The sequence below is a fragment of the Nycticebus coucang genome, chromosome 12 (assembly GCF_027406575.1).
Source record: "Nycticebus coucang isolate mNycCou1 chromosome 12, mNycCou1.pri, whole genome shotgun sequence".
NCBI lineage: Eukaryota > Metazoa > Chordata > Mammalia > Primates > Lorisidae > Nycticebus > Nycticebus coucang.
The window spans coordinates 86,329,429-86,401,517 of NC_069791.1; the positions used below are offsets into that span (position 1 = coordinate 86,329,429).

Sequence of the window (72,089 nt, forward strand, 5' to 3'; positions counted from 1 at the left end):
TTGGGACTGCCTTTGCAGTATCCCAGAGGTTCTGATAATTTGTGTCTTCATTGTCGTTTTGTTCCAAAAATTTGGCAATTTCCTTCTTAATCTCATCTCTGACCCAGCTATCATTCAGCATAAGGTTATTTAACTTCCGTGTTTTTATATGAGTATGCAGATTCCTGTTGTTACTGAGTTCAACTTTTATTCCATGGTGGTCCGAGAAGATGCAAGGAATAATGTCTATTCCTTTAAATTTACTGAAGTTAGACTTGTGACCTAAGATGTGATCAATTTTGGAGTATGTTCCGTGGGCTGATGAGAAGTATGTGTATTCAGGTTTGTTGGGATGAAATGTTCAGTAGATGTCTGTTAAATTCAAATGTTAGATGGTTAGGTTTAAATCTAAAATTTCTTTGCTCAGCTTCTTATTGGAGGATCTATCCAACACAGCCAAAGGAGTGTTAAAAATCTCCTAGTGCTAGCAGTTCTAGCCTCTTGCCCTCCTTTGTCTAGGCTGATGATCCCCTGAGGGCTGGGGATGTCTTAGGCTCAGTAAAGCAGTCCTCTGGGTCAGCCCCACCCTGGAAGTCTGCCGGCACTGCACATGCATTTTCTAGTCCCCACACTCCACCCAGGCCGGTACCACCTCAGGCAAACCCTTTAATCACGGGGCCTGCATTTCTGTCCCAGATCTGTTCCACTGGTGGTTGCCACATGAGAAGATGCCCGCCCTCCTCTGGTTGCCCAGAGAGACAGGGGGTGTGACTCCAGAATATCCAGGGGTGAGCCCTATTGTTGCCAAATATGGCTGCTGCTCTGTACCTCAGGGCACCACCGCTCCTGTGTGGTTCCCTCTCAGCCCACCATCCTCTCCTCACTCCCATGCCACAGAATCAGCACTGAGCAGCAGCAGTCCAGGCCCTGTCCACACCTCTCAAGGAAACACCCAAGAATCTGGACTGCTGGGGGACAGGCCTCCAGACCTCAGAGTAAGAGTGGAGGGGAGTGCTGGGAGCTCAGAATTGCAGGTAGAGAATATATACAGTTTCATACTTTTATGCCATGGCAGGCGAGCACCATGGCACCCTAGTAGGGGAGGTAGGTCCAGTTTTTAGAGTGTCTCTCCCGTGGAGTATAGTGGGAAGACCTTTGAACTCTACTCGTTTGTTTGTGGGGCACTCCAAGCCATTCTTATGGGGGAGGGGACTCCTGTCTGCTTGGTGATGGATTTTGTACCTTTTGTTTGTATCCTTGGGATCACAGCTCGCCTCAGCAGGGTTGATGTGCATTCTTCAACCTTCTCTCTTGACGCAGCTCTAATCCGCCAGGTTACTTGTTAAATTTCTGTCCTTTAACTCTCCTTCTGGACGGGAGCCTCTGTGGAAAGCTGGCTTCAGTCAGCCATCTTGTCTCCGCCCCTCTCATTCATCATTGTTAATGTGAATTGGCACAGTTTTTTTGAAGAGCAATTAGTCAGAATTTAACATGATTTTTATATGCAATAACTTTGACCAATAAGATACAAATTTTAGAAATAACCTAAATAAAAATTCATTCATGTGCACAAAGATATATGTACAAAAGCATTCATTCATTGGAGATTTTTTTATATATATAAAAACATTTTTAAACTTTGTTAGCAATACTCAGGACATTAGGAAATTTCCAGATTTTTTCCAGTAGCATTTGTGAACCACTTTTGGTAACAAATACAGTAGTTAGGAATATGCATCCAATTCTGAATGCATAATAATGCTTATCCTGAAAAGTTTTTTGTAGATTCCCATTTGTCGGTGATTTGTTTGCAAGAATGAAAATTTGAAAACTTCCTAAGATGCCTACTAATATGGGGAGAGGTTGAATTAGGTATGAAGCATCTGTTATTCTTATAATCAGTGCAATCATTAAACTAACAAGGTAAACTTGTATTTACTGACACAGAGAGATCTCCAAGAGACAGACACCTCTGTTAAGTAGAAAGAAGAAAGTCACTGAACAATGTAAATGGTCTTATTTATATTATTAAAGACAGGTGAATATGCACATTTTTGTAAATAAAGGCAAAAGTAAACTTTCATGATGATATTGATGGCTGTAGTAGTCAGTATGAAGTTTAGTCCTCTATAGTAAATTTCCAGAAACATACGCATGGGAACTTACTGTTTACTTTTGTGCATATGAGGGAGTAGAGATACTTTTCATGACTTTTTACTCTATTTCTGTGTTTGAATTATTAATAACTAGGTTAAATGTGTTACCTGTGTGATTAAAAGAAAACAAGACCACTTTTAAAAATAATGAATATTGGGCAGCACCTGTGGCTCAAGGAGTAGGGCGCCGGTCCCATATGCTGGAGGTGGCGGGTTCAAACCCAGCCCCGGCCAAAAACCACAAAAAAAAAAAAACCTCAGAGAAATAATAAAAACCTGTTGTTTTAAAAAAAATAAATAAATAAATAATGAATATTGGCTCGGTGCCTGAAGTTCAATCAGCTAGGACACCAGCCACATACACCAGAGCTGACGGGTTCAAATCCAGCCTGCACCTGCCAAACAACAATGACAACTACAACTTAAAAATAGCCAGGCATTGTGAAAGATGCTTGTAGTCCCAGCTACTTGGCTGAGGCAAGAGAATTGCTTAAGCCCAAGAGTTTGAGGTTGCCGTGAGCTGTGATGCCATAGCACTCTACTCAGGGTGACAGCTTGGACTTTGTCTCAAAAAAAATAAATATTAATTATAACATATACATGGTAACGTGCCATAATCTGTGCTAAAAACCTCATGTGCATTATCTCATTCAACCCCACCAGATGGGCACTTGTACTCATTACCTGAGAAGCTGAAGCTTAGAAAATTTACGTTAATGGCTCTTAATGGCAGATTAAAATCATCCTGGGAGCCTTTGTGAGAGTGAGAGTGAGAGAGAGACAGAGACAGAGAGAGAGAAATCTGATGATTGGGCAGCGCCTGTGGCTCAAAGGAGTAGGGTGCCAGGACATTTAACTGGAGGTGGCAGGTTCAAACCTGGCCCCAGCCAAAAACTGCAAAAAGATAAAGAAGAATCTGATGATTGAGTTTCATCCCAAATCTATTGGATCAAAATCTCTATGGTTGGTCTCCAAGCATCTGTATTTTGTAAAAGCTCCACCAGGTGACTGAGTCAGGGCTGAGAACCAACGGTTCACACTAGTTCTCGTTGTTAGGTCACACTGCTAGCAAATGATAGAGCAGAGGCTAGAATACAAGGCTATCCTGCCACTTCTTACACAGATGATATAGCTTGAAATATCTATAGACACAGATATAAATAGGCTGGCTCACACTGTAATCGTGGCACTTTGAGCAGCTGAGGGGGGAGAATCACGTGAGCCCAGAAGTTCAAAACTAGCCCGGGCAACCCAGTGAGACCGCCACCTCTACAAAAACATACAAAATAAATAGTTGGGTGTGGTGGCTAGCTACTTGAGAGGCTGAGGCAGGAGGATTACTTGAGTCCAGGAGTTTGAGGCTGCAGTGAACTGTGATCATGTCACTGCACCCCAGCCTGTCTCTTTTAAAGACAGAGAGAGACCCTGGCGCTAAAAGAACAAAAAAGATATAGCTATATAGATGTAGATGATATGAATATAAATATAGACAAACATATATCTAGTATTGACTTTCTTTTCAAGTATTGATGAAGAATACCTCAAGTAAAAAAGTGGATGAGGCACTGTTTCCTCTTCTTGCTTTTCTAGTATGTCCATCCTCGTGTTTCTATTTCTACAATGGTCACTGAAACTCCTGAGAGGTGATATTTCAAATATTTAACAACCAGACAGCACAGGCACTGATCAATCAAAACAGACCCTGGATGTAGCACTGGAGCAGGATTGAGGCTTTAGTATTTTAATCACTGGATCCCGAAGAGTAAGGGATTCCCAAGGAAGGGTAACACTACCACTTGCAAGGCTTAAAATAGCAGCTGTTTACCAACCAGTATGGAAATAGTTCAATATTTTAACAACTGGTATTTGGTGCCAATGTCTCTCTATGCCTAAACTGAAGTCTAAGTATCTTTTAAAGATTATTCTAAGATGTTCTGCCTGTCAGGCAACTATTTCATGTCTCTACCCAAGGATTGCTTCTTGAGTGTTGGGAGGAAAAGGAAAAGGCTAGCAAGCAGTCTGCAATCCACACCGGGCTGCCTGCACCAGCTGTCGTGTGCCTAGCAGACCCCCTCAGCCCCCTCATTTCCAGCTCTGAGGGGGTTTGCCACTTTGCTGGTTGTTGCCACATTTCCATCCTGAAGTGGCAGCTCCAGTTGTGTTTCTCAGATAATTTCCAAGATGCTAATTGCCACCTGCTGATTTCCTGTAAACAGTGTACTTTACACATGTGATTAATCAGAGAGCTGTGGACTGCTCTGAAGGCGTGCGTGTGTGTGTGTGTGCGCATGTGTATGTATGTGTGTGTGTTTCATTACTGTGGCATATTTAAATCACGGAGAATGTTTGCTCACAAAGCTGCATTAGCAAAATGGCAGGGAAAACAAAATTACAAAATACGATAAACTGCAAGTTCACAGACTATATAAACAACAGCCCATGTCGGCCCGACAATGCACTAATGACATCCTGGAATCAAGCAGTAGGAAGGGGTAGTATCTCTAACGGAGACTTTGAGTCACAGGGGCTGTGTTTCTTGGAGAAACCACATTTAAAGGTTTTTGGTAAAGCGTTTTCTTCATTAGATTCAAGATCAACCTTGCACTAAGTCCTAGCTTTCCCATTTCAAATTACTTGTACATTCAAACCCCCATTTCCTCTTCTGTAAAATGGAGATAATGTCTAAGTCACAGGAAATAACATGTAAAATATTTATTGAGTATATTAGTCAGAATTGTTTGGGTTGCAAATGACAGAAATTCAATTCAAAACAAGTGAATGTACTGGCTCAAAAAACAAAAAAAGACCAGGAGTTCTGGCTTCAGGTACAATTGCTTCTAGAGGTGCAAATAAGAACTTCAGAACCCCATGGCACCCTCTCCATTTTTCAACCCTGCTTTCCTCTGTATGTGCCTCATTCTCAAGTGCACTCTCCTTACGACAAGCTAGTACATTAACTACTTGCAAGCATACGTATATATTTTTCCCCAGCAACCCGTGTAGATAGCATCTCACTTGGAAAAAGACCCTTTAACACATTCTTTTTTTTTTTTCTTTAACACATTCTTAGACCATCTACTTTGGGTAGGGTTAAGTGCCTACTTGCTTGGACCTACCCAAACTCCAGGGACATGCACATAATAATGAGTCACATGAAGACACAGCTGGAACCCTGACTCCCCAACCAAACAAGACAGTTTGAAGGGCAGCCTGGCCCATACTGACAGTGTTTATAAGAGGGAAGATCGGGGGTTCTCACACCAGGACATGGATCTCAGGGTTGATGCTGAACCGCCCACACACTGAGTGACAAGGTTTGCTCAACTCAGAGGAAACTGGTCGGCCTCTCCCACACAATCTTGTTTCAGTCCTGGGCCAACTGTGATTAAGTGCGTAGTACACAGACTCAAGCCCACAGTTAGTGAAGGGAATCACTTGCCATTTTCTATTTCCAAGCTTCTCAGAATTTCCTCCAGGAAATTCTCACAGCATCCCAGGTTGGGATTCTGGTCTTGAACTTACAGAGCTCATTGCTCTATCTAATCACCTCTTTATCACATGCCATCCTCGGGGCCCCTCATTTCTACTATTTCTCTTCCTCAATTCCTTTCCTGGTATGAAGGGGGTCCTTTAGTAATAAAAGTAATATTTAGTAAAGTTACCCTGTGAGAGTTGATTGATATTAGCCATAGATGTTTGACGGTCTTTGCGTGCCCTGCTTTAAAAAGTGTGAGACTTCAGGGAAAATAGGTCTTGTCAGGACAAGTAAAAAGAGCAGACATGGAAGGCTGGAGCCCTTGTTAGAAAAGATAGAAGGAAGAAGAGAAAGACAAAGGAGACTTCCTGGTGTCTATAAAAGGCAAACTTTGCCTGCCTGAAAAGTGAGGCACATAAAACAGAAAAGATACGTCAGCAGCAGCCTCTGAATTGTCAATCTATTCCTGACTAGCTACAAGGAGCATTAAGTCCTTTCTTTTTTTAATTCAGATTAATATGAGGGTGTAAATGATTAGGTTACATTGTAATCCTTCCTGATAACGAACTGAGCTTATTTGCCTTTCCAGTCATTGTAACTTAGAGTAGCAGAGTTAGATGCAGCATAAAGTAATGGTTAGGAGCAGAAACTCTGGAGTCAGGCCACCTGGATTTGAATCCAAAATCTACTCAGTAGCTAGACCAACTCAGGCATGTTAGTTTGCTTATTTATCCCTTTGCTTTACAGCAAGTTTCACTGTTGGAAAATGGAGATAAATAAGAACATCTACCTCCCAATGTTGCCATGAGAAGGAAAAGTAATAATGTGTAACAATTTAGCTCAAACCAAAGCTGGCTTATAATAAACATTCAACGCACATTACATGTGGGCAGTACACTGGCACCAACCTGGACTTCCTTCCTTCAGGGAAACTCCTTCATGGACATGCATGTTGTTGACAGGGCAAGTCCCCCAGGAGGATCACTGGGTCTCTCCGTGGACTTACAAGGCCAAAGAGGGGCCAATAGGCGTGCAGCTTGCACATGAGGATATTTGACTCCTTGCAAGCTGCTACTTGCTTATGGCGCACTTGATTTCTGACTGCTTCTGCTGGACATGTTGCCCACTGGTTTACTCTGAAAATGAGGGGTTGTCTGCATCTTACTTTCCTTGTCCTAGGCTGAAAAGACTTGCCCCAATCAAGGAAAAGTGGTGAACTGTGTTGGTCACAGGTGGGCATAAAGAGGCATCAGACCTTTCCAGCAACTAAAAGTAGCATCACAGGGTAAGTACTGGAGTCAGGAACAGGTGCTTCCAGAACTTCAAAGGCAAAAGTTAATTAGAACCCAGAAGGGCTATGTAAGCATCAGAGACAAGGATGAACATTAGACCACAGACTAGCTCATGCAAATTTCCCCAAACTTTGCTAGCAGATATTGTAGCTCAAGGTAGCCTATCAAGGTAATCCTTACATTCTGGCTTTTTCAATCACTCACCCTTCATTGTCAACAGGTGAATATGGAATGTTAATCTCAAATATGAGAGAGGGAAACAATCCCCAAATACAATGTAAAATTTAATCTTATGGTCCTTTTTCTACCCTCCTCTTATTCAATCTCTCAACAACCTTTAATAAAAATGGACACTCCCTTTTTCTTATAACACTTGTTTTTCTTGATTATCAGACACTACATGCTAATGGTTTTCCTTTACTTCTCTGGTGACTGCTAACTTGGTCTTCTGTGCTAGACTCTCATATTGGTTTGCTAAAGCTGTGATAACAAAGTACCACAAACTGAGTGGTTTCAACAGACATTGATCATTTCACAGTTATGTAAGCTTTAACTCCAAGATCAAGGTGACCCCCTGGAGCCTTTAGGGAAGGATTTGTTCCAGGTCTCTCCTCTAGATCCTAGTATTCTCCTGGCTTTTGTAGGATAATCCCAATCTTCACATGGAATTATCCCTGTGTATATGTTTATGTCCAAATTCACCCTTTTTATAAGGACACGAGTCAAGGCCAGAGTCAAGGCCACTCTTCTCCAGTATAACTTCATCTTAACTTCAGTAATTAATTACATCTACAATGACACCATTTCCAAACAAGTTTACATTCTGATTACTTCAACCTATTAATTTTGGTGGGACACAACTCAACCCACAATAATTCTCCTCCTCTACTCCCTGATAAATGATAAGGTGCTCTGGGGTATGGGCCTACCATCTCTTCCCTTCTGTATCTTTACTTTCTTCCCACATTTTCATCAGACCTGACAGCTTTAAATACATACTGATAACCCCCAGATTTGTATCTCCACTTCTGCCCTCTCCCACGGGACATACCCAGCTATCTACATAACACTCACATATCTAATAGAGATCTCAAAATTATTGTGTCCATAACAAAATGAATGATTTTTCCCCACCAACACTCCACCTAGACCCCACAAACAGGTAGGTCCCTACCAGTTGTCCTCACCTCAAAAAATGTAGGGTCATCCATGTAGTTGTTCAAATAAAAAAGCTAAGGAGCCACCTCGATTTCTTCCTTTCTCTTATGGTCCCAAACCCAATGATTACAAGTCGTGACAGTTCTAGCACACCCCCTTCTCTCCGCCTCCACCGTCACACCCAAGTCCAAGCCATCATCTTTTGCCGGAACTACATACAGAGGCCTATATTCAATCACCCTTTCTTTACTCTTGCTTCCTTCCAATTCAATCTCAACACCATCCACCGTGATTATTTTAAAGTGTAAGTCAGATTATTTCACTCACCAGCTTAAAACCTTTGAGTGCCAATTCTTAGAACCAGTTACAACTGATTGAGCGTTCTTCTGTCCTTGGCGCTGATCCATCAGCCCTGGCCTATTTTTTAATTCTTAAAAAAAATATATTGGGTATTCAAAAGAAAGGGAGAGGTAATTGGCATTACTAAAAAATTCTAATACTAACCTTTTCGTGGCCTGCAAGGTTCTTTCAATGTGGTCTGGCCCCTACCTGCCTGTGATTTACTCTGGCCATGTCTCCCTTTGCTTGTCATGCTGTAACCACACTGCTATCCTTTCAGTTTCTAGAACAAGTCACACCAACCCTGTACATTGAGGCCTTTATGTGCATTTGTTATTTTCCCTTCCAAGAATGCTCTTCCACAAACTGCACACATATGGCACTTTATCACCCTTCTTACTCCAGCTCAAATAGCAAACCTTAGAAAAACCTTTCCCCAAACTTTCTAAAGTAACCTCTGCCCAGTTAAATCTGTCCTGGCATCCTACTTATTTTCTCCTTATCATTTACAATGACTTGAAATTATCCTGTTTTTGTGTGTGCTAGTATGTTATTTGTCACCTTCTTCAATCTCCACTAGAATGTTGGTTCCATAAGGGCAGGCACTAGGCCTATCTCCCACCACTGTGTCTTCATATTCAATACTTTATCTGAAACTGTATATATGTGTAAAGGTGGATGAAGGAGTAAAAATAAAACAGACCCCAGAAACTATCTTATTCAAGTTCCTTTATGTTTCCAAGTATACTCTCAGCATACTATTTCCTGAGTGCTAATCCAGGAGTCTGTACAGGAAATAACTCCTTCTCTAAGAGACAGAGATATCCTTGCCTCCCTGCAGCAGTGAGCACACTTTCCATTGCCTCATTATGAAGCCCAAATTCCCTAGCAGAAAGTCTAAATTCCCCCGACTGGTGTGCACAATTTCATAATACACCATTCCTTCACCCATGCTAAGATCCAAGCACACTGTTCATTCCATTCATGGTCATGATGTTACCTTTCCTTGAAATTTTTTTCTGTATCTTTCCTGCTAAACATCCTTCAAGAGTCCCCCTGTAAAGTGTGATAGTGTGATATCACAGCCCCTCATGCATACCTCTATCACATTTATTCCCATGTGTAAAAATTCCTTGAGTAATTTTCTCTATTTTACTGCTAATACTATTAATACTGCAAAAGGTTATTTCTTATTTATCTATCTATCCCACTAGTGCCTACCATGATGCCTTATAAAGGGGCATGCAGCAAAAAAATGTTTGACTACTATATATGCGTATCAAAAAATAGTTAAGAATTTTTCATTATTGTATTTCTCAATGGCGTCAAAAGGCTGAAACACATTACCTGTTATTATTCTATCAGCTATCTGACCAGTATTAGTGAACCAATGGGAGAGGCAATTTTTAATTTGTGAAATGAAAATTATTTCAATTAGTTACAGCTTGGTTAAGAAAACGTATTTGAAGATATTAACATTATGTCTGAAGTAGACACACCACCAATACATACATACTAATATTTTCACTTCTATTTTTTAATTTTTTTTTTTTTAGTCTTACTTTCTCACCCTCTGTAGAATACAGTGGTGTCATAGCTCACAGAAACCTCAAACTCTTGAGCTCAAGTGATTCTCTTGCCTCAGCCTCCCCAGTAGCTGGGACTATAAGTGCCTGCCATAATGCCCACCAATTTTTTTCTCAGGGACAGAGTCTTGCTCTTGCTCAGGCTGGTCAAAAACTGAAGCAATCCACCTACCTTAGCCATACGGAGTGTTAGGTTTACAGGCATGAGCCACCACACCTGGTCTATTTTTTAATTCTTAAAAATATATATTGGGCATTAAAAAGAAAGGGAGAGGTAATTGACATTACTAAAAAATTCTCCTGGAGGTGGGACACAATTATAAGAGGGACTTTCCCTAACAAATGCAATCAGTGTACCTGGTTCTCTATACCCTCAATGAATCCTCAACAATAAAAAAGAAAAATTCTCCAGTTCAGATTTTTTGTTTATTTTTGTAACTTAACATAGGCATAGATATTACTTCTTGAAATTATTTAATGTTCACTTTTATGGTAACCCTATATTAAATCCCATCAGCCAAAAGGTTAATTAGGTTGTTGGCCAAAGGGCTGATGGATCAGCACCATGGACAGAAGAACACGGTGGGAAATGTTGCTCTCAGGATGCTTGTAAAATGACAGCTGTGGTATTGAAGGTTCTGCCAAAGAAAGATTAATGTGAGTGGTCTTCTTGGGATCATAGGAAGAGAGTGCCTCTGGATTTGGTGATAGAGATGGGGTGTTTTTTTTTCTTTTGGGGGCACAGAGTCTGTCACCTGGGCTAGAGTGTAGTGGCACTATCATCACTCACCGTAACCTCAAACTTTAGGGCTCAAGTGATCCTCTCACCTCAGCCTCCTGAGTAGCTAGGACTACAGGAACACCACTGCCCCTGGATAATTTGTTTAGTCGAAATGAGGGTCTCACTATGTCCCCCGGCCTGGTCTTAAACTCGTGCATGGGCTCAAGCAATCCTCTCTCCTTGGCCTCCCAAAGTCCTGGAAGCTGGGGAATGGGGTACTTAAGAAAATAACCATTTCTCCAAGAGTAGCATGATCTGCTTTATTTATTGACCTATAGTGATTTCACTACTTTTTCAACAATCTCTCCTTTCTTCCCAAAGTGCATTTACATTAGATGTAAATACCTAATTAACAAATGCGGAGGACATCTGTCCTTTTAACCTGCCCAGTATCTGTGACCTTTTCTTCCTTTGCAAACAACACTTCAAACAAATAAGCTGTGGATTTTTTTAATGATACTAAGCAATTGTTGATGCAACTAGAAAGTGTTCATAATGATACTAAAGTAATGTTTAAAACAGGAGTTTCTGTCTTTCCATAATGCATTCTGATAGTTACAAATAAAATAATATAATGTTGAGAATTTACTTCAAAATAATCCAGGATCAGGGCAGTGGGTGGAAATGTAGAGAAGACAAGATTGGTCATAAGTTGCTAATTGTTAATGCTGGAGGATATAAACTTGAGTTAATTCTGTTTTTTTATGTTTCAAATTTTCCCAACATATATATATATATCCATGACTCTGTGTGCACTACCAAAAGGCTACCACAAATTACAATTCCTAAAACATTTGTGACACTGTACCTAACAGACACTAAAGAGCAAGCCTTGTACCCTCTGCTTGCAAAGGAGCTTTAAGGAGGCTAGATTACAACTGTCCTTTGAGATTTTTGTCTTGACTAAATCATGGGATGGGGTAGGAAGTTCAGATGTCCAGGGATGATCATTTTCTTCTGGAGCAAGACGTCTCAGAAGAGCAGTTTCTCAGAAATGAAACTTCCCTGAAAAGAGGCAGCTGGGAGCAGCCAGGAGTTGCAGGGGTTGGCCCAGTGTAAAGGATACCATACCTGTTTGTGAGACGGGGGCGGGGGAGTGCTCAAGGTCAACATGCTAAAGGCTAGGTGAGAACCAAAGCAACAGAAAAACCATTAAGTATAAAAAGGACTGGACCATTAAGTATAAAAAGGACTGGACAAATAGAGGGAAACAAAATACAATACAATGCCAAGTTTACTAAGATGAAGAGAACCTAAATATGAAGAGGGAGGGTAGAAAGGCACAAAAGGAAAACAGAACTAAATATTTCCCTGGAAGGCCTTACTGGGAGTTTTTCATGCTGCCATCATGTCAGAAGCAAATCAGGAGCCAGCAGATAGACTGGTGGGTAAAATCAGAAAATGAACTTATAAAACTGTTTCAAAAACACATAGGAGGAATTGCTCAGAGGCTATGGGCAGCAGATGAAGTTGTTTGAAGCCTGATATGTGAGGCATTGTTGTAAGCTCCTGGAACACAGTAATTACAAAATAAAATTTCCTGCTTCATTGACTTCACATTCTAGCGGGGGAAAAATATAACTGTATTTACTAATTATTTACAAGTGTAATTTCTACCTAAGAAGACTATTTGCCACTTTTTAAAGATCAGAAGATCTGGCAAGGCTTGGTCCATAGTCCTGGATGGTAACAAAAGGCTGGGACTAATGACTGCTTCCTTCAGACAGGCAACATGACCTCCCATTCACTATAGAGTTCCCATCATCCTCTATTGCCCCGTACTCTGCCCACTTCACTCGTTTGTGAAGAGCTGCCTGAGCTCTGAAGGCTTTTGATTCTGTGACGCATTCTGCTTCCTCATGTGGGGGAGCTACTTATGATACTTGCTTCTCCTAAAACCATCAAATAGCCCAAGCAGAATCTAAATGACTCCATTCTTATCAGAATCTGAATTCTTCCTTGCCACTTAATCTAATATAACCTTGGACAGTTACATCACCTTCCTGAGGTCTCTATGCCCTCTACTCTAACATGGGGATAATAGTGTCTGTTTTATCAAAGTTTAGTGAGGTCTAGGTTTTACCTAATTCATTCTTACTCCTTTGGGTTTTATCCCTAGCACTGCTTCTTCAAAACATCTTCCTGAGACCTTCTGACTAGATCAAATCCCTCCAATACACAGAATTTCTCAGCAATGTGCTTCTGTTCTTGGTAGTACCCTCTGCTGTTACAACTGTACACACGTTTATGGATCTGATTAATGCCAGCCAAAACTCGTAATGGCAGAAGATTCTGTTTTTGCTCACCACCTATCACAGTATCTGGCACAAGCTAGGTACTCAATAAATACTATTTTTAAAAGAAAAAAAGAAATGCAATGTTTAAAAGGTTAGCTAAAGACTTCAATATATCCCCTGGCAGGCCTAAGTTGCCGAAGAGATTCTCTCTGACCCTCCCTCATCTAATGCCTCTTTTGTACGTGGTGCTCTATGCCAGTGGGCTGCTAGAATTCACCCATCTAATTTTAACTAACATTTGCTCTGTAAAAGAAGCCACTAAGCTGTGCTTTTTAATACGCTATCCTACCTACCTCCTTAGAACAAGATTTTTGCTGTTCTGGTGCACGTCTAGGGCCCCAAACACTGCCTAGCACATAGTAGGTGCTTAGTAAACACTGGGAGGAAAGATGAATGGGGAAGCTAGCACCATGGATTCACACAGGTTGGGAGACCGGGCACCTCTCACAGCACCAGGAGGGAAGAAGCTGCGAGCAGAGGGGTGCTGGTCGGACAGACTTTGACCCCGGATATCCCTCCTGGTCATGTTCAGACAGACTCCCCACAGCAGGAAGCTGCAAGAACCCCAAAAACGAAAAAGCCTAAGGAAGTACGTGAGTCGTTCCCAGGTCCCTCCCCGCTTTGAAAGCACAACACTGCACGGTGTCCCCGCGCGGATGGAGGGTCCGCCGAGGCTCCCCCGCCACCAGAACACCCGCTAAGATCCTCGGAGGGCCTGGGGCGCGAACACGACCCTCGATCCCTCCGCAAGACAAAAGAGTTCTCAGTCCCTGCGTCGTTCTTCCGGACTCTGCGCCCCCTGCCCAGTAGTGCTTCTCCGCCTAAGAAATGAATCCTCACCGACTAAACTCTCCGCCTGGAACCAGGACTTTCACTCTCCTTCCCTCAAATTGTTCCAAAGTCCCCAACGGTATGTCTGTTCAAGTTCCACAATGTCCCTCCGCCAGGGGAATACACTCCGCCTCCCTCAGTTCTACAGTCTCTAAGCAGCAAGTCGTCGCGCCATGTGCTCTCGCGAGAGTCCACCATGCACCTCCGCCCCTCCTCCCAGCCCCTCGCCCGCGAGAAAGCCTCGCGCGGACCCCGCGGCGCTCGGTTGCGGGCGGCGCATGCGTAGCCGTGGCTCCCAGCTACCCCCGCGCTCTCCGCGGCCGAGTGGATGATGCTGGATGAGAGGAGCTGGCCGCCGCCCCCTTAGGCGCCTATGCTTCGTCCCGCGGCTTCTCTCCTTTACGGGCAGAACCGTTTTGCGGTCTTTTCTCGACGTGCAGAGGTTTCCTGAGTACTGCCAGGGCCACTGTGGGCCCAAAAGAACCCGGCGCTGGTCGCGGACACCGCCAGTCCTCCCTGGACACCCGCAGCGGCCTGGGAGCCCTGCGGTGACCCGAGCTGGGAATCCGGGGCCGGGCGGGGCCTGCACGTCCGGCCCCACCCACTCAAGGCCTCGCCTCCCTGGAGCCCGACCGCGGGGTATCAGACACACCCCCTCCCGGCCCGGCTGTGCACCTCTGCCCATCCTTTCCTCAGTTCGCCTGATTTCATCTCAGTCCTCGAGTCTCTTGGTTACCGTCATTGCTCGAAAAGGGATGCATCCTGGAAAACCACATTGCGAGGACACATCTTGTTTGGAGAGGAGACTGGGGTTTGGGATCTTAGGGTACACATTAACCTATTCACGGGCCTCGAATAGATTTGATTAATCAGCTTCGAATAACTTCTTCCTGCTGACGCTGCCGTTTTTTACCTCCATTATCACACTTTCAAGAACGTTAAGCCAGGGAGCTCTTGGAAGCTTACTGGGCCCCTACTTTGAGCTAGACGTGAGGCTCACCACATAGTTGGAGCATGGCTGCAGCCCTGAACCCTCAGATCCATGCGCCCCTGGAGGTTGAGGGTTGCCTAATAATGAAGGTGGAAAAGGACCCCGAGTGGGTATCAGAGCCCATTCTGGAAGGATCAGATAGCTCTGAGTCGGAGACTTTTCGCAAATGCTTCAGGCAGTTCTGTTATGAGGATGTGACCGGGCCCCATGAAGCTTTCAGTAAACTCTGGGAACTTTGCTGCCGGTGGCTGAAGCCAGAAATGCGTTCCAAGGAGCAGATACTTGAACTGCTGGTGATAGAGCAGTTTCTCACCATTTTACCCGAGAAGATTCAGGCTTGGGCACAGAAGCAGTATCCAGAAAGTGGAGAGGAGGCGGTGGCATTGGTAGTGCATTTGGAGAAAGAGACTGGAAGACTAAGACAGCAGGTGAGAAGATTTTCCAAATTTTTGTATTTAGAAAGAAGGGAATTGGAAAGGCAGGTGGGCAAGAATATATTGCAGAAAGAAGTGCTTATTATGAAGAGATAAATGGCTCTAGTGAAAATCCTTAAAGTGAATTGACTTAAAAGGGGATCAGAATTTTTTATTAAGTAGAAAAATAAAAGCTTTGAAATATTACCTTGCAAATGAAACTAAACATTATGCACCCGGCGTTTATTTTAATCTTTGGCATAATGTTTGCAAGAAAATTATATGAGAGAATAATATGGCTGTGCTTCACAGGGGTTAATTTTGCAGCTTGATCAAAGAGGGCTATTTTCGCTCCTCCCCACAAAAAAAGACGAGCTCCATCTGTTATCCCAGAGCCTTCTCTAATCGTTTAATATTCCAGTCAGTATCTTCTGCTGTGCTCTTCAATGCCATCATCCTTGTTACTCCACTTAACTACCAGATCTTCATTTTTCAGTAGCTTTACATGCTCTTCTAGTTCTTTTTCAACATCCCTTTCATTAACCTCATGAAATCCTGCAGCATTTGCAAGATTTGTAGTTTCACCTTGCCCAGGATTTGCATGTGTCAAGATCTATCAGCAGGTTGCTGTGTTGGTCAGGGATGGACAGATGTGGAGATTAATTTTATAAGCTTTCAGATCACTAGTGAATGTGTACGTTCTGATAACTTACTTTTCTGTGAACCTAGTAGGTGTAAGCACTCAAATAGCGTCTTAATTTCAGCATCAGAAAGGCTATGTATTTCACTCTTGACAGATTTTTCCCCTCTATATAGTAATAAAGAGTATTTTTGCCCAAACTCTTGGACAGTACTATTAACCCAGTGCCCTCAGTGACACTCTTAGGAACAGAGAGAAATTTCTCATGTCTTCTATCCTTCTTTGATATCTTTCTTGGGAGAATCTGGCCCTGATTTGGACCTCTTTTCCTCCCCTTTTCCATTGTAGTATTGACTTTATTTCTCAGGTCAGCAGTCCTTTACACACAAAGAAGCAAGCCCCCTTTGGAGCAACATGGGAGGTGTCAGAATTTCAGCCAGCCCAGGTGGAAACCCAAGCCAGGATGATATCTCAGGAGGAAGCTGGAAGCCACCACTCGGAACACCAGGAACATCTGAACAAAAAGAAAGAACGTCAGCCCTTACCCAAGAATGGTAAGAAGAACTCAAGGAATGTTCAGTGCAGAGACCATGCAGATTTATATTGTATCCCTTACACTGTTCATTACTCAGTATGGGTCCCTTAAATATATATTGAAAGTAAATTGAGTATTTAAGGAGAAAGGCTTTAAGAGTTGGAGACATGTACAATATAAGTAAAAAGGGATCTAAAGATAGAAACTGGGGAAACTTAAATTGCAATTTGTAGTGTAATTTTCAGTCTCCACTCTACAGTCAGCTTATGTTTTTCAGTCCTACCATGGGTGGGTGGGTGTGTGTGTGCGCTCTAGGCTGACTGTAAACAACTAGAAAGACTATTTAGAAAGAGAAACAAGACTTATATTTTAAAACTGACTCACAAGTGAAGGCATCACAGAAGTGGCATGTGAAAATGATAAATAGTAAGTCTTCACAGAGGAGAGACCGCTAATGTTCATACCTGCCCTAGACATGAATGAATCAAGTCGAATACAAGGAAATGAACAGTCTGGCTTTCCTAGTCAACAGTGATTTTTCCATCCCTTGAAGTGTGGCTCCATCTCAGGCTTAAAGAGAGGATTAGTAAGATCATTGGTGTCTCTGCCACCCTTTCTGTGATCTTGGCAAGTAATATGAAAAGGAGCATTAATGTACAAACGTTAAGAGCTTAGGCTGTGGAGCCAGACAGACCTAGATTCAAAACCTAGCTCTGCCATTTTTTATCTGTGTGTCCTTGATCAGACACTTTTGAACTTTTCATTCTCTCATCTATGAAAGGGAAATAACAAGATCATTAGTGTACATTAAATGAGCCAGTTGTGCCATAATGGCACAATTATTTTTAAACTTCAAATCAGATGTGTTTTGGTACATATTTACATTGTAGGATGATTAAATCAAGCAAGCTTTTTTATTAGTACAATTTATCTTTTCATAATAAGCACTTCTTCCTGCAATATATCCCTGCACACATGCCTTTCCAATTCCCTTCTTTCTAAATACAGAAATTTGGAAAACCTTCTCACCTGCTGTCTTAGTCTTCCAGTCTCTTTCTCCAAATGCACTACCAGTGCCATCACCCCCTCCCTACTTTCTGGACCCTGCTTCTGTGCCCAAGCCTGAATCTTCTCAGGTAAAATGGTGAAAAACTGTTCAATCACCAGGAGTTCAAGTATCTGCTCCATGGAATGTATTTCTGACTTCAACCATAGGCCAATGCATAATTGTGCTCAATAAACATTAGTTCTCTTTATCCCATAATGCCACAAGTATTTTTAAACTTTAAATTTGATATACACAACCCTGCACTGAGAGGCAATATTACCTATTACTGTATCCCAACCTTTTACCCATCTCCAAATTCATATGATGATAGAACACATTGCACATATTTAGTGATTTCTGCATTATCCAGAGTATGTTTATTAAAGCTCCCTTGGTCACATGGATTAGATGATATCAATGACTTCATTGTAAAGTTAGTCCAATAAGTACTTATTGTGGTATTTCTGTATTTTTCCATCCCAAGCCAACAAGGCATTTCTAAAGTGGAAAAGTTGAAGTACTAACTGGGGCATGAAGGACAGAAAATTTGAAAGATAGGTATCTCAGTAAGATGAATTCATTCTACAGAAAGATGTATCAATATGATCCCAGCCGTGTGTGCCTTAGGGATTATAATGTTTCCAAGGAAGTGATTTGATTTGCTTCTGTAGAAAATAGTAGAGTAAGCTTTTGAGTTCTTGGTCACAGTTCTTTCCTAGATAGGGAAAAAGTTAGACCACAAATTATGCTATACAGTTTATATGTCTTCCTTATGCCCTTGAAGGGATGTATTTTCTGGTAGTGTCTATTACTGTGTATCTATGTTTGCTGTGTTTTTAGAACAATATTCACTCATGGGGAACTTATACTAGAGTCACAAACTGGTAACTGGTATGCCAAGTCTGACTTTTTATTTTGCCTACAAAGAGTTTTCATTTGGGGGTTTTGTTGTTTGTTTTTAGTTCTCAAGGTTTAAGACTTTAGAGATTTTATACATATATAAGTCCATATTTCTACTTCTCTTGAAAAATTGAGCAGCTCTACTCTACCAGAGCCAAAGCCTTCATCTCACATTGAAGCATCAGCTGGAGCTGAGCATTGGCTATGCCCTTCCCCTGGGACATGTGCTCTCTAGTTCCCTGCAGTTCTTACCTGGCATCCTTCATCATGTACTTTACCTGCTAATTCCCTGAAAACACTAGAAGAGTTTGCAAGCCTGACTTTAGGGCACTATGATTTGGGGCATTGTTCTGATCTACTTGTATTAGTTGATTAGATAATTTCTTAAAAGAAGCAACAGCATGGATTAAAGGGCCAGAACCTAGAATACTAATTATTTCTTTCTCTTTTTACAGCTCGGCCTTCTCCCTGGTTTCCTGCTCCTGCTGGTGAATGGAGCACCACAGATCAAGAAGTGACAACCTCACGACATCCTTCTGGGTCCCAGGTAAATTGTAATTGTCCTCTCTAGCCTTTCTTCCTAGGGTGCTTAGTCACTATGATTTTATGTGTCTGCAACATCCTCAAGTTTTTATACTCCTTCCTTGACTTTTTCCTCTTTCTTTGTTTTCCAGAAGAGATTGGACTGAGTCTTCTGAGTAGTGGGACTCCTCATGTCTTGTATCTCATCTTGTGATTCTTTATGTATCTTCTGCTCCATTTGGCACTTAATCTATGCTTTGCTCCTTGATTTCAATTAGGCCCCTTCTCTGCTTCATCCATGATCATTCATCTTTTGGAGTTCTACACGGTTATCTTGGTAGTCATTGGTGTTAGTGTCATTACAGAAACCATTGAAAGATGTACACATGACAAGAGGTTTCTCCTACAAAAAGAGTGTGCATCAGATTCCTGCTCACAGAGGCCTCTACCAGGGTATCAGGAAGGAGAGTGTTGGGAACGTGGTTTCCTTGGGTAAGTAAGGATTCTTTTCCTTTGCAAATAAGACTTGGGAATTTCTAATATATTTATTTCTACTGATTATAAAATAATCAGATATAAATGTTAACACTTAATGGGTCTCCTTGGATTGTCAAATATAATCACTTGTCTAGGTTTTCTTACCTTACCTATTTCTCCTTCCAGTAAAAAAAAAATAATAATTAAAATAATTTAGTGATAAAAATATTGGAAAAGAGTTATATATGATTATCATATTTATATCATATAAAATGTCCTAGTACAGGAGATGGTCTTATTCCCTAGGAAACTGAGACTTAGAGAGGTTAAGAAACTTTCCCTGGTCTAAAAGTAAAGTAAGCGATGTAGCTAGAATTCAAATTTAAGTTGAATTTATCTCTTCAGTATTATATGGTGGCAAACTCGATTTGTTTCCTGTTCTTGTAACTCTTTCCTATTAACCTTACCAGGAAGTCTCTAAAAGTTCTTTTTTGAGTTAAGCAAATATTTTATTTGTTCTCAGCAATAATTTTAAAATGTAAAACCAAAGATTGTTTTTTCCTTTCATGTAATAGAAGAGTAGACTTCAGTCTCTTTTGAGGAAAAAGAGGTCCTGTGTCTCAGGACCAAGAGGTAAAGTTATAAGGCTTTTCTCCCCACTCCCCCCTCCCTTAAGAAAAACAGCTCTACTTTATTTCTTCAATGTACGTGTTTGGAGGCTCCTGTAAGATTTTTTTAAAAAATTAGATTCTTCTGCCAAAAATTTTTCCATCTTTTTCGAGGTATAATTAACAAACAAAAGTGTGTATTTAAGGGATACAACAATTTTTTTATATCTACACATATACACATATTGTGAGATAATTGCCGCAGTCAAGTTAATTAACACATCCATCCCTTCCATAGTTATTTTTGTGTGTGTAAGAGTGTGAGTGTGTAGTGAGAATATTTAAGATCTGCCCTTTTAGTCAATTTCGGTTATATAATATAGTAATATTAGCTTAGTCACCATACCATGCAGTAGTTTCCCAGAACTTATTAATTTTATAAGTAAAAGTTTATGCCCTTTGACTGACATCTTCCCATCCCCCCATAAGCTCCTGTCAATCACCCAATCACCATCTGTTCTCTTCTTTTTGAGAGTTCAACTTTTTTAGATTCCATGTATAAGTGAGATTATACAATATTTGTCTTTCTGTAGCTGGCTTATTTCACTTAGCATACAAAATGCTTCGGGTTTATCCATTTCGTCACAAATGACAGGATTTCACCAAGGAGCAGATGACACCACTATCTTGTTATATTTGGCTTTGAAAGTATTTAAACATGCTTTTTGGATGAATAATATTAAAAATCTCCCCAAACAATAAATTTAACACAACTAAGTTAATTACATAAAATAAATAAAAATCAACATAATTCTGGTCAGTAACTTTTGCACATAATTTTAAAAAGCACGCATATTTCACAACTAGGGAGCCAATTTAGATTTGAGAAAGTAGAGTGACCTAGTTATTATATTTCTATCTGCTTTGATCTGGAACAGTTTTGATAAGCCATTAGGTAGTAAAGGTAATTCTTTAGAAACAAAAACTTGTTTTTGATCTGTTGTTGTGTGTCTGGAAAGCAAGTGTGTCAGATTCTGTTTTCTGTCTTAGGTATGACTTAGATCTTTTTGCCCTCTGGCCCAAGCCTCCCCTTACTTTGTGTTCTAAGCTGACAAGTCTCTACTGCCTGTAATCTATTTTCCACTTGATCAACCTACCAGTTTAACTTTAATAATTTGCATCAGTATTGAGCCCTAAGACGCGAAGGTATGTCAAGCTGGCACAATGAGAAAACCAATTTAGATATGGGAAAGAGCATTAAATGATTGCCTTGGGTTTTGAGTTCTGTGTGAAGAGAGTTGAAAGTGCCCAAAGTCCTGAATTCATGCAACTTTTCCCACCAGTATCTTGGCCAGCTAAGAGACTCAAAATTGAGTAGGGTATAAAATGTGCCAGAAAACATACTTTTCAGTAAAGTGCTTTAAAGATAAAGATTAAAAGTACTTTGTGAGAACTCCATGGCCATGTTATCCTTCAAGGGCATGCTTAAAAGTTAAACTTTTACTAGAAACTATAACAATAAAGATGGGATCATTAAATATTTTGGAGTACCAGTCACCGAGGTTTTCCAATTTTAAAAAAATAAAAAATGTATAATTGGAACAATAATTTACTTTAAATTGTTTCTGGAATAAAGTGTGATGTTCATGAAAAAAATAAAAAATAAAACAAATGACAGGATTTCCTTTTTTATGGCTGGATAGTACTCTATTATTTATATAGACGTGTATTTTCATATATGTATATATTTCTTTTTTTTTTTTTTTACAGTTTTTTTTTTGACCGGGGCTGGGTTTGAACTCGCCACCTCCAGCATATGGGACCGGCACCCTACCCCTTTGAGCCACAGGCGCCACCCTGTATATATTTCTTTTTAAGTTTTCACTATTCATTTATTCATCACCAGACATTTGGGTTGTTTCCATGTCTTGGCTATTGTGAATAATGCTGCAGTGAACATAGGAGTGCAAATATTTTTTTCAAAATACTTATTTTGTTTCCTCAGGATACATACTCAGAAATGGGATTGCTGACTCACATAGTAGCTCTATGTTTAATTATTTTGGGAAACTTTATACTGTTTTTCACAATGATTAAACTAACTTACATTCCCACCCACAGTACATAAGGGGTCCTTTTTCCCACAACTTCACCAACACTTGTTATCTCATGTTTTATTTAAAATATTTTTAATTTACAAATAATAATTGTATATATTTATGGGGTAAAGTATGATGTTTCAATACATGTTTACACTGTAGAATGTTTAAATCAAGGTAATTAGCAAATCCATCAGCTCACATACTCAGCTTTTTTTTTTTTTTTTTTTGGTGTGGTGAAAACTTTAAAATTTACCATTTTAGCAATTTTGAAATACACTGTGTTTTATTGTTTATGATAGTCATCATTCTAGGCAGTAGGCCACTAAAGCTTATTTCTCCTAACTGAAATTTTGTACCCTTTCATATCTCTTTTCCCCATCTTCCCCCATCTCCCAGCCTGTCATAGCCATCATTCTTCTTTCTACTTCAAAGATTGACTTTTTTACATTCCACATGAAAGTGAGATAATGCAGTACTTGTCTTTCTGTGTCTGGCTTATTTCACTTAACATAATGTCCTCCAGGTTCATCCATGTTGTTACAAACGACAGAATTTGCTGCTTTTTAAAGACTGAATGGTATTCCTGTTGTGTATATATAACACATTTTCTTCAGCTGGTCATCTAATGATGGACACCTGGTTGCTTCCATATCGTAGTTATATGTGAATAATACTGCATTGAACATGGCAGTGGCAACATGTCTTTGGCATACTGATTTGAATCCCTATCTATCCAGAAGTGGGATTGCTGGATCACATGGTAATTCTATTTTTGGTTTTCTGTAGAACCTCCATACTATTTTCCATGAAGGTTGTACCTGTTCACATTTCCACCAACAATACACAGGGTTCCATTTTCTGCTTGCCAACACTTATCTTTGTCTTTTTGATGATAGTCATTCTAACATGTATGGAATACATGTAGCTCATTGTGGTTTTGATTTGCATTTCCCTGATAGTTGGTAATGTTGGGCGCCTTTTCATATACCTTCTGCTGATTTTTATGTCTTTGAAAAATGCCTATTCAAATCCTTTGCCCCACTTTTAATTGGATTGTTTGAATGTATTTTCTCCTATTCTGTGGGTTGTCTCTTCATTTTGTTGATTATTCTCTTTGCAGAAGCTTTTTAGTTTGAAGTAGTCCTACTTATTTTTGCTTTTGTTGCCTGTGCTTTTAATATCATATCCAAAATATTACTGCCAAGACCACTGTCAAGGAGCTTTTTCTGTTTTCTTCTAGGAATTTTAGGGTTTCAGGTCTTACCTTTAAGTCTTTAATCCATTTTGAGTTAATTTTTGTGAGCGATATAAGTGATTCTGTTTTGCTCTTTTACATATGGATGTCAGGTTTTCTCAACACCATTTATTGAAGAGAATATCTTTTCCCAATTGTGTGTTCTCGGCATCCTTGTCAAAGTTTAGTTGACTGTACATGGGTGGATTTATTTCTAGGCTTTGTATTCTTTTCCCCCAGTCACTGTGTCTGTTTTGATTACTTTAGTTTTGTAATACAGTTTTGTAAAAACTCTTGACTTCTCATCTCTCATAGCCCTGGTGTGTATACATGTGTGTGTGTTGGGTGAACATGGATGATGTGTGGGAACAGATACAAATACACTTTATTTTATAAGTAACAAATACTGATTAGAAGGGTATGCTGAACCCAATACGTTATTAGCTACTGAGAGGGAATCAAAGGTAATAAAGTGTTGTTTGTTTTTTTTTGTAGAGACAGAGTCTCACTTTACTGCCCTCGGTAGAGTGCTGTGGCGTCACACGGCTCACAGCAACCTCCAGCTCTTGAGCTTGTGTGATTCTCTTGCCTCAGCCTCCCGAGCAGCTGGGACTACAGGCGCCCGCCACAAAGCCTGGCTATTTTTTTGTTGCAGTTTGGCCGGGGCTGGGTTTGAACCCGCCACCCTTGGCATATGGGGCCGGCGCCCTACTCACTGAGCCACAGGCGCCGCCCGGTAATAAAATGTTTCTTAAAGTTTTTTCTGTAAGTACTGGCTAGGAAAAGAAGTGATAGATACATGAAAAGTAAAATGATAATATAAGTTAATAGATGATTAGGCCAAAGAGGTCGTGTAAGAATAACTATGGCATGCATTGTCATGGTTGGGGAAGGCTTTGGTGTGAACAAATCATCCAAAAATGTGTACTACAGCAGTCTAAAGCACACAGTAATGACTTCTATGTCTACCATGAAATGTGTTTCTTTTACTGTAGGTAGTGCAGTGTCTATATCTAACAAGGCAGCCCGGTTGGACCAAAGAAAAGAGCCATGGACTCTAGGTTTACATTCCTCCAATAAGAGGAGCATCCTGCGAAGCAACTACGTCAAGGAAAAGTCAATTCATGCCATTCAGATCCCTACAAGGAGTTCAGGGAAAGCATGGAGAGAGCAGCAACAGTGGGGTTTAGAAGATGAAAAAATAGCAGGTGTGCACTGGAGCTATGAGGAAACTAAGACTTTTCTTGCAATTCTCAAAGAGTCTCGCTTTTATGAAACTCTTCAGGCTTGTCCCCGAAATAGCCAGGTATATGGTGCTGTGGCTGAATGGTTGCGAGAATGTGGCTTTCTCCGAACACCAGAACAGTGTCGGACTAAGTTCAAAAGTCTCCAAAAGAGCTATCGAAAAGTGAGAAATGGTCACATGCTAGAACCCTGTGCCTTCTTTGAGGACATGGATGCTTTGTTGAACCCTGCAGCCCATGCATCATCTTCCGATAAGCCAAAAGAGATGATGGCTTTGCCCAGAATGAAGAGAATTGGCATCACTGCTAAGGAACAGATCAGTTTGCTGGAGGAGGAGGAGGAAGCCGCAGAAGATTCTGATGGTGATGAAATGGGCATTGAATTTGTCCGCAAGTCTGAGATTCGTGGTGCCCCTGTCTTGTTTCAAAACCTGAGTGGTAAGAATTGTGCCTTATTAATCTGGTATGAAATGGATATATGGAAAAAGAAATGAACCAGAAGCAACCAAACCTGGGTGTACTGTGAGCATGCCACTGTGATGTGACCACATAAATTGAAATTACTCTAAAGTGTTTGTTTCTGTGCCCAGTGCAGTCCAAGTAAAATCACTGAGTGGTCATGGAGGGTTCCTTTTCAGTTTAGAGCACAACATAGACTTTTGATTATTTAGGACCTTGTGGAAGGAAGATAAATAGAGCTAAATGGTCCTAAAGATCTAAGAATTAGGGTAAAGTAATTAATTGTATTAGATTGTTATAAGTCAAGGATACATTATTATAACCACAAAAGAATATGTAACTATTATAACAGGTTAAAGAACAGACTAAATTTTTTTTCTTAATCTAACAACAAAAAAAGAGAGAGAGAGAGAAGGAACACAAAATGGATGAGTCAAATAAAAAGAAAATATATAGATAAAAATTCTAAAATATCAGGCTGGGCTTGGTGGCTTGCACCTATAATCTAACACTCTGGGAGGCTGAGGTGGGTGGACTGCTTGAGCTCAGGAGTTCAATACCAGCCTGAGCAAGAGTGAGACCCCATCTCAAAAATTAACTGGACATGGTGGTAGGCACCTGTAATCCCAGCTAATCAGGGTGCTGAAGCAATAGGATCCCTTGAGAATTTGAGGTTGGTGTGAGCTATGATGCCATGGCACGCTACCAAGGCTGACAAAGTGAGACTCTGTCTCAAAAAAAAAAAAAATTCTAATATATCATTAATGACAAAGAATAGACATTAGAAACAACTACATGTTGCTTACAAGAGATAGATCTTAAATATAAGAACACAGAGTCCTTAAATTTAAAAAGATGGAAAGATAACACCATGCAAACAAAAGCCTGTGTTGAGTATTTGGTGACTGAGAAATGCAGTTAAACCCATGTGTCCATTTTGTATAGTATGACTAAGAACACCTCATGGTTGTTATTCACCAATCTTAAAAAAATGACGGTTGTAATCTTGGGGTGATCTCAAATATGGGAATCCAGTGATAGGACTGGAAAGACCACCTAGTAGATAGAGGATAAAAATGACTCTCTTCCTACTACAGTTTACCAAGCATTCAATAACCAGTTATTTTCAGACACATCCTGAAAAGCTTTATTCTATAAATACAGAACATCTGCTTGTCTTGCAGATCATTTCATCTTTCAAAGAAGAGGACAATCATGTTGAAACTATTCTTGATATTGTTCTGCTTTTCAGGAAGACTGGTGAAAGAAGTGATAGAACTTTGAGGGGAAAAGTTCCTATTGGCTATTTTAGCCCATTATAACTACTTTGAAAAAATACTTTGACAGTTAAATTCTTTAGTTAATCACCATAGTAGTGGCAGATTGAGGAAACTACATTTTTGCTCTTCCAAGTAAACTTAGGTCTATGTTTATCAGCTTCCATTAGCTGACTTCATAGATTGATTTGAGCATTGATACCTGTACAGCCTGAGCCTTCTATCCAGACACGGTTTTTTCTAGTTCTTTTATGTCTTTTCAATAAAATATTATAGGCTTTCCTTATATAGATCTCATTTCTTGCAAAGTTTATTCCTAAGTATGCCGTAGTTCCTGTTGCTACTGTGACTGCATTTTTTTTTTAACCTGTTACATTGTGTAATGACTCCTTTTCTGATATCTTTGAACTTCATCCTTGAATGGCAGGTGTGCACTGGGGTTATGAAGAAACCAAGACTTTTCTTGATATCCTCCGGGAGACTCGGTTTTATGAAGCACTTCAAGCTTGTCATCGGAAGAGCAAATTGTATGGGGCAGTGGCTGAACAACTTCGAGAATGTGGTTTCCTCCGGACACCAGAACAATGCCGAACCAAGTTCAAAAGCCTTCAGAAGAGTTACCGCAAAGTGAAAAATGGCCACATGCTAGAATCTTGTGCATTCTATAAGGAGATGGATGCCCTGATTAACTCTCGGGCATCTGGCCCTTCTACCAGCACCCCAGAAGTCTCTTCACCTGTAAGGCAGGAAAGAGGGGGCATTGAGGTTGAACCCCAGGAACCTACAGCCTGGGAACCAGAGGAGATCTCACAGGAGGCAGTAATAGAAGATTCTGGCAGTGAGAGAATGAGTGAGGAAGAAATTGTACAAGAGCCAGAATTCCAGGAACCTCCAGGTCTAAATGGTAAGGATCATGAAGGGATTTCAGTTTAAGAGAGAAGGAACTGTAATTTACAGTAAAATCAGTAGATCTGTCACATTGCTCATGATATTTACTCATTCAACAAATATTTAAATGCCATATGCTGTTTGAGGAGTAGGGCATTTGGCAATGAATAAAACAGTTTCTGTTTTCATGGTGCTTCTAATTCAAAGGAAGAACTTACATTTTAGTGACCTGATCTTTGGGATCTCAGTTTTTCCCTGTATGGGTCAGACAGTGTATCTCCTGGAAATACAGTGAGGAAGAACTTTGAATTACATATGAGAAAAAATTTGGATCCAGGAGGTATATCAATAAACTCAAAATAGAAATATCTCACTGCTAAATGAGATATATATGAGGGGAAAAAAGATAAGCAAAGACAAAATGAGGAGACTATTCTGGTCCTGAGCTCCACCCTGCACCTTTCCCACTTACAGGCATCTCACCAGTAGCTCAGACTTAGTATGTTCAAAGCTAAGATACCATATTCCTCCCTACCTCATGGCTCCTCCCTGTGGTCTCCCACAGCTCATCCAAACTTAAAACTTCAGAGGTGATCTTGATACCTCCTCACTCATCATCATCATTAGGTGACACATTTTGCCAATAGTGTGGACTAACATGTATGTCTGTCCCCTCAGTCACCAAAGCCACTGCCCTAGTTCAGTCTTTCTCTCTCTCGCCTGGACTATTATAAAAGTCTCCAAACCAATTTTTCCCATGATACGTTTATTAAGTTTTCATAGCCATTTTTAATATAAGCTCCTTATTCTTCTAGCCTTATATGTTAGTATTTTTCTTCCTATACTCTGTACTTATTCAAAGCAAAACTACTTGGAATTTCCTACATGAACTTTAAGCTTTCTCACATCTAAAGTTTAGTTCGTGGTGTTCCCTCCATCTTGAATGTCCTTGGCGTTAATGTATTTCCGTGTCCGGATTTTCCCTCAATTCCCATACTCTTTCAGTCTTATGGCACAAAACACTTTGTATATCTAAGATCTCCCAGTAAATGGTGAGATTCTAAGAGATAGGAGCTATGTCTTTCAGTAATGCTACATTAAGCCCACAGGAATTGCTGGATGTATGAGGTAGTGCAGGATGAGTTTTTTAAAGCAAGAGGCTCTACTTTGCCTGAATTGACTATAAAACTGAAGCTCAGCAAGGGAAAGTAACGTCCATTTACATGAGAGAAGGGAATTCATATGTCTGCCTGCTGGTATATATAGGAAATTACAAAGGCTTAAATTTAAGTCCTATGTAATTCTGGTTTTGATAACTGTGGGAACAAAGTCCCTGTGAATCTTAATTTTAAGGTGAGTTCCAGACCTGTCATCAAATTACCAGGTTCTGTCTAAGGCAACTGCTAGGCTGAGACTTCTCCAAACCCCAGAACAACATTGGAGTTAATCTCAAAGCTTTAAAAGAACTTCTCAATGAAAGCTGTTACATTACTGGATTGATTGATGACTGCCCTCTTTTCCTTAATCCATGCCACAGCCACCCCACTTGGGGCTGAGAGTTACTAATAATTTGAATTAAATGTTTAGAAGGACATTAATGTTGACACTGGACAGTAGAAACAAGGATAGGAGATGCTTAAGAATGTGGATTTGGGAATTAAACCTGAATTGGGCCTATGTTACACAGCTTATGAAATATTTATGGATAAAATAATTTAATGTCTAGAATTGACTTCAAAGTAGTCTGGGTAGAAGGAACAGTGTGTGGGAAAGGAATGAAACAGGATAGGCCATAAATCAATCATTGTTAAAAGTAGCTAAGTGATTCATGATCACCCATGGTACATACTATTCCCTTTACTTTTCTATATGTTTGAATTTCTCATAATGAAAAATTGATAGTTAAAAAAAAAAAAAAAACAGTTAATTAGTGACCAAAATGGGATTAGAACCAGAGGTGTGTGCTTCCAAAGCTTTTGTCTTTCCACATGTCATGTCCTTTGTCCAGAAATCTTCACAAAATGCTGGATTCAAGATGAACCTTGTAGTGAACAATGAGATGTAGATGAAAGAGTAAAGAGGAAATAATTCCATTTTGGGTAACAGTAAGAATTAAGGTTTGATTTAGCATGGATTTGACAGCCAGAAAAAGTGACAAGAATATATGAGGAGAAGAAAAAAGCATTGTTGGATAGGATATGATCAGATATTGGTTAGTCCCTCAAGACTCTTGTGGAGTTTGGACTCGTTCTCTAGAATTCACTTTAAAGACTAGCATGGTGTAGAATAAGTGTACAATAATGAAGACAGAATGAATTAGAGTGAAACTTCAGGAAGATAAGCCAGGTTGCTCCCAAGTTAATCAGAAAATAGGTGAGGAATAATAGCATGAGTTATAAATCAATTCAGAAAACATTTCTGAAGGCCTGTTCTGTATGGGGTGTTATTGGCCTATTCATGGACTATAAAAATATATGGCACATAACTCAGTAAAGAGTCATAGAATCTGAGGCCAATGAAGCATTAGGGATCATAACATACCAAGCTTTCTAGGCCAGGTTAATTGTTTATGTTAATATAGGACTTGAGTGAAATTTGTATTGTCTTTTTTTTTCCAGATTTTGGAATTGGAAGTAGTATCAAAGAGGATCCAATGCAGATAATATATAAGGATGTGGACCAGCATAGGGCATTGATAGAAAAATCTAAAAGAGTTGTTTCCCAGAATACTGATCTTGGTAAATATCGGAACAAGGAATGCATCTCAGGAAGACAATGGGAAAACCTTCAAGGAATTAAACAGGGAAAGCTAATGTCTCAGCCTAGAGATTTAGGGAAAGCTGTAGTGCATCAGAGGCTTTTCATGGGGAAGAGACCTTACAGACTTCTCAAATATGGAGAAAACTTTGGAAGGAGTGCCCGTCTTATGTGCAGGATGACCCACCAGAGGGAAAATCCTTATAAGTGTAGTATCTGTGGGAAGTGCTTTGGGAGAAGCAGGAGTCTGATCAGACACCAAAGAATTCACACAGGAGAAAAACCTTTTAAATGTCTTGACTGTGGGAAAAGCTTTAATGACTCCTCAAATTTTGGTGCCCACCAGAGAATCCACACAGGAGAGAAACCCTACAGATGTGGAGACTGTGGGAAATGCTTTAGTCAAAGCTCTAGTCTAATTATACATCAGAGAACCCACACTGGTGAGAAGCCCTATCATTGTGGAGAATGTGGGAAAAGCTTTACCAACAGTTCTCATTTCAGTGCTCACCGGAGAGTCCACACTGGAGAGAATCCCTACAAATGTGTGGATTGTGAAAAAAGTTTTAATAACTGCACAAGATTTCGAGAACATCGGAGAATACACACCGGAGAGAAGCCCTATGGATGTGCCCAATGTGGCAAACGTTTCAGTAAGAGTTCTGTTCTTACCAAACACCGGGAAGTTCATGTGAGAGAAAGGCCTCTGCCACACCCTCCATCTGTGTATTCCACAGAGAACCCACATAAGGGAAAGACAGATGAATTCAGGAAAACTTTTTGACAATGATCTCTTCTCTTCCTAAATACTCCATTAGCCATTTTACCCTAACCTCACTCTTAGAAGCAATCTTTTCTTAGCTATAAAGTGTAATTCCCAAGATAAACGTCAAAATGTAAAGAAACTAGACACTTTAATTTTATTCTGTTCTCACCTCTGCTTCTGTTTCTCTCCTTCTATGTGTCTCAGTTTCTCTTTTAGTAAAGTGGAGAAGATAATTGAATTCAGAATGGAAGTCTCTTTAACATGTTGAGGCCACTGCTAATGGATTGCTAAGTCCAATAATATTCAAGATCCTTCCATGTGGGTGAGTTGTTTCCAAGAAGATGAAAATGCTGAAAGATCCTGGATGCAACTTGGTAACAGATTTTCACATTTGGTTAGAACTTTCAGGAGTCTGATCCAAACTATATCTAATGTATCTTGGTTTTGAAGATATTCACCAAAGGAGAATGAAGATTTTATAGCTTCCTTCAGAAGTCTTTTACAGTGTACCTCTTTGTGTGTTAAGAAGTTGATCCAAAGGGAAGAATTCCTTTATTGTCACTGAAATCCTGTTACTAATGTCTTGCCCTCCATGGAGATGATAAGCAATTGATCACCCAGCATCCTTTTCTGTACCTGAAGATTTAAATCCCCTTGACTCCTGCTTCTCCAGTTTATGAGTAGTCCAGTTCCTTTTGCTGTTTCTCATAAGTCCTACACATACTTCTTAATTATTTTGGGTCCTCCTGTATGACTCTTGTGAACTACCACGTCCTCAGATTGAATGGGATACATGCTCGTGGTGTGTTTCACTAAAGTGAAGTAGAATTTCAGTCACATTCTAGTTCTATAACTTCTTTGGCTCTTAATTAGAACATGACTGGTATGTTGACATATTTTGTATCTCCCACCCCACACTTCAGTATATTGTATAATAGTGCTTCTAAAACTTAAAGAGCATATGGAAAAAGTGTGGTAGAGACCTGAGATATTTGATACTTCTAGGACCAGTTGGACTTCTTAGGTGTGCTTTATGCTTCCTCAGTCCAGACCAACACTTCCAAGGCTGGCTGATGAATATACTCTGTTTCTGAGGATTCTGGTCCCTATTCGTAAGATTATAAACCAAACTGTAGAGCCTTGAGTAATTATACAACTCTTTAGCTCACTGAAAATGGAATTTTATAAAAATTTCTAAATCAGAACTCCCATTTTTGTTTCTTTGTTTACCTGTTTGTCTGAAAAATCTCTTTGAGAGCCCTTTGGCACTAGTTTAGTAAATAGTAAAGAATAGTGTCAGTGGGAAGAGTAGGTAATTCATAGAGTTATAGGTGAAACCCAAGAATTTCCAGGGCCAGTGGCTTTAGGTTGAGGACAGTGGCATTGGTACCTTTCATACGTACCCTTCATACGTTGCTTTGGGGAGGGCGAAGTCTTAAGCTTAGTAGAAAGATAATCAGAGTGAAGACTCTGTGTAGATAATTATTTTGCTCTTACCTCTTTTTATTTTATTATTTTTGGTCGAACACTGTCTTATTTGAAGACATCTAGAAATATTTTTCCTTTCAGTATGTTTGAATCTTTTGAAACCTGTTCAGGAGAATACCCAGGAGGGTAGGCACTGTGGAAAGAAATCCAATTTGTGGTGCCAAAATAGGGTGTGGCCTGCTGGAAAGCAGGTGACTCAGGTAAACCTTGATAAGTGTTTCTGATTTACAGTGTTAGAAATGTTATGATTGTTGAAATCTCAATAGGTTGATTTCCTGTGTTGTCAGAATCATAGACTTCTAATGATAAGTGCAGTTTCATGTCAGTAGTATGCCTAGCACAATAAGATGTGTGTGGTACCAGTGGGTTTGTGTTTATATTGTATAGATGTTCTGGAATTCCTACTCTAGAGAAGATGCACATTCATAGAAATCACCACTTAGTAATATGTACACAGGAGTGATAATTATATGGAAGCATGATTCAGGAAAGTAGATGACTTATTCATAAATATTTATTAAGCACTGTTATAGGTAAGGCCATGTTCTCGCCCCTGTGAGAGATATGGGGGCCTGGTGCCTGTACTCAAGGAACCTACAACACGATAGAGAAGTGTCACAGCAACAGGCAGGACCACTTCACACCCAAGTCAGCTACAAAAGGTTAGTAACTCAATCATGGGAACACCACCTTCACTCACTGAAAAGTTTCTCTAAATTTACTGTATTCTCTACCTCCATCTCTCAACCTTTCCCAATGGCAGGAAAGGCTCCAGACACATTTCATCTCCAGTAGAACAAACATTTTGTTTAACTCTTACATGCCTGGGATCAAGCTGAGGTGGAATTTGGGTGCCCCTTCCTATATTCCTAATTAAATGGACTACTTAGATGTGTATTAATTTAATGAACTTTGTCTCTGTTCTGAAGGTCCTGCCTTCTATATTATACCAAGGCTACTTGTCTCTGCATTTTATCTTTTCTCAGCTGAGACATGTAAGTCAAAATGAATAATCATGTTCTGATCAAAGTTCTGCCCTTTATGAATATCCATACAAAAAGTTTTTTTGTAGATGTTAGTATCTCAGTACCAAGGAAAGCTCTGATCCTAAGCAAAAAATAAAAAATTTTTATGTTATAAACACTGTGATTTGTGTAAATTAGTGCTTTTTCTCTCTGTTCTGGCTGCTGGAAAGCTCAACAAAACCTATAGGCCTCCTCAACCAACTACTTAAATCTATATTTATTTTTTTCTTATTTCTTTGGAAATTATGTCAATTCTTATTTTTGAAAAGTAGGATAAACAGATATTTTAGTCTCTAACATCTTATCCAAGGCATTTTGAAAAGTGGGCTTGTATTTCCTATCTAGACTTGCTTTGTTATTCCCACAAATACTTCCAATTCTTACCAGTGATGTTATTACACGTTCTACCTTACTCATTCCTCTGGAAAATTACCTTGGCTTCATTTTATTTTATTTTATTTTGGAGACAGAGTCTCACTTTGTCACCCCCAGTTGGGTCATGGGGCATCATAGCTCACACCAACCTCAAACTCTTGGACTCAGGCAATCCTCCTGCCTCAGCCTCCCAAGTAGCTGGGACTACCGGCACCCACCACCATGCCTGGCTATTTTTCAGAGACAGGGTCTCACTCTAGCTTAAGTGATCCACCCACCTCAGCCTCCCAGAGTGCTAGGTTTATAAGCATGAGCCACCGTGCCGGCCAACGTTGGCTTTTTTAAAGAAGAAAACTTTACACACAAACAGCTCAGGGCAACCTTCCATGATAGAATAAACATTAGACCAGAAGCCAAAAGAGACAAGTTTTAGTCTCATCACTACCACTTAAATGAATAGTGTTTGACAAATCATGACCTATGTCTGAGCCTTAGTTCCTTACCGGAAGAGAAGTTGAACTTGATTGGTAAGTTGCTCTGGCTCTAATGTTTTGTCAGTCTATTGACCTGGTATATATGAGGAGGAGGTTACAAGACCAGGCTACTGGCCTGGTTCACCACTACAGGCAGCATCCAGGTCATACAGAATGTATTTTGTATTTTAGGAAGGGGATGCTGTGACGGAAAGATCAGCTCAATAGCTTGCTCGGTAAGGAGAAAGGCCAAGTCCCAAGTGTAAAATAGCAGCCAGCCCCCAGGCTCCTCAGTAGCCAACAGCAGGTTAGCTAAAGTGAGGAAAGCGTATGTTGTGAGGTCTGTTGCCCAGTGACTGAAGACTCAGCTATGTGGGAACTGGGGAAGTCCCAGATGAAAGGAATGTCTGAGTAACTTGTGTAACTGTAAGCATTTGCATCCGTCTGAATGCATTCCAAGACCAACTATAAACAAATGTCTATTCATTGTTCTCTGTTGATGTTCACTTAGATGTCTTGAAAACTTGTATGTGAAATAAATGTCTAAAGTAAATGGTCCCATTGGTTTCTGCCATAAAGTGAAGGGTGTCCTTCTATTAAGGGAAAAGAAAAAGTACCCAAGAAGTTGATAAAAGCCAATCTAGTAGCTAACAAAAAAGAGAATTCTGATCTCATTCCAGTTCCTTGCTATCCCCCAAAGCAGCAGGAATCTTTTCTGAGTGCACAGTTGTTCCTAGACAGCAGGATAATTGTCCCTACCACTGCTCCAAACAATAGTTGGCTCCAATGGTAGGGAAGACTTCCCCTCGGCGACCCCCCTGCATGTGCCTCTGAACAGACACACGCCAACAGTGTGTGTTGAAGAAGCTTTGACAGTGTTCCCAAAGAAACAGTTGTAGGATAGGAAAAAATGTACTCTTTTAGGGTTTCTGGCTGGGCCCAAAGACAAAATTAACAAAACAGATTGACAGGAGAAAGCAAGATTTTTATATGTACATTAGTCTCCACAAGAAATGACCCAGAGAAGTAGCAAAAAGTAAGTACTTAGATACCAGATTGAGGAAAGAAAATTATGGGAAAGTGACTAAAATACATGTATGGGAAAACCAAAGGAAAATAAAGAGTTATTTTAACAAAGTCTGTACACATTTCTGTCAGCCTCAACTCCCCATTTCTGATGATTAAGAATGTTTCTCTCCTCCTGATATAGCTAGGGAGTTTTGGGCACCCCTTTTGCACCTGCTGTTTTTCAAGTGCATTTAGCTCAGAATAATCCTTATGCCAAAGGGGCATGTTCTGGGGTTGTGTATTCCACTATCGTTCACAGTGTTGTTTGTTCAGATTAATATGAGGGTACACATGATTAGGTTACATTGTTTGCATTTGTAAGGTAAAGTCCCAAGTTGTGGTTCTTTCCTTCACCAAGGAAATATGCCATATACCCCCGTGCACTGTTCATTGTTCCATTGAGGTGGGAACGTGCCAAACCCTCCCCCTTCCTTTCTTGAATTTAATCAAGTTTTTCTCTCAACTAAGTAAGTAGTTTTGAATCTATTTTCAGTTTAGTATTGAGAACATATGGTTCTTGTTTTTCCATTACTCAGGAGTGTTCTCCAAATCCATCCAGGTTGTTAGAAAAGATAAAAAAGGGCGGCGCCTGTGGCTCAAGGAGTAGGGCACCGGTCCCATATGCCGGAGGTGGCGGGTTCAAACCCAGCCCCGGCCAAAAAAAAAAAAAAAAAAAAGAAAAGATAAAAAATATTCATTCTTTTGTGGCTGAATAGTATCCCATACCAGGTTATTAATCCATTCATATGTTGCTTTTGATTCACTATTTTGACACAAAGGAAGGGTTCCAGTGGCTTCCATTTAGCCCTTCTTGCCATAACAATTCCAGCTCCTTCTGTGATAGAGTCAGTGCATAGAGCATAGATTCTGTCATTTGCTAAGGATATGTTTCCAACTGTACTCATACAACCTATAGGAAGACCCACAACTATAGGAAGATGAGTGCAGGGAGCCAGTTCACCTAAACATGAGGCAAATGCCAGGCCAAGTGTCTGTCACATGGACATCATAACCTCCACTCTATGCAGCAGATTGTCATAGTACCCAAGGAACTAAAGAGTTATAACTGCTCAGGCGGACCTACAGAGTCTGTGTATCTAGATGAGTCCCTTCAGGTTTTCTATAGTGTCCTTGAGTAAATGGCCACAAACCTTTTTAGAGAAAGCCAAGATAAAGGTTCATAATGTTCATGAGTGGGGTTACATCAGGGTTTTCCACAAGGTTATCAGGACTCCCTGTCTTCTATGAACTGACTCAGGTCTCGATATTAGATGAGAGACTTTAAATCTTTGAGAGACAACATCTCTAAAGATGAAAAATTTTCCATTTCTGTAAGTGCTTGTGTTTCAAGCATTAAAAGGAATATCGCTAATTATAACCCCCCAAACTCCAACAGTGGCTTTGGCTTCCAAGATAGACAAATGCCTAAACTCACTCTGGGGCCTTAGGACCCAGGAGAAAAACAGTGGCAGTGTGTGTGTGTGTGTGTGTGTGTGTGTGTGTGTGAGTGTGTGTGTAAGGGACGTATGCAGGATCTGAGAACTGCACCCAACAGCGACACCATATGGCACAGAGGGGAATGGCAGCAGCTGGAGGAATAAAGTTAAAAGTTAACACAACTTTTCCTCACGTGAGAGTAGAAAATTGGCACAGTTCCCTTTTGGCTTGTTTAAACCCCAGGAGTTTGGGGACACTATGGTGAGAGAGAGATGTAAGAGTTGGAAAGGTGTAAACGGTGGTGTCCAGAGACAAAGCTGCAGCAGACATGTTCAGGCCACGTTTATTGAAAGGGGAGGGTAACCCACCCGGGCAGTGCAGGTAGAGACCTCTTTTATATGGGACCATAGGGACTGGGCAAATTCTACAGCTTGCCTGGAAGTTAAGGTCTTTTGGCATGAACTTCTCAGAGGATGGACTAGCCAGATTCTTTGTGTCTTTGTCTTGGGTGGGGGGTGGTTTTGTGTGACTGTGTTAGACCCTCCAACAGAATATAATGCTACCCAACATAGCATATGAGGACTCAAGACATTGATGGTGAAAGGAAATGAATCAGTCGTTATACCCCAAGGTCTGGAGCAGGAAGTACATACCTGTTGGTGTAGAAAGAACATTATTAATCTGTGTACCCAAAATCCTGGACTGTAATTGAGCTCTGCCACTAAACAACTGTGTGACTATAGTTGGGAGTTGAATAGCTTCCTCCAGCACTACAACAAAAAGGTGACAGTTCTGAGATTTGTTTAATTTTTTCTTTTTAGGACAATATGTATCACATTTTATTTCCACGACAAAAGTGCTTTTTAATTCTTTATTAAATCATAACTGTGTACATTAATGCATTTATGGGGTACAGTGTGCTGATTTGATATCCAATGTGGAATGCTTACATCTAACTTGTAGCCTCCATCCTTTGCTGCTGTAATAGAGTTAGTTTCTAAGTCTTAACATCCTGAAATTTTGTGACCTTCTATTACTCAGAAAAGGAGAGGTGGAGTGAAGGTGAACTTAGGTGATCTGGGTCACTTGGGGACTCTCCTCTGTATAGTCAGAATGAACTTGGGAGTCTTTGGGATCAGCCCACACTGTTCTTTCAGTCACTGAGGACTCTTCCTGAGTCCCTTCTATACAGCACATTCTAAACCACAGAATGTGCAGTTACAAAGATGATTAGTATCAACCTCGCTATCAGCTCAATGAGTAGGGTGACGACCCCATATACCGAGGGTGGTGGGTTCAAACCCGACCCCAGCCAAACTGCAACAAAAAATAGCCGGGCGTTGTGGTGGGCACCTGTGGTCCCAGCTACTGAGGAGGCTGAGGCAAGAGAATCGCCTAAGCCCAGGAACTGGAGGTTGCTGTGAGCTGTGTGATGCCACAGCCCTCTAGTAGAGGGCGATAAAGTGAGACTCTGTCTCTACAAAAAAAAAAAAAAAGAGTTTACAGTCTAGCAACCCAGGACTTCAAATCCAATTGCAAGTTAGAACTGAGAAGAGTTGTAATGCGTGTCTTTCTGTCCCCTTTTTAATGGAGGACTAACAATGAATATGAAGAAACAAGGCAGAAGAAACAATATTATCAATTATTCAAAAACAGACAAGTGCAATGACAAGACCTTGGACCTGCCACCGGACATGCTTGATCTTCGATGTAGGTTCCGCCAATGCACTACCTGTGCGACACTGGATAACACCATCCTTTGGAACTAGACAAGTGTTGCCTTGGGCATTGCTTTGGACATTGCTGTAGCATTCACCTGAGTCTGGAAGTCTCAAAGCAAAGTTTTAAGTTGCCCTGATTAAAACAGGATAGAGGCAAGGCAAGTCCCTACCAGTTACAGCAAAGATGGTGAAACACCACTCCTTCTATTAATATCCCCCCTCCTTGTTTAGTCTATAATGAATCTGTTCCTTAAATAGAGGAGAAATCGGAATCAGGGGGCCAGTTCTCTTCCACAGGCAGAACTTGCCTCCACTCTGTCTGTGCAGTAGACTTTCTATAGTTCCTGAGTAAATCTTGTCTGCACTTTATATTGTTGGCTTGCTCCTGAATGCCTTCTTGCATGAAGCCAAAGACCCACTTGGACATAAAGTGGCTCCCAGCATTGGAAGTCACCTTCCTGTATCAGAACCTCCATTAGTTCCACTGAGAAATGAAAAAAATGAGTTCAGGGGGCAGCTGGAACAACCACAAACTTAGAGGGCTTTAAAAGACAGGAGTATATTCTCTCACAGTTCTAGAGACTAAAAGCCCAAAATCAAAGTGTCAGCAGGGCCGTGCTCCCTCTAAGGCTCTAGAGAATCCTTCCTCGCTGCTCCCCCAGCTCTAACTGCAGCGTCTGCCCCCATCTTCACGTGGCCTTTTCCCCTGTGCCTCTGTGTCTCCTTCTCTGTGTGTTACAAGGAAGGCCACTCTGATGCAGAATGTTCTCGTCTGGACTCTCACGGAACATTGGACTTAATTCAATACTTTTCTAACAAACACAACATCAGCACTCTCACGATGTGTATGAATTGCTCACATCCTTACGTTACCTCCTAATCAGTTGTTTAAAATGATGAGAACAGGTGGATCATGATAATTTCAATAGTGATCCTAAAGCAATGACAGCAAAGTCTTAGATTTTGCTTTCTATGTTCTGTGCCCTCCCTGTTCTGTAAGGTTTATATATATGAGTGTATTTAATGAGCACAACAATTTGCAAGGTAGGTACGAGTACTATTCTGATTTTAACGGTAGGGGGATGGAGGGACAGATTGTTAACACACGGTTGACCAGTAGTCTTACCCAGAAGCTATCCCACGTCACTAGCTATTATTCTAGTGGCGCAATCAAAAAAGCTTTTACAATATCCTATATTACCTTGAGTTTTAAAAATCGCAATAGCTAATGTGAGTGCAAACACAAGTTAACTCGTGACCCATCAACAACGTGTTAAGCAGTTTGTCTACAGCCTCACAGCTCTGAAGTGTCAACCTAGGATGCAAATCCAGGCAGTAGAACGCTGGAGAATGTGCTCACAACACCTTCACCCCGACTGAAGATCATATGGTCTGTCTTTAGTGCCATAAGCCTTACTTGCCATCAAAAGAGAATAATACTGTTTCTTGACTGGCAGTGCTGACATATGAACTCAAGGAACCACTTTACTACATATTGTTAAAGTGATGAGTTTTTGGTATGTTTATATGATAAATTTATAGTGTATATGCTACAATTGTGTACACTAATATGTTTTCTGGCATTTTTGCACATATGCGTATATGTACACATACATATATGTTGATTAATTATGGGTTTTTTTAACCTAGCTTTTAAATTGAGAACATAATATCACACACAGAGTACAAAAGTAAAAAATTCAAAAGGACAGACGAGGGAAAGTCAATCTCTCTCCTACCCCAGATCTTAGCCCTTTAGGCTGGGAAGCAATCCTGACATATTCTAGAATGCACAGTTATAAAGATTAATTGGTATCTGTCATGCTAAGTGTATTGTCTAGGAATTGAAATATGAGGCCCAAGACTTGAAATCCACTTGCATGTTAGAACTAAGAAGAGTTATAATCATGTCTCTCTGTCCCCTCTTCAATGGAGCAGGAGGTAGGGTTGAAGACATAATGTTGTCCCCTATTCAGAAACAGACAAGTGTGATGACAAAGATCATGAACTCTGTAATCAAACGTACCTGGTCTTAAATATTGGTTCTACCAGCACACAACCTGTGTGAGTTTGGATAACACCATTCCTTAGGACCTCCATTAGCTCCTCTGGGAAACGAGAAGAATAAGAGTAGCTGCCTGTATTTGTTTCCTTGGGCAGCTGGAACAAAGTAGCACAAACTTGGAGGGCTTAAAGATACAAGTATGTTCCCTTATAGTTCTGGAAACCAAAAATCCAAAATCAAGGTGTCAGCAGGGCCATGCTCCCTCCAAGACTCTAGAGCAGCAGTTCTCAACCTGTGAGTTGTGACCCACAGGAACTGTATTAAGGGGCCAGGGCATTAGGAAGGTTGAGAACCAGTGCTCTAGAGAATCCTTCCTCGCTGCTCCCCCAGCTCTAACTGCAGCGTCTGCCCCCGTCTTCACGTGGCCTTCTCCCCTGTGCCTCTGCCTCTCCTTCTCTGTGTGTTACAAGGAAGGCCACCCTGAGGCAGAATGTTCTCGTCTGGACTCTCACAGCTGCAAAGACTCTATTTCCAAATAAGGTCACACCCTGAGGTTCAAGATGGATGTGAATTTGGGGAGGACGCTGTTCAGCGCACTTCACTCCCCGCTGTGGGAGGAGAGGCTGAGCTCATTGGAAGGGCTCAGCACAGTGTCCCCCCCAGAGCAGCACCTGTCGGTGTCACCGTGCACGTGTCTGTGCGTGTGTCTTTGTGGGTCTGTGCATGGAACTGCTCCGTCACCGACTACGTTTGTCACAAGTCTGTTTCATTATTTCACCAAAGGAAATAGTGACTTTGGACAGTTTTTACCCAGTGTTGTATGTCCCTAGTTGCTCGTTCCTGATTCTATCACATCATTTACTCCCTTTTTCTATCGTTTAAGGATGTTGTTGTCGTTCTTGTTTGTTGCTCATTTTCTCTGGGGAAGTTTGGGGGTTTGGATACACAGTGTCTCCACATTCTCAGCAGGCATCTCGTACTGTGTCGGTGGTTTCCTCCGTGAGCATTTTCTTCATTTTTATTCAAGTGAGCGTTTTGCTCATCTTACAGAAGCGGGTGAGTATTTTGTTGTTGAGAATGATTTTTCCCTGACACTTCCTTATGGTGTTAGGATGATCATCTTTCACAAATGACCTATACAGTCTTCCAGAGAAGATACACACTCTAGGTGTGACATTCAGAAGGTATCTTTTTACCTGTTCTTACTCGTCATACTCATATATTCCTTCCAAAGGCCACTGTCTCTTCAGGCCTCTACTGTGCCGGTTCCTCGGGATTCCATGTTCAGGAAATTCCTGCCTCTCTGCTCTGCCCCGCTGTCTTCCCCAGCTGGAGTGCAAGAATGAGCTGATGCGTGTCCTGGACAATACTGAGCACTCACCCTGGCCACAAACTCTGCATTGGGGTTTTCAGCAGGTCCTGAGATCGGTGATTTGACTAAAGTCCACACTGTAGTCTAGAATGGGCTCTGAGCTCCAAACAGAGCTCCAGGATGGGCCTGACTGATTGGACACGGCTCTAATTGGCCTGCTCCTAAGTACCTGCATAACACTGGACTCTAGGCTGGGCTCTGGGCTTAGCCACTCTGGACCGCCAAGGACAGAGTTTTGATTCTTCCCACTGGCACCTATTTTTCAAATAAGAAGCAACCTCATGGGCATGTGTAAGGAAACACTGCACTATTTGTTGCCAAGAGATACTGTCAGCTCAGGAAGCAGGGAAGTGGTGAGGACCCAGAAGGCCCAGAGAAGGAGACAGACGGGTCTCAGGAAATGAGCCGATGCCCAGAAATAGCTTCCTCTCCTGACTCCAGAGATTCCTCTGGAGAAAACTCTTCTGTTGAGCTGCTTCCCCGTGTCTCTGGGCAGTGCTGGCAACACGCTCCCAGACTGAGGTCTCTGGGGAGCACAAAGGAACTCCAAGAACCTACAGCCCCCTCAGGCCTGAGCAGCAGTCTGTCTGTCTGAGAAGCCAGGCCCAAGGCAGTCCTGGCAGGAAATGCAGAAGCTGTCCTGTCCTAAGCATGGGGCGGCTCAGCTGAGGGCACCAGGAGCAGCAGGGATCCCACCAGCTCTGCTTCACCGTCCCTTGAGGATGAGACGATTTTTCTCATCTCCGATGAAGAACCTATGATAGAGATGGCCTAGTGAGGTCTCTGAGCCCTGGAGAAGAGACCCAGCCCTTCACCATGTGTCTCCTGGTCCAGAATTCTCCAGAGAGATGAATTCCTGACCCTTCCCAGCCTGGGGAGAAGGAGACACTATTTCTTGTTGGGTTTCCAGCCCTCTCCTGACGGTGCTCACTGCTGCCATTCTGAAAGAAGCAGAGAGAGATCAGTGATGCTTTTCACGGAGCCGCCCTCTGGGTCCTGAGGGCCCCTGGGCTGGGGGTGGGCAGTGGTGCAGGCTGTCTGGATCAGCCCTGCCCAATGCCTGTCCTCCCCAGACAGTGCGTGGTAAGCCCAGCTTGTAAGAGCCGAGTCCAGACAGGGATTGCCGCCCTCCCTGGAGCAGAAGGGACGACTGTAAGAGGAGAGCCCGATGAGAAGGGTCAGACAGGACAGAGGGGACTCTGGTGTTTCCTAACTGGAAGCCACTTCTCCTACTGGTAACATCACCCTGCTTGTCCCCTGCACAGCCCTGGGAGTGCTGTCCACACTGTATTTTATGTGAATGTTGTTTCCTGACACGTGCTCTGGGGGCAACATTTACATGGTGTGGATGGGGCCCCTGGAGTTGTACCCACCCCTCTGGGGACCACTCCTCCCCTGCCCACTGTTCTACTGTCAGAGTTGTGGATATGACTGGCCTGACCCTTCTCCACGGTTCGTCTCATGCTCCAGACACAGCCAGCAGTAGTGCTCCACAACAGCTGTGCTGGACTCAGTGGGTTTGTGACCCGAGCTGGGCCAGTCCAAGCCAGTGAACACCTGACCCAAGGTTTCTATTAAAGCTGTTGGTCTGTTTCCCCTGGAGGTGTCAAGCTGCTGGGATAGAAGCCTAGAGGGGCTGGTGAGCTCCTTTCCCTCTGCTGGAGAGCCCGTCTCAGCAGGATGCCCACAGAGGGAAGTAGAGCCAAGCAGAAAGACCAAGTCCTGAAGACGTGTGAGACCCCCTGAAGCCACTGCTACCTGTGACCTTTTGGGTTATGTGAGCCAATGAATTCCCCTTTACAGCATAAGCTACTGTGACATGGGTTTCTGTCACTCACAGCCAAAGCTCCTAGATAGAGCCATGTTCTTTCCTCTCAAGAGGTGTCCTCTTCCCTTCTCTAAATGCAAGTAAAAGCCTGGCCCTCCATCCTGGATGCTCTGGAACTGTCATCAAGTGCCCAGCAGATGGGCTGGTGATCGAATCACACTCCTACCTAAAGAGAAGCCCTATAAGCAGGCCAGCCAGGAGCGGGCCCAGCCAGTATATCCAGTGGAAGCCCCAGTAGTTGGCCATCACAGCAGGTCCAAAGGCACGGGCTGGGTTCATGCAGGCTCCAGACACGGCACCCCTGCAAACAGCCAGCATACTACTCACCAAGACCCCAGCCAGGACACACCTGCCCACAACATCATATCCCTAACTAGGCCTGGGGCTCACAGACCCCAGACAGCCTCTCTAAACTTCCATGAGCTTCTGGGTGATCTTTAATACTGGGAAGCAAAAAGCATATGTCCCCCTAGGTGCAGAGTCTGGCACTCCCCACACAGGCTAAGAGAAGAAAGACCAGGAAAGAATGCCTGTTCCATGATGGCAGGAAGAAAGATTGGGTCTCCATCCTCTCCAAAGACTCCAAAGACAAGCAGCTGTCACAATTACCTTCACAGGTTGTAACTGGGTTATAGCTTTCATGTGAGAGCCCCCAAATTAGTTTCATAGTAGGGCTGAGTACATTGGGTACTTTTTCTTCCATTCTTGAGATACTTTACTAAGAAGAATATGTTCCAGCTCCATCCATGTAAACATGAAAGAAGTAAAGTCTCCATCTTTCTTTAAGGCTGCATAATATTCCATGGATTGGTGGGATCATACCTGTGGTGCATCTTACAGGGGTATTTGCGAAACTTGGTAAATGTAGAATGTAAATGTTTTGGCACAGTAACTGAGATAATGCCAGGAAGGCTATGTTAACCATTGTGATGAAAATGTGTCAAATGGTCTATGAAGCGAGTGTATGATGCCCCATGATCATATCAATGTATACAGTTATGATTTAATAAAACAAACAAACAAAAAAAAAAACAATTACCTTCACAGAAGCTTCAAAGAAAATAAAATATCTGGGAATGTACTTAATAAAGGATGTGAAGGAGCTCTACAGAGAGAACATTTCCCCCTTAGAAAAGAAATAGCTGAAGATATTAGCAAATGAAAGAACATAGCCTGCTCATGGCTGGGAAAAATCTACTTAAAATGTACTACCCAAAGCGACCTACAAATTTAATACAATTCCCACTAAAACACCAACATCCTACTTTGAAGAACTTGGAAAAATAGTTCTCTGTTTCACATGGAACCAGAAGAAAACCCAAATAGCCAATGCAATTCTAAGAAATAAAAACAAATACGGAGGCATCACGTTACCAGACTTCACGTTACACTACAAGTCTTTAGTGATGAAAACAGCATGGTGCTGTCACAAAAATAGAGACATAAATCTATGGAATAGAATAGAAAACTTAGAGAGCAAACCAGCCTCATAACACCATTGTTTGATAAACCAAACAAAAATATACACTGGGGAAAAGAATCCCTATTTAATAAATGGTAGCCAGGCAAACTGGTTAGCCACATATAAAAGATTTAAACTGGACCCACACCTCTGATCACTTACTACAATTGACTCATGCTGGATAAAAGACTTAAATCTAAGACACAAAACAATAAAAACTCTAGAAGAAAGTGTAGGAAGAACTCTTGGTCGTATGAGTCTATGGAAAGACTTTTCCAGGAAGACCCCATTGGCAATTGCAACAACCAAAATAAACAAATAGGACCTGCTCAAGCTAAAAAGCTTCCACACAGCTAAAGACTCAACAATTAAAGCAAATAGACAGCCTTCAGAATGGGAGACTATCACCCAACCCCAGTGAGAATAGCCCACATCACAAAATGCCAAAGCTGCAGATGCTGGTGTGGATGTGGACAAAAGGAAACACTTATATGCTACTGGTGGGACTGCAAACTAATGTAGCCTCTTTGGAAAGAAGTATGAGGAATCTGCAAATGCCTCCTCTCCGGTGCTGGTGGTGTCCTCTCCAGAAAACTCTTCTGCTGAGCTGTTTCCACGTGTCTCTGGGCAGTGCTCGCAACATGCTCCTCAGGCTGAGGTGTCTGGTGAACACAAAGAAACTCCAGGAATCTAGGGTCTCCTCAGGACTGAGCAGCAGTCTGTCTGTCTAAGAAAATCTCAAAATGACTGAAAATGGTCTAGGCATTAACCCAAACGCACAATCCATAAAGGCAAAGATGGTCCGGTTTTGTGTCATAAAGACAATTTCTGAGTTATGAAATACACCATACTCTTTAACCCCAGAGTCAAGCATCAGCTGGACAGAACGTGCTGCAACAACTACAGCAGCGAAGTGTCACTACACCTGACACAGAGATCTTACATATCAATAACAGAAACAGACAGTAGGAGGCGATAGGGAGTGAGAGTTCATATATGAGATATCAACCCTGAACAGATCGAACACGTTCAGCCTTCCTAATGGAGACTGGGAAGGGTGGAAACGGGTGGATAATGAGAAATTACTTACTGGGTACAACGTATGCTATTCAAGTGATGGATAACCTCAGCTCCCCCGACTTCACCACTACACCATCTATCCATATAACCCAAGCACACTTGTACCCCATAAATCTATACAAATAAATGCTCAGCCTCACTACTGATCATAGGACAGAAATCAAAGAGATTATTTCCCACCTGACAGTTGATAAACTGAGGAGACTGGGGATATTCAATACTTAGCACCTCATTCACCATGGGTGGGAAGGGAAACTGTTGCAACTTCATCTGGGGACCATTTGGTTGAAGCTTCTCCCCGAAATCTATTTCAAAACTCAAACACATGGGCAAAAAGGCTCATCACAGCACTATTTTAACACCAAAATCAGAGTCATCTCAATGATGAAAAGAAGAATGATCAAATAAAGTACAACTGTGCCGCAGAACACACGGGGTGGCTGTTAACAAGGAGGCAGCTCTGTGTGAGAGACACACACAACATGTTCATGTTGGGCCATGAAGCACAGCGCAGGGCAAGAATTCACTTTTGTATTTAAGAAATTAAGCTTTTAGTGCGGCGCCCATGGCCCAAAGTAGTAGGGCTCTGGCCCCATATACCAGAGGTAGTGGGTTCAAACCCAGCCCTGGCCAAAAAACTGCAAAAAAAAAGAAGAAGAAATTAAGCTCTTAAGAGAAAAAATGACATGAGATTGATATTCTTGATATAAGTTCCTTATCTTTGGCAGATATTTTCCAAAATTTAACTTACTCCTTAACGACAAACAAATGAAAATAACAACAAAAACCCATGATTTACTTTATTGATGGGCAAATATTACAGCTAATTTCTTTTTTTTCTTTCTTTTCCTTTCTTCCTTCATCCTCCCTCCCTCCCCTTTATTTCAGATTAATATGAGGGTATAGATGATTAGGTTACATTGTTTGTGTTTCTACGGTCAAGTTCAAGTTGTAGCTGAACCCTTCACCCAGGGGACATGCTGTGTGCCCTTATACTGTGCCCATTAGGTGAGCGCTTGACAATCCACCTTTCCCTCTTCCCCCTTCCCCACTAGAATATACTTGTGTGGGCATGTAGTTGTTTTTCTATTGGTTTCATATTAGTATTGAGTATATTAGATACTTGCTTTTCTATTCTTGTGATACTTTACTAAGAAGAATGTGCTTCAACTCCGCCCAGGTAAATATAAAAGATATAAAGTTTCCATCTTTCTTATGGCTGAATAGTATTCCATTGTATACATATACCACAGTTTATTAATTCATCCCAGGTTGATGAGCACTCGGGTTGCTTCTACATCTTAGCAACTGTGAACTGAGCTGCAATAAACATTCTAGTGCAAATGTCCTTTGTGATAAAATGATTTTTTTTCTTCTACATAGATAGTAATGGGACTATAGGATTGGATGGAATGTCCACATTTAGCTATTTGAGGATTCTCCACACTTTTTTCCATAGAGGTTTTATTGGTTTGTAGTCCCCCCAGCAGTGTAAAAGTGTTCTTTTCTCTCCACATTCATGCCAGCATCTGCAGCTTTGGGATTTTGTGATGTGGGCGAATCTCACTGGGGTTAGGTGCTATCTCAGGGTGGTTTGGATTTGCATTTCTCTGATGATTAGGGACGATGAGCATTTTTTTTTCATGTGCTTTTTGGCCATTTGTGTTCTTCAGAGACATTTCTGTTCAACTCTCTTGCTCAGCCCAATCCCCTCCTCCCTCTAGTTGCCCCACAGACTGCCTCCCAGAGGGGCCACATTTATGTGATGCTTTAAAGGGGAGAAAGGAGGAAGGACTGACATGGAGTGAGGGGCAAGAAAGCCTTTCCAAACCTTGAAACAGGCCCTTTTGAGTACACCTGCTCCAGGAATATATAACTAAAGAAACTTTCCTTGAATTGTAGTAATATGATTTGAACTTCCTGGATGCGGACCTAAGGGTGGCGGCAGGGGCTGAGGGTCCACGCGCACGGATAAAATGCTCTTCACTGGGTGTGATGGAAGCCTTTTACCCTGAAGGAAACTCTCAGGATTACTGCAAAGAACATAAATCTAAACTTCATGAACACTTATTAGAACTGCAATTTTATTGAGCTTTTTTCCCCTCTAAATGATCGACAAAGAAGTACTGTGTTATGCTTCTGCTTGTCATCAATTTCCAGGCTATTGAGACCATTGGAAGATTCCGGAGAGTCTCTCTGACCTTAGAACCCTGGCTGACTCTGTCTCTTTCCCCAAGTTCATGGCTACTGAGGGTCGTTGGATTTGAAGTGCACAGGATTTCCTGACCTGCTCTATGAGTGTGGATGCTTTGCCCGGTCTTCGCAGGACCCTCACGTTGCTGAGCGTGGATGCCCCAGGAAGCAAAAGGAAGCCTGACAGCCTTTTCCTTTTCAGAGTTCAGGGAGGTCATCCACACCAGAAATAAACAGGCCAGCTCTCAACCAAGGTCACGCCCCAAGATAGCCAAAGGTTTGGCCCCCAGTTACAGCCCAACATGGTGGAGGTTGCCTATTGTGAGGTACACTTGGAACCAGCCTGGCTGTTCTGTGAAGATGACTGAGTCACACTTTGTAGCACCTGCTTCCAGAGCCCAGAACACAAGCATCACGTGGTGCCTGGGGTACAACAAGCTGCTGAGAGTTACAGGAAGTTATTCCAAGAAATATTAAACACCTTGAAGGAGAAAGTGGAAGTAGCTAAAAGCATACTGTGTGATGATCAAGAAAGAATGATGATGATTCAGGAAGAGGAGCGGAATTTTAAAGAGATAATTGAGTCTGAATACAGGACCAGGCTCCAGGTGTTGTGTAAAGAGGACGAGGGGCACCTGCTCAGAGCACCAGGATGCAGGCCGGCTTTAAGCTTGGGAGAAGCCAGTCGGAACCAATTCTTCGAAGCTGCAGCAGAATTAGTGGAGAACCCCCAGGGAACTCTACAGAGATTGGGCCATTTGGGGAGAGAGAACATGAATAAACTGAAGGAGAGTGAAGTCTGAGTTTGTCAACAGATCTGCAGCCTCCAAAGTTTCACCACAGAGCTCGAGAAGAAGTGTAGGGGACCAACCTTAGCCATGCTCAAGGATGCAAAATACTGTTTGGAAAGGAGTGAGTCACTACTGGTCCAGCGCTTACAGCCTGCTCACCTCACAGACCTGAGTTTATGCTCACCGGGAATGAGCAAAATGCCCAGAGCGCTCCACAGACATGTGACTTTGGATCCCAGGACAGCTCATCCCTGCCTGGTCCTCTCTGTGGACCTGAGAAGTATGACAGTTGGAAATACCTGTCAGGATGTGCCTGGAAGCCCAGGGAGATTTGACTTCGGTGCCACAGTTCTGGGAATAGAAAGCTTCAGCTTGGGCAGGCACTACTGGGAGGTTGATGTGGAAAAGGCAACTAAGTGGCAACTGGGCATATGCCAGGACCCTGCGCACAGAAGGGGCCCCATGCCCACCGCTTCTGGAAATAAAGTTCTCCTCATGGGGGCCGTGATGGGCACCGAGTGTACCTTCTGGGTTTTTCACCCTTTGAAACAAGTCTCCTTGAGAAAGCCCCTGCACAAAGCGGGCCTTTTCCTAGACTGTGAATATGGGCACATATCATTCTACAATGTGACCCAGAGGACTCTCGTTTATAATTTCTCTCAGCTCCCCTTCCAAGGACCTGTGAGGCCTGTGTTTTCTCTTTGTATCCCAAGTGGAGACACAAATTCAGACTCTCTCACTGTCTCCTCAGGTCATGCTCCTTCTTGCAGTGATGACTGTTAGCCCTTTATCTTCCTGCATGCAAAAAGCAAGACTTCGTTAGAGAATTTGTATAAAATCATCTCATGAAAGAAAAAAAAAAAAGAAACTTTTCTTTCAAACCCTTTCATTGGGCCTATAATTATGATCATCCTTTTCTTGATGTTTGGACCCTGCCTGTTCAACCTCATTGTTAAGTTTGTCTTCTAGGCTCCAACAGTTCCATATTAAGATGGTGGTGATGGAGGGATTCCAGCAAATATTGATGGAACTTGTTGACAAAGTGGCCAAAAACTTCTGACCCCCTGAAACCCCCATATAATAGGCAATCTGTGGAGGATCCATGATGGGTGGGCTGATGCCCCTTTTTGACAGTAGGAAGTAGCCAAGAGTAGTCACTGTCCCTTTTCCCCTTCAAGATTATAGGACCGTATCTCCTAAGGGGTGGGGAGCGGATGAAAAGGGACAGTAAAAGGGCTTTTAGGGGGATGGGAGGAGAGCTTGGCCTACTGAACAAGGAAGTCTGGACGGCCCATAGGCACATTCACCACTCAGCAACTCTTGCCAAAAAAAAAAAAAAAAAAGTAGAAAAGAATGTGGGTATGAGGTAACCTAGGTAATCAATGACCAATAGAAAAGGACAATAATCCATGACCAATAGAAAAGGGCAACAGTGCTGGGAGGCACGGATAAGCCAATGAAAGAGTAGCAACCAATTTCAATGGACAGAAAGGCAATATTTCTTCCTGTGCACAGCCTCTGTGTCTTCACACATCTTCATCTCTCTCGCATCTTCTCATTATGAGAGGGACCCACTTCCAGCTCTCTTCGTAAGTGCTCTAAACTTTCTCTTTGTAACTAAATAAAATTTATCTTTGTTGCTAAATATGATTTCTCTTTGTTAAAAAAAGAAAAAGAAAACTTCAGTAGTATTGAATAGTGTTGAAGACTACTAGAGTACCAGACTTGAGAAGAATAGAACCTCTTTGTTATCCAACAGAGCGGTAATAAGCCAACAGGTTTTTACCTCCGAAAGGAGGCAAATTGATGAGCTTTCACGGAGTTGCAGTGGAGTGAGTGCCTTCCTTGGGGCAGTAGGCAGGGAGCGACCTGATAACTTTGCAGGGAATCTGCACTGGATGCTGGGGTTGGCTGGATGATGTCTAAGGCCTGTTCCAACACCTTAAGACTGTGAAATGAACATTCCCAGCATGGACTACCACCAGTCAAACTGCGCATCTGCATTTTACCAGTAGATGGCACTAGATGATTCCTTTAGATCAGTGTTTCTATAGACCGGCCACCCACAGTGAGAAAATACTTATTTAATTGCACTTACAATCCTGGAAACGCACTTGAAACAAAAGTGTCATGGAATTCTTAACCCGTACTGGGTACCATTCATGCTATTTTCTATTTTACACCATCCTACTTCATTTTTATAAAAATGTGCCTTTGCAAACTAATTGATTTGATGAAATTAATGAGTCATAATTCACTCAGCTCTCAGGCTTGAAACGCTAAGCTTTAACTCCTTAGTGTAGACCAGGTTAGAGAGAATTTAGACCACCATAGCATTTTCCACGTTATAGTTTTTAACTTTTTTGTGGTTTTCCCACTACAACCTCCCTAAGTGTGAAATGACTAGTACCCTATATACAATCAGGATAAATACTTAGGTGTAGTGATGTTTGCCAAATATTTCTGAGTCTTCCTTCCTCTAGGGTCAGGATTTTTGTTTAGTAGTTGTCTGACTAGCTCTGGACGGTGAACTTGCCGAGTTAATACACGATTATACATCTTCTCTATGCAGTACTACGTGTGGTTATTTGTTATTTGGGGTCCTGAAAAGGAATTGGCAATATGAGGAAAGAGAGAAGAGAAATGGCCACAGTGGGAAACATGAATATAAAAATGAACGGATGGGGCTCAGCGCCCATAGCTCAGTGGTTACTGTGCCTGCCACATACACCGGGGCTGGCAGGTTCAAGCCCAGCCTGTGCCAGCTAAACAACAATTGCAACTACAATAAAAAAAAAAAAAAAGCCGGGTGTTGTGGCAGGTGCCTGTAGTCTCAGCTACTTGGGAGGCTGAAGCAAGAGAATCACTTGAGCCGAAGAGTTTGAGGTGGCTGTGAGTTGTGACGCGGTAGCACTCTACCGAGGGTGAAGTAGTGAGACTCTGTCTCAAAAAAAAAAGATTTTTTTTAATGGAGGGAAGAGTCTTTATATCTGTAATGAGGCACTACATGTGCATTTGTTGCCTTTTGAAGTCGACTGTTTTCCTCTGGAACTTGGCCTGGCTCCTAGGAACTTGACAGTGGACCCTTGACCTGACCCTGCTGATCTCTCCTCACCTGCCTCCTTTTTCATCCCTTGCAGTTTCGCAGCAGGCACTGACTATTGGCATGACCCTTGCATCTAGCTCTCTGTGAGACTGACTAAACAGAGGAAGGTCCCTGGTCTTAACAGAGGTGAGTGATGTGCCTCACTATAGGCTGGATGGAAAGTGTTGTCAGGCCTGGTGATTCTCAGATGAAAGAGTCTCAGAGATACTGATAGTAGGCCTAGGCTCAGAAGGTTTGACTTTTCAAGATTTTCAGTAGATTTGTTTTCCTTTCCTCACTCATACTATGAATGGTGTTGACCATGGAAGTAGGTCTTTTGAAGCTTATACTGACAGGCTACTTGTCCAGGAACATCTCTGGAAATGTGGCTTCAGAGTGCAATTTACAATGCCCCCTCTTCATCAGCTCCACAGAGCAAAGAGAAGTCTCTGTTTAGATGTGTATGTGGCCATCCAGAACGATTGAATGGAAGCATCCTGAATTAGTTACGTTCCTAGTTCCTCTTTTGGAGGCATTTAGATTATGCAGGAAAGGTAGAGAGATTCAGATCCTCTGTGCCTTGGCAATGTGAAACTCAAGAGGAAGGAGATAGAAAATTACTTTTTGTTGCCTTAAGATCATGTTACTAACACTCTCAGCCTCAGCAAATGTAGCATTTTCCATCAAGGAAGTCCAAGAATTTGTGACAAAGGCCTGACTTCTCAGCTCTATTGAGAAATTAACCAAATGACCGTAATTCATGCCGGCAATCTTGGTCCTAAAGGTGGATCATGTAGATTGATTTTCTCAGAAATGCAAAGAAGTTTTAAAGAGATGGCTCTTGAAAATGAGCTCACACTATTTTACTTTGCAGTCTGTCCAGAAGCGTGGTTACCCTCCACCTCCCGGCCAGCACGTCAGCCAGCCTCCTTTCTTTCTTCCTCTCCAGGATTTGAACTTCTATATTGCAGCTGATAGGAGAGTGCCTCCCAAACAGTTAGTGATGAGATTTTCCCTCCCAATATCCAATCCATTGCAGAGGATATCTCTGTGAAATACAATAGAAATGATTTATTAGAAAAATAAAATTACATAGACGTTCAAAATATAATTTCTGATTATTTAACTAGTAGAGTCAACAAAGATATAATTCCTCTGTCTAATTGTAATAAAAGTTCCTAAATGCTACTGTGCAATTTTATTCTTAAAATAGTCTCATCCGGGAGGGCGGAGCAAGATGGCAACCGAGTAACAGCTTCCTTGCATCTGGGCACCGTGAGTCTGGGGAGATAGGACTCCAGGCATCTCCGGCTGGTGGGAACTGCCTAGCATCACTCCTATGAGGATACAGGGAGTCAGCGAGAGACTTCTGGACCCCAAGAGGAGGTCTAAAACAGTGGAAAACCGGCAAGTGGTCGCATGTGTTCAATCCGTCTAAACCCGCCCACAACTGTAAGTTCAGTAGCAGCGAGACTGCAAACCAGAAAGGCCTTACCTGTGAACTGTTTTGATGTCCTTGGACTTGGCACTGAGTTGAACTGCCCTGGGGAAGGAAGGCCTGAGCGGGAGTGTGGAGAACTTTGGCCGTTGTCTAGGGCCCCAGTCTGAGCCGCTGAGCCAGACGGAGCTAACAGTGTTTGGCGGTGGGTCACACGGAACCATTGCCAGTGATCTGCCCCGGCAAGCTCCGCCCTCAGGGTCGCAGAGCTAGAAACGGGTGGGAGCTTCTAACCCAGCAACCAAGTAGCCTAAGGGTGGGGTCTGAGCCACCTTGCAGCCCTAACCCTCAGGGGCAGAGTGAGACCGGTTTTGGCACACTGGGTAAGTGGATAGCCACTTCAGCAGTGATTCCAGCGAGAAAGCTGGGAAAGCTCCTGCTCAGCAAGTTTACAAGTTCAAAGTGCCTTTTAAGTGGGCTGAAGAGAGATTTAGGGTGTCTAACTGCTGGGGTTTGAGAAATCAGCAGCCTCCAGTCGTATCAGAACTGTGACTAACATCTCATACCCCAGAAGACCACGTGTTGCCCAGACAATATTCAATAACATATACAAACTGCTTGGTTTTTGGTAGTGTATTTTTTTCTTTTTTTTGTTTGGTTGGTTTTTTTTTTGTTTGTTTATTTTGACGTTGTTGATGTTCTTTTGTTTTTTAATTTCAATATTTTCCATACAGATCCCTTTTTCTTTCTCAATTTTTCCAGTTTAATTATAATTTCCCATTGCTGCCTTTTTTAATAACTACAACTTCATTTTTGCTAGTGTTTCTACCACTATCATTTGGTTTTTCACCCAATTGTATCCCCGTAAAGTTTTCTGTTTGCTTGTTTTGGTTTGATTTATAGCATTTTTGTCTTTCCTCTCTACTTGGGGGAGGTGGGGTACTGTGTCTCATCAGGTTAGCAAAGAGCTGCTGACCTCAAGGGAACCACCCAACTGGGCATACCCAGAAGGTGGGGTTTTTTAAGGTTGTGTCAAAGTACCCTATTGTACACCTATATTGCCCTATCTCCCTCTTTCTGTACCTCTCTTCTTTTTGTCAATATTCCTTATCCCCACCCCCTCTCCTTTCTCTATCTTTCTTTTTTATCTTATCACTCGGTCCTCCTTTCTTTCATCCCTTTTTTGCTCCTCAACCTTCTCACCCTTCTGGTCCTGTAACCCTTAGTCCACAGGCACAAGAACTTAAAGAGCAAGAGGAAGTGAAAGGAAAATTAGGGCAAGGAAACAGATAAAAGAAATCACTCATGAGGAAGAATCAGCAGAAAACTCCAGGCAACATGAAGAACCAGTCCAGAACAACCCAGCCAAGGGACCATGAGGTAGCTACTGCAGAGGATTCCACCTATACAGAAATGTTAGGAATGACAGAAAGGGAATTTAGAATACACATGTTGAAAACAATGAAAGAAATGATGGAAACAATGAAGGAAACTGCTAATAAAGTGGAAAATAACCAAAAGGAAATCCAAAAACAGAATCAAATCAGAGATGAACGATATGAAGAATATAAAAAGGATATAGCAGAGCTGAAGGAACTGAAACAGTCAATTAGGGAACTTAAAGATGCAATGGAAAGTATCAGCAACAGGTTAGACCATGCAGAAGAAAGAATTTCAGAGGTAGAAGACAAAGTTCTTCAGATAACTCAGATAGTAAAAGAGGCAGAAAAGAAGAGAGAGAAAGCAGAACGTTCACTGTCAGAATTATGGGACTTTATGAAGCGTTCCAACATACGAGTTATAGGAATTCAGAAGGGGAAGAAGAATGCCCCAGAGGAATGGAAGCCATACTAGAGAATATTATAAAAGAAAATTTCCCAAACATCACCAAAGAGTCTGACACAATGCTTTCAGAGGGATATCGGACCCCAGGTCACCTCAACTCTAACCGAGCTTCTTCAAGACACATTGTGATGAACCTGTCCAAAGTCAAGACAAAAGAAAAGATTCTGCAAGCTGCCAGGAGTAAGCGCCAGTTGACCTACAGGGGCAAATCCATCAGATTGACCGCAGACTTCTCTAATGAAACTTTCCAAGCAAGAAGACAATGGTCATCTACCTTTAATCTACTTAAACAGAACAATTTCCAGCCCAGAATTCTGTACCCTGCTAAGCTAAGCTTCAAAATTGACGGAGAAATCAAATCATTTACAGATATACAAACATTGAGGAAATTCGCCACAACAAGACCGGCTCTACAGGAAATACTTCAACCTGTTCTGCACACTGACCACCACAATGGATCAGCAGCAAAGTAAGAACTCAGAAATTAAAGGACAGAACCTAACCTCCACACTGATGCAAAAGATAAAACTAAGCAATGGACTCTCACCAAATAAGACAAATAGAATACTACCACACTTATCAATTATCTCCATAAATGTTAATGGCTTGAATTCCCCACTGAAGAGACATAGATTGGCTGACTGGATTAAAAAACACAAGCCATCCATTTGCTGTCTGCAAGAAACACACCTGGCTTCAAAAGACAAATTAAAGCTCCGAGTCAAGGGTTGGAAGACAATTTTTCAGGCAAATGGAATTCAGAAGAAAAGAGGAGTTGCAATCTTATTTTCAGATACATGTGGATTTAAAGCAACTAAAGTCAAAAAAGACAAAGATGGTCACTTTATATTGGTCAAGGGAAAACTACAACAAGAAGACATTTCAATTCTAAATATTTATGCACCCAATTTAAATGCTCCCAGATTCTTGAAGCAGACCTTACTCAGTCTGAGCAATATGATATCTGATAATATCATCATAACAGGGGACTTTAACACACCTCTTACAGAGCTGGACAGATCCTCTAAACAGAAATTAAACAAAGATATAAGAGAATAAAATGAGACCTTAGAACAACTATGCTTGATAGATGCATATAGAACACTCCACCCCAATGACAAAGAATATACATTCTTCTCATCACCCCATGGAACATTCTCCAAAATTGATCATATCCTGGGACACAAAACAAATATCAACAGAATCAAAAGAATTGAAATTTTACCTTGTATCTTTTCAGACCATAAGGCACTAAAGGTGGAACTCAACTCTAACAAAAATGCTCGACCCCACCCAAAGGCATGGAAATTAAACAATCTTCTGTTGAATAACAGATGGGTGCAGGAAGAAATAAAACAGGAAATCATTAACTTCCTTGAGCATAACAACAATGAAGACACAAGCTACCAAAACCTGTGGGATACTGCAAAAGCAGTTTTGAGAGGAAAATTCATCGCTTTAGAAGCCTACATTCGCAAAACAGAAAGAGAGCACATCAACAATCTCACAAGAGATCTTATGGAATTGGAAAAAGAAGAACAATCTAAGCCTAAACTCAGTAGAAGAAAGGAAATATCCAAAATCAAATCAGAGATCAATGAAATTGAAAACAAAAGAATCATTCAGAAAATTAATGAAACAAGGAGTTGGTTTTTGAAAAAATAAATAAAATAGATAAACCATTGGCCAGACTAACTAGAAATAGAAAAGTAAAATCTCTAGTAACCTCAATCAGAAATGATAAAGGGGAAATAACAACTGATCCCACAGAGATACAAGAGATCATCTCTGAATACTACCAGAAACTCTATGCCCAGAAATTTGACAATGTGAAGGAAATGGATCAATATTTGGAATCACACCCTCTCCCTAGACTTAGCCAGGAAGAAATAGAGCTCCTGAACAGACCAATTTCAAGCACTGAGATCAAAGAAACAATAAAAAAGCTTCCAACTAAAAAATGCCCTGGTCCAGATGGCTTCACTCCAGAATTCTATCAAACCTTCAAGGAAGAGCTTATTCCTGTACTGCAGAAATTATTCCAAAAAACTGAGGAAGAAGGAATCTTCCCCAACACATTCTATGAAGCAAACATCACCCTGATACCAAAACCAGGAAAAGACCCAAACAAAAAGGAGAATTTCAGACCAATCTCACTCATGAATATAGATGGAAAAATTCTCAACAAAATCCTAGCCAATAGATTACAGCTTATCATCAAAAAAGTCATTCATCATGATCAAGTAGGCTTCATCCCAGGGATGCAAGGCTGGTTTAACATACGCAAGTCCATAAACGTTATCCACCATATTAACAGAGGCAAAAATAAAGATCACATGATCCTCTCAATAGATGCAGAAAAAGCATTTGATAAAATCCAGCATCCTTTTCTAATTAGAACACTGAAGAGTATAGGCATAGGTGGCACATTTCTAAAACTGATTGAAGCTATCTATGACAAACCCACAGCCAATATTTTACTGAATGGAGTAAAACTCAAAGCTTTTCCTCTTAGAACTGGAACCAGACAAGGTTGTCCTCTGTCACCTTTACTATTCAACATAGTGCTGGAAGTTCTAGCCAATACAATTAGGCAAGACAAGGAAATAAAGGGAATCCAAATGGGAGCAGAGGAGGTCAAACTCTCCCTCTTTGCTGACGACATGATCTTATACTTAGAGAACCCCAAAGACTCAACCACAAGACTCCTAGAAGTCATGAAAAAATACAGTAATGTTTCAGGATATAAAATCAATGTCCACAAGTCAGTAGCCTTTGTGTACACCAATAACAGTCAAGATGAGAAGCTAATTAAGGACACAACTCCCTTCACCATAGTCTCAAAGAAAATGAAATACCTAGGAATATACCTAACGAAGGAGGTGAAGGACCTCTATAAAGAAAACTATGAACTCCTCAGAAAGGAAATAGCAGAGGATATTAACAAATGGGAGAACATACCATGCTCATGGACGGGAAGAATCAACATTGTTAAAATGTCTATACTTCCCAAAGCAATCTACCTATTCAATGCCATTCCTATCAAAGTACCTACATCGTACTTTCAAGATTTGGAAAAAATGATTCTGCGTTTTGTATGGAACCGGAAAAAACCCCGTATAGCTAAGGCAGTTCTCTGTAACAAAAATAAAGCTGGGGGCATCAGCATACCAGATTTTAGTCTGTACTACAAAGCCATAGTGCTCAAGACAGCATGGTACTGGCACAAAAACAGAGACATAGACACTTGGAATCGAATTGAACACCAAGAAATGAAACTAACATCTTACAACCACCTAATCTTCGATAAACCAAGCGAGAACTTACCTTGGGGGAAAGACTCCCTATTCAATAAATGGTGTTGGGAGAACTGGATGTCTACATGTAAAAGACTGAAACTGGACCCACACCTTTCCCCACTCACAAAAATTGACTCAAGATGGATAAAGGACTTAAATTTAAGGCATGAAACAATAAAAATCCTCAAAGAAAGCATAGGAAAAACACTGGAAGATATTGGCCTGGGGAAAGACTTCATGAAGAAGACTGCCATGGCAATTGCAACAACAAGAAAAATAAACAAATGGGACTTCATTAAACTGAAAAGCTTCTGTACAGCTAAGGAGACAATAACCAAAGCAAAGAGACAACCCACACAATGGGAAAGGATATTTGCATATTTCCAATCAGACAAAAGCTTGATAACCAGGCTCTATAGAGAACTCAAATTAATCCACATGAAAAAAGCCAACAATCCCTTATATCAATGGGCAAGAGACATGAATAGAACTTTCTCTAAAGACAACAGACGAATGGCTAACAAACACATGAAAAAATGTTCATCATCTCTATATATTAGAGAAATGCAAATCAAAACATCCCTGAGATATCATCTAACCCCAATGAGAATGGCCCACATCACAAAATCTCAAAACTGCAGATGCTGGCATGGATGTGGAGAGAAGGGAACACTTTTACACTGCTGGTGGGACTGCAAACTAGTACAACCCTTCTGGAAGGAAGTATGGAGAAACCTCAAAGCACTCAAGCTAGACCTCCCATTCGATCCTGCAATCCCATTACTGGGCATCTACCCAGAAGGAAAAAAATCCTTTTATCATAAGGACACTTGTACTAGACTGTTTATTGCAGCTCAATTTACAATCGCCAAAATGTGGAAACAGCCTAAATGCCCACCAACCCAGGAATGGATTAACAAGCTGTGGTATATGTATACCATGGAATACTATTCAGCCATTAAAAAAAATGGAGACTTTACATCCTTCGTATTAACCTGGATGGAAGTGGAAGACATTATTCTTAGTAAAGCATCACAAGAATGGAGAAGCATGAATCCTATGTACTCAATCTTGATATGAGGACAATTAATGACAATTAAGGTTATGGAGGGGGGAAGCAGAAAGAGGGATGGAGGGAGGGGGGGTCGGTGGGGCCTTAGTGTGTGTCACACTTTATGGGGGCAAGACATGATTGCAAGAGGGACTTTACCTAACAATTGTAATCAGTGTAACTGGCTTATTGTACCCTCAATGAATCCCCAACAATAAAAAAAAAAAAAAAAATTGAAAAAAAAAAAAATAGTCTCATCCTAGGCTGGGCGTGGTGGCTCATGCCTATAATCATAGCACTCTGGGAGGCCAATACAGGTCTTGAGCTCAGGAGTTCAAGACCAGCCTGAAAATTAGGCGGACATTGTGGCAGGCATTTATACTCCCAGCTATTCAGGAGGCTGAGGCAGGAGGATCTCTTGAGCCCAGGAGTCTGAGGTTGCTGTGAGCTATGATGACGCCATGAAACTCTACCCAGGGCAGCAAAGAGACTCCATCTCAGAACAAAAAAAATAGTCTCATCCTGTTTGGTCACTATTAAGCAGTAGAGCTTTAGAACACAGAGAGACTTTTTCTTCCTTTCCTCTTCATTTCTCATCTCTTTTTCTCCATTGTTTCATTCTGAAGCTCAACAAGTCATTTTATTAGGCAGCCATTTGCCTGTGCTCTGCCTGTTAGCAGCCACTGTTCACCTGAACGGCCATTTCCTGCAGGGCACTGCTGGTCAGCCCCTAACAAGGCTGGATGAACCTATGGGCTGACACCAGGGGATTGTTTATTCACTTCCAAGGCCTGCTGTAGTAGATAAGTTGGGGAACTGGTCTCCATGGTACCCATCAAGGACCCAAGGCACTCTGTGCACCCAGTAAAGTGTTGATTAACTATAAATCTAGTCTAGAGTAAAAATGCTTTGAGATAGGAAGATACTGTATAACTTTGTAACCTATGACGGGGAATCTGTTTACCTTATGAGTAAGAGCATTGCTGATGTTTATTTTTACTGTGAGAATAAAAGTAACAAAGGGAAAGAGAAGGGAAGATCTCTTGGGGGAGACATCCCTACTGCTCTCTGGAATTGCTGACTTTCTGTAAATAAAAGTGAAATTGTTGATCTCTCATCCCCACTTCTCTGTTGATTGGCTTGAGTAACAGGTGAACAGACTCCTCCAGCAACATGCCCCCATCCATTTTACACATAGACCCCACCCATTCCGGTTTGAGATGAAAGGAACAGGATAACGCATATGGCTTCCTTTGCTTTAGTGTTCATCCACCTGATTTCCTGACCCAAAATAACATTTTCCTTTTTATTTATTTTTTTTCCTTTTTTTTTTTTTATTAAATCATAGCTGTGTACATTGATATGATCATGGGGCATCATTCACTAGCTTCACAGACCGTTTACCAAGTTTCACATCCCAAAATAACATTTTCAATGTGATCTCACAATTTAGAGTTTACTGGAGTCCTCGCTAGCTTTTGTTATAGGCACAAAAGGCCTATTTACAAAAGGGGCATTTGGGATCAGATGTTTTAATATAGATCACTTGCCTTTCATACATAAAACTACAGGACATTTTAATTTTTTAAAGTAGTTTATTCCTCCATCAAGTATATTGAACTTACTTTGGTTTGAATGGCTTTTAAAAAGAAAGAAGTGAATTTATAAGTTGCTGTTTCTTACATAAAGTTTATAGATAATATCTGACGCTGGATAAAAACATGTGTTTTCTGTTTTGCTCTTCTGGTGACATGGGCTTTGCAGGGATAATTTCTGTCCTTACTTGGTGACAGTTTTTTTTCTGTCCCTGTCTCAGAATATTTTGCTTTAGTCCAGGGTGTCAACCAGCTTATAAAGGCCTTTGTATGGAAAACAGAAATGTCATGATCAAATTCTCAGCCTTGAGTCTGGGATGGATACCAGCTTCTGGAAATTAAAGGAAAGTTAAATTCCTCTCCTCCCTCCTCAGTTGTTAAGACGTAATTTTGAACTATGTGATCATCTTCAAAGACATTTTTAAAAATATCAGTACATTTTAAAATGTATACAGTGTGTTGTGGGTGGCCAGTGAGTTTCGAGGACCCAGGGTGGCTGTCTCCCAGGCCACCCCTGCAGCTGACTCTCCCAGCTGTCAGCAGCTGGACCCTTGATCTCTAGAATTACTTTCTGTAAATCAAAGTGAAATTGTTGATCTCTCATCCCCACTTCCAAATTCTCTCTTCCTACAGTCAGAAGTCAGTGAACTCAACATGATCTTAGCATTGTCTTGCTTCTGCCTTCTTTTTTCAAGATAGGAACACTAACACTTATGAAATGCTCTTATCATACATGACCTCATGGATTAATATGAGAGCCCTTTGAGGAGGTTTTACAAAGCCGGGGGTGAAGGGAACTGCCAGGGGTTGTGTCTTCTGGGGTCCTACAGCCAGTGGCATTGAAATGGGACACAAGGGTTGGAATCAGCTCATCAAACTCCAAATTCCTTCCTCTTTCCTCTGCACACAGCCCTGCAGCTGTTGAAGGGTGTGTCCCTTTTCCTTTAGATCTATCGTGTCTTTGTAATGTCATGTCTCATGGTGTGGGGTAAGGAACTGGAGCAGATACAGCGTAAGAGAAGGTGGTATGTCAGTGTTAACAGCGCCGCTGGAGAAGTCCCTCCAGGAGGCCTGAGAGCCCCATGACACGATTTGTATTTCCCTTGTCTTATAGGTAGGTTAGCAGTTAATAGATACTAGGTTTTTTATCTCTGAAAAAAGTACATGAAGCTTATATGTTGCTTCCAAAGTAGTGAGGAAGGAGAAATGCATTGTGCCTAAAAGGGCTTTATGGACATTTTTCTGTTTTGTTTTTGTTGATAATTGTATTGGTTGGAGGGTTTTCTTCTTTTGGTCTGAAGCTCCTTTTAAGATAGATAGATGATAGATAGATAGATAGATAGATAGATAGATAGATAGATAGATAGATAGATAGATAGATAGATAGATAGATAGATAGATAGATAGATAGATGATAGATAGATAGATATATTGTGGCCCACCTTCTGTTTCTAAAAAGAAAGTTTCATTAGAACTCGCCCACTCTCATTTGTTTGCATGTTGGAATTCAGCAGCCATATGACAATTATGGCAGCAGAGTCGAGTAGTTACATCAAAGATCATGTGGCTGGCAAAAGCTAAAATGTTTACTTTATGACTGTCTGCAGAAAAAGTTGACAGTCTCTGCTTTAGAGATTTGTGTGTTTCTATAAAAGTATAGAGAAAGCCTTGTCCCTTGGTCTTATTGTCTCATACACCTCCCAGCTGGGAGGGTTCCCCGGTTACACCAGCAGAGGTTCAGATGTGAGTCACGGGCTTTTCTGCCATCACTGGCTAAGCTTGTTCTATGTAATCTCAGGAGCCTAAATCTGCCTGGTGTGTAGGGTTGGAGACTCCCATCAGCAGACAGTGGGCAGGAATAAGGCAGAGGAAAACTCCTATTGTCACAGAAAAGGAATAAAGGGTAAGTGAAACCCTTTAAGGGACCTCAATTTCTTGGTTCTGATTCCAAATAGAGCAGTGGTTCTCAAACTTCCTAATGCCATGGGCCTTTAATACAGTTCCTGTGGGTCACGACCCATAGGTTGAGAACCGCTGAAATAGAGGGTCAACTGTATAAGGGTCAATCTTGCCTGTCTGTGAAGGAGTCAGCCCTGTTGGGTCTCCTTTGATTCCAAGTGACACCCTGCTTCTGGCCACCTTCTGGAGCATTATTCCCAGACTCTGGAGTCTTCCATAATGTTCATAATGTGGGAGTTACTTGGGATCAGAATGTCAAAAGAGCCATACAGAATCACAGAATATAAAGTTGAAGCATCACCTGTCACAGCTATTTTATTCTGCCCCTTTCTCAAGGTCAAGGAAGAGGACATCTGTTTCTTAAAAGTTCCAAGTGTGGGGCGGCGCCTGTGGCTCAAGGAGTAGGGCGCCGGTCCCATATGCCAGAGGTGGTGGGTTCAAACCCAGCCCCGGCCAAAAAAGAAAAAAAAAAAAAAAAAAAAAAAAAAAAAAAGTTCCAAGTGTGCCTATTGGAAGCTTTCCTTCCACAGTGACCTCTTATTCAGAATTCTTATGACAATCAGTTGAGATTTAGGGGAGCTCTTTAAATGGTGAGAAATCCCATAAGCAGACACAAGGCTGTCCTTCATGCATTAGCTTTTCATTGTTCTTATAGAATTTTAGAGAATCCCTAACTTCTTCTACCCTGTGAGTAAAAGTTCTTAAAAGGTGTTGTTAGAATTTCCTATGAAAGTTATATTTGTGGCTGCAGTGCCCATGGCTCAGTGGGTAGGGCACTGGCCACATACACCCTGGCAGCGGGTTCAAACCCAGTCTAGGCCAGCTAAACAACGAAAAACTGCAACAAAAACATAGCTGGGCATTCTGTAGTCCCAGCCACTTGGGAGGCTGAGGTAAGAGAATCGTTTAAGCCCAAGAGTTTGAGATTGCTGTGAACTGTGATGCCACGTTGATGATCACATGATAATTGCTTTCTCATTACTGTAACATGAGCATTTGTCTTCATAAGCATATAATACCATTAAAAGGAAGACAAAGTACTAATGTTGGAACGGTGACTACCTTAAGGTAGTAGTTTGCTTATGTCTGACCAATATTGAGTGTTTCTCTGTTTGCTTCAAAATTTTGCCTCCACCCCTATGAGTGTGCTGTGCCTCCCTGGGCACCCCAGTAAGCAGATTAGGAGCCATGGAACTCATCACTTGAACATCACCTTGACTCTTGGCACTGTCCATATTTTATGATTAAAAGAAAGACAGTCTCTAGTATGCACCTTGCCTAGACTTGTGTCAAATTTGCTATCAGGTGTCTTTGAGGCCGAAGCCCACATTTGAGTGAACTCTAAAATATCCTCATACTGGATACTATGTCTGGATAAAAGCCACATCATGTTAAGTTTCTAGTATTAGAGAATAATTAGGACTATTTAGAGATTTTTAACAATTTAAGATTGGCTAATGGTCTTTGAACTTTTATGTGTAATTTTCATGCAGGGTTTCTCATCCTCAGCACTATTGCCATTTGAGGCTGGCTAAGTCTCTGTTTGGGGGCTTGTCCTGGACATTGTAAAATTCTCAGCAGCATCCTGGGTTCTACCCACTAGATGACAATAGCACCTGCCAGCTGTGACAACCAGAAGTGTGTCTAAACATCGTCAGGTATTCCCTAGTGGCAAAGTTGACCTGTGACAACTTTGAGAGAACCACTGCTTTAAATCGCTAATAACCAATCCTGAGTAGGAAGGATTTGTATAACTGCCTTTTCATTCTGGCCATGTATATTGTATCTTAAGTTTTTAAACCACATTATGATGTTATATTTGGGGGGTTTCCCCCTCCCTCTTAAATCCTCTTAGAAATCAATCCTCTAAAGAAGGATTGATCACAGAGTTACTAGGAGCAATACAGGGGTTTGAAATCAAGGTGAATCGGCTTTCCAGAATTGGCTGCATATGGTCTGTTCCTTTAGAAAGTTCTATAAGAATCACACTCAATGCTTTCATCAGTCCCCTTTCATTTTTTTTCTCTTAGAAGAGAAAAAGAAAGGAATTGTGGGGGGAGGAGACAAGATGGCTGACTGAAGCCAGCTTTCCACAGAGGCTCCCGTCCAGTAGGAGAGTTAAAGGACAAAAATTCAGCAAGTAACCTGGTGGATTTGAGCTGCACTAATAAAGAAGGTTGAAGAACGCACGTCAACCCCGCTGAGGTGAGCTGCGACCACAAGGATACAAACAAAAGGTACAAAATCCATCACCAAGTGGACAGGAGTCCCCTCCCCCATTAGAACAGCTCAGAGTGCCCCACAAACAATTGGGCAGAGTTCAAAGGTCCTCCCACTACACTCCACGGCAGAGACCCTCTAAAAACTGGACCTACCTCCCCTACTAGGGTGCCAGATCATCCTCCTGCCAGGCATAAAACTGTATAAACTGTATATAGTCTCTACCTGGAATTCTGAGCTCCCAGCTCTCTCCTTTACTCACATTGAGGTCTAGAGGCCAGTCCTGGTTGGTGGAGACTGGACCGCACGGGAGTGGCAGTTCCCTGAGGCACAGTGCGACAGCTGTCTTTTGGTGACAATACGGCCAGGCATAAAACTGTGTAAAGCTGTGTGTGTTCTCTGCCCACAACCCCAGGCTCCCAGCGCTCCCCACACTCCCCTCTGCTCTCGCTCCAAGGTCTGGAGGCCTGTCCCCCAAGGGTCCAGACTCTTGGGTGATTGCTCGAGGGTGTAGACAGTGCTGGGCTGCAGCCGGTTGGTGCAGACTCTGGGGTACGGGAGCGGAGAGAGGATGGTTGGCCGGAAGGGAGCTACACCGGAGCAGCGGTTGCCTGAGCCATAAAACAGCAGCCCTCTTTTGCTAGCCCTCTTTTGCTAGCAATATGCCTTACTACCGAATATTCTGAAGCCACACCCCCTGTCTCCCTGGGCAACCAGAGACTCTGAGTATAGGATTTGCCTGAGGCTACTCCAACTTGCAAACTGGGGAAACTCCCAGGGTGGGGCTGACCCAGAGGTCTGCTTTACTAAACCTAAGACTCACCTGGCCCTCAGGGGATCATCAGCCTATAGACAATACAAGAGCAAAGACAAGCTGATTTGGAACTCAATTCAGCTTCTCTTCTGCAGGAACCTCAGAGTTGTTCTGTTCTATTCTGTCAGTAACATTAATCAGGGGCGAGACTAGACCTGAGTGAAAACCCCCCAACCTTCATCAAGTGCCCGAGGTTGTCAGGCCTCACCTCCTCCTGCTAGAGAGAGGCAGAGCGCAGTGGCCTGGCAGACTTCCTTGTGATTCAGGCAGGTGCAAACTCCTGGAGTACCGATTCACTACAGCCAACTGGGTCAGCCAACTGCAGGGCTATCAGTGACTGGGTGTGACAGCGGTGCAAGGTAGGGAAGGAGGCATCAACCTTCTCAGACTGATCTATTGGCTGGGTGGCTCCTCCTGACTCCACGCAGCACTGGAGCAAGCCACACCAGAGTAGTCACCAGACCCCTGTGATCCAGTTCCCAGAGACCTCTTAAACTCTCTCACCCGAGACAGGTGCAGACTGAACAATTGATTTGGACTTTTTGAATTGAACCAGTCGCCTGAGGACAAATAAGGTGGTGCCCTGGGTGCACGGTGGTAGGAAGATTTGATTTTTCTTTTCCAATTGTTTGCCATTGGGGGGTGGGGTGACTTAATTGCTGATATTTCTCCACAGCTGAGACTTCAATCCAGAGTATCTGTTTCACTAGGGTGGAACAGAAACCAGCTGAAAACAAGACAGAACCACTTAGCCCCACCACACCAGACAGGGCCCCAGTTTCTCAGACCATGAAGGAAAGTACTACCAAATCCAAAAGGAGGGGGGCCAGCCATGTAGCAGCACCTCTTGCCCCCTACCATAAGAATGTGACCTTTTGTAACTGCTCCAGGAAATAGCCCCGAGCTAAAGCAGATAACCGGTAACCGGTTCTGAGAAAAGAGCTAAGCAAATGTTTAACTGCTGATCTTGTCTTAAGACAGATGAGTAATGAACCAGAGTTCTTCTTATCTGGAAAGCCCCTGCTATGTCTGCTACCCCTCCCTACCTTGTGGTTTTTGCCTTTATAAGCTTGTAAAACCTGCTGTTCGGGGCTTGACTCCTCTGCTCCTGAAAGAGTTACGAGTTAAGCCCCAGCATGCTGGAATAAAATCCTCTTGCTGATTGCATCAAGTGTCGTCTCTTGAGGTTGATTGGGGTCGTCGTTGTTCAGGACAGAGTGGGGGGTCCTGTCCCAGGTCTTTCATTTGGGGGCTCATCCGGGATTTGACAACCACCCCTCACCTGCAGAGTCGACGTTGGAGGTAAGAAAGGGGTACCCCGAAAACTGTCTGGTCTGTGTTTTCAGTCCTTTGTTCTGGTCTGTGTTTTCAGTCCTTTGTTTGACTCTGTGTGCGCGCTTTTGATTTCGCAGCCATTCGGCACCTTGTGAGAGTGGCCGGACAGTGGTCGGTAGACGTGCCCAGAGGACCACAGGCTGAAATCCTGGGGGACGCCCCAGGAATTGAGGAGAACCAGGGATGCCTGGTTGTCTCCTGCTGTAAGGGCACTGATTGAGTCCGGTTGTTCGATCAAAAATTACGGGAAACGTGCCCTTCTGATTCTGTTGTAGACTTGTGAGGGACCAAGTGTGGTAGGTAGGTCCTTGTATCTGTAATATTTCTGTTATTCCTGTTATTTGTGTTTCTGACATATCTACTGACGATGGGACAGACTGTGACAACCCCTCTGAGTTTGACTCTAGATCATTGGACTGAAGTGAAGAGAAGAGGTCGTGACCTGTCAGTAGAGGTTAAAAAAGGCCCATGGCAGACTTTCTGCTCCTCGGAGTGGCCCACTTTTAATGTCGGCTGGCCCTCAGGAGGAACCTTTGACTTATCTCTTATTTTTGCTATCAAAGAGATTGTTTTTCAGAGAGGACCGGGAGCCCATCCGGATCAACAACCTTACATTATAGTCTGGCAGGACCTGGTGCAGAATCCGCCCCCCGGGTTCAGCCGTGGACTGCCACATCCAGGCCCCCGTCTAATCCTCGGGTGCTCGCTGTCCAATCTTCCGGTTCCAGAAAAGGGGGCGACAGCTCGGACCCCCCTAAGAAGATCTACCCGGAAATTCAGGCTGATCATCTTCTCCTCAACCCTCCACCCCCTCCTCCCCCATACCCTCCCGCCTTGGCTCCTGTTGGGGGGCAGGGAGGACCAGCATCGCCGGATCCGGCGATTGCCCCCTCTGCACCCCCGGGGGAACCTTCACTGGGGCCCGCAAAAGATACCAGGAGTCACCGCCGGGGAGGAATGTCTCCCGACACTACTGTTGCCCTGCCCCTGAGGGCATACAGCCACCCGCCGGTGGCAACAGATGAAGGACCACCTCCTCTCCAGCCCCTCCAGTACTGGCCATTTTCTTCCGCAGACCTGTATAACTGGAAAACTAATCACCCCCCTTTTTCAGAAGACCCCCAACGCCTGACTGGGCTGGTAGAGTCCCTGATGTTCTCTCATCAGCCCACATGGAATGACTGCCAGCATCTCATACAGACTCTCTTCACTACTAAAGAGAGGGAGAGGATTTTACTAGAAGCTAGGAAGAATGTACTCGGGGCGGACGGGCGTCCTTCCCAGTTCCCAAACATCATCAAGGCTGCCTTTCCCCTCTCCAGACCTGACTGGGACTTCAACACGGCAGAAGGTAAGGAGCGACTGACAGTCTATCGCCAGGCTCTAGTGGCTGGCCTCCGTGGGTGGCAAGATGCCCCACTAATTTGGCTAAGATAAGAGAAGTAATACAGGGGGCCACGGAACTCCCCTCAGTGTTTCTTGAGCGTCTAATGGAAGCTTTTAGGCGCTACACCCCATTTGACCCTGCCTCTGAAGGACAGAGGGCTTCTGTGGCTATGACTTTCATAGGGCAGTCAGCTGTAGACATTAAAAGAAAGCTGCAGAGGATTAAAGAATTGCAGGACTATACCTTGCAGGATTTAGTTAAAGAAGCTGAAAAAGTATACCATAAAAAAGAAACTGAGGGAAAAAAAGAGCAGAGAAAGGAGAAAGAGAGAGAGGAAAGGGAAAATAAGAGAGACCGAAGACAGGAGAAAAACTTAACATGGATTTTGGCCGCAGTAGTAGGGGAGAAGAGCCAGGAACAGACCCTAGGTAGAACTAAGAAGTCAGGTAGCCTGAGCAACCGTGTCCCGTTAGATAAGGATCAATGTACCTACTGTAAGAAGAAGGGGCACTGGGCCAGGGAATGTCCTAAAAAAAAGGAAGAAAGAACTCTCCAAGAAAGTACTGGCCTTAGAAGAAGAAGAAAATTAGTGGGGACAGGGCTCGGAACCCCTCCCCGAGCCTAGGGTAATACTTAAGGTGGAGGGGAAGCCAGTTGAGTTCCTAGTAGACACTGGAGCTCAACACTCAGTCCTACTCAAACCATCAGGACCCATCTCCAAGAAAAAATCTTGGGTTGTAGGGGCCACAGGGCATCAGCAGTACTCATGGACTACCTGCAGATCAGTAGATCTGGGAGTGGGATGGGTAACCCACTAGTTCTTAATTATCCCTGAGTGCCCTGCGCCCCTCCTTGGGAGAGATTTACTCACCAAAATGGAAGCCCAAATCACTTTCACTCCTGATGGCCCAGAGGTAACCCAGAATAAGAGAGTAACAGCCCTGACCATGCATTTGGAGGATGAACATAAACTCTTTGAAAAGCAGCGGGAGAAAGGGACTAGTCTCATACATGACTGGCTAGAAAAATATCCCGGGGCATGGGCCGAAACTGCCAGAATGGGACTGGCTGCAAAAAGGCCGCCTATAGTCATAGAACTCAAAGCTACTTCCACTCCTGTAGCAGTGCGCCAGTATCCTATGACTAGGGAAGCTCGGGAAGGAATTAGGCCTCACATTCAGCGTCTCCTACAGCTGGGCATACTAGTAAAGTGCCAGTCACCATGGAACACCTCCTTATTACCCGTCAAGAAACCCGGCACAGAAGACTATCGCCCTGTGCAGGATTTGAGAGAAGTAAACAAGCGGGCGCAAGACATCCACCCCACCGTGCCTAACCCTTACAATCTGTTAAGCTCTCTCCCTCCAGACCATATTTGGTACACCATCCTGGATTTGAAGGAAGCCTTCTTCTGCCTCCGACTGCACTCCTCTAGCCAGAACATCTTCACATTTGAATGGAGAGACCCAGACTCTGGAACAACGGGGCAATTAACATGGACCCTACTTCCACAGGGATTCAAGAACTCCCCAACCATCTTTAATGAAGCCCTCCACCAAGACCTAGCTCACTTTCACGCCAGCCACCCTCAGGTAACGCTCCTACAATATGTAGATGACTTACTACTAGCTGGAACGACAAAGGAAGAGTGCCATCGGGGCACAGAACTGTTGCTGAAAGAACTAGCCCGCTTAGAATATCGAGCCTCCGCCAAGAAGGCCCAGATCTGCCAGAAAGAGGTAATGTACCTGGATTACACCCTAAGAGGAGGGCAGAGATGGTTAACAGAAGCCAGGAAGCATACTGTGACTCAGATTCCAGTTCCCCACTTGCCCCGCCAGGTGCGAGAATTCTTAGGGACTACGGGGTTCTGCCGCTTATGGATACCGGGGTTTGCTACTCTGGCAGCCCCCCTCTACCCTTTGACCAAGGAAAGCACTCCCTTCGAGTGGAGTGCCAGCCAACAGCGGGCCTTTGACAACATTAAAAAGGCATTATTATCAGCCCCGGCTCTGGCTCTACCAGATATAACAAAGCCCTTTGTCCTATACGTAGATGAGAAGAGAGGAGTGGCCTGAGGGGTGCTGATGCAACCTTTAGGGCCATGGAAAAGACCGGTAGCATACCTCTCCAAGAAATTAGACCCCGTCGCTGGTGGTTGGCCAGCCTGTCTGAGGTCTGTGGCGGCAGTGGCGGTACTGGTAAAAGATGCAGACAAATTGACTATGGGGCAGAAGTTGACAGTCATTGCCCCCCATGCCTTAGAAAGCATCATCAGACAGCCCCCTGATCGGTGGCTGTCCAATGCCCGCATGACACACTACCAGAGTCTCCTATTAAATGGAGACAGAGTCCAGTTTGGCCTGCCTGTCATCCTCAACCCGGCTACCCTACTACCTGATACCTCTGTCCAGGAGGATGTATTACACACATGCCAAAAAGTACTGGCTGAGGAAACTGGAACTCGGAGGGACCTCTGTGATCAGCCCCTGCCGGATGCCCAACTGACCTAGTTCACTGATGGGAGCAGCTCCATAATAGAAGGTAAAAGGGTGGCCGGGGCGGTGGTAGTAAACAATAAACAGACCATCTGAGCAAGTAGTCTGCCTGAAGGGACGTCAGCCCAGAAGGCCGAGCTAGTCGCCTTGACCCAGGCCTTACGTTTGGCAGAAGGGAAAAAGGTTAACATATACACTGATAGCAGGTATGCTTTTGCTACAGCCCATGTCCGTGGGGCCATTTACAGGCAGTGAAGACTGTTAACTTCAGCAGAAAAAGAAATTAAACACAAGGAAGAAATCCTAAGTCTACTGGAGGCTGTTCACCTCCCTAAGAGAGTGGCCATAATCCACTGCCCTGGACATCAGAAAGGGGGGTCCAGAGTTGCCGAGGAAAACCAAAGAGCCGACCAAGAAGCTAAACAAGTGGCTCAAGGGCTCAACATCCTACCGCTATATGAAAACACTTTAAGGCCTAGCCTTAAAGAAA

General features: G+C 42.4%; 1 protein-coding gene across 1 annotated transcript; it reads left to right on the forward strand.

The window, feature by feature from the left end:
* The first annotated feature begins 14,844 nt into the window (after nucleotides 1-14,844).
* On the forward strand, nucleotides 14,845-34,738 carry ZKSCAN2 (zinc finger with KRAB and SCAN domains 2). Its single transcript, XM_053557448.1, has 7 exons — nucleotides 14,845-15,313; nucleotides 16,306-16,492; nucleotides 18,877-18,968; nucleotides 19,309-19,435; nucleotides 24,360-25,046; nucleotides 26,772-27,248; nucleotides 29,851-34,738. Exons 1-7 carry the CDS (start codon nucleotides 14,909-14,911, stop codon nucleotides 30,771-30,773), a joined length of 2,898 nt encoding a protein of 965 aa, XP_053413423.1. The 5' UTR covers nucleotides 14,845-14,908; the 3' UTR covers nucleotides 30,774-34,738.
* Nucleotides 34,739-72,089: the final 37,351 nt, after the last annotated feature.

Coding starts and splice junctions, on each gene's coding strand:
- ZKSCAN2 (XM_053557448.1), top strand. CDS start 14,909: ATGGCTGCAGCCCTGAACCCTCAGATCCATGCGCCCCTGGAGGTTGAG. Junction 15,314..16,305: donor CTGGAAGACTAAGACAGCAG/GTGAGAAGATTT, acceptor TTTATTTCTCAG/GTCAGCAGTCCTTTACACAC. Junction 27,249..29,850: donor GGAACCTCCAGGTCTAAATG/GTAAGGATCATG, acceptor TTTTTTTTCCAG/ATTTTGGAATTGGAAGTAGT.